The following is a 50814-nucleotide window of genomic DNA, read 5'->3' as shown; positions in this document are numbered from 1 at the left end:
TCAATCCACAGCACCCCTGCTCCATGCACACCGCCGCATGCGCTGCTGCTGTCATCTTCACGGACAAGCTAAGTCGTTCATGGCCATCATCGTCATGGTGGCCCTCAACGTGGCGTGACGCCCATGGTCGGGATGGGCATCGTGTTGTGGGCGCTCCGAAGCGTGCAGTGGCGCTGGCGCCTCGTGTGGCTTCAGCACCACGACCCGTCCACGGATCTGCGCCTCGTCTTGGGGCTGCACACGGCCCGCAGGATGTGCCGACGCTGGCCTACCTGATGGAGGCGCGGCGCTGGAGGCGGTGAGCTCGCCATGTACGCCCCGCGTGGACATGGTGCTGATGGCGGACCAGACAGCGGCGGCCATCGTCAATCTGGGGCTTCGACGGCGTCACCGTGGTGGACGAGGAGGTGGCGGAGATGCGCACGCCGATCGGCGAGGCGCTGGATGCGTACCAGGCGCAGTGCGGCGGCAGCGCCAAGGTCAAGGTGCAGCTTCTGCTGGCACTGTTGTCGTTCCCATGTAAACGCTGCTAGCGCCGGCAAGCAACGCGTGCATCCTGAAGACGCGCTCCAGCGCGGGCTGCACAAGCACGCGTTCACTACATATGCAAAGGAAGCATTGTACGTATATACAAGCACGTCAGAATTAAATCTGACAGGCATGCATGGTGACATGTGCTGATGTGCATCTATGCGGAGGATGCGATGGCGACGCTGGTGCTGCTCCCCTTCCACAGGGCGCAGCGGCTGGACGTCACCAATTCACCAAGGACCCGGCCACTTCGGCTTTCGGGTCGTCACGAGAAAGTGTTGCAGCTGGCGCCATGCTCGGTGGGCGCCATGGTGGACCAAGGCATTGGAAGCATGCCTCCGCCGTCGTCAGCTCCGACTCCCAGTCCCAGCTAGCAGACCCAGGCGGTGGCCGTGGCCGTGGTGTTCATCAGCGGCTCGGACGACCGCTACCAGCCGGAGTCGATGCAACCGCTTGGTGCGACGACGGTGCTTGCCCTGTTGCCACCGCCTGGGGCCAGCACCACCACTGCATGTTCGCTTGCTGATAAGCTATGACTGAAAGTATTGTTGGTTGATTTGTTGTGAAAGAAAAACATCGTTCGTTCACCGAAGAACTGCCCACAGCCGTCACCTGTCGCAGCCCGCCACCCCTGGCTGCAGCTGCAGCCGCTGCCGCAGGCAAGATGCGCCGTCGCCGCTCGGTGCTCCGTCGCCGCCGCCCTCTCGCAGCCTGCCCAGAAACGTAGAACTGGGGGATTTTCGCACGCTGCCACAACACCTAGAGGCCACGCCATCAAAGATAGACAACATGGAGTGCCACATATGCAAAACCACCTGGCAAAACCACCCAGGAGGTATTTATCCGGTTTTATAAAGTTTAGTGTGTACCATACCTGATTTTATAGTTTAGGCGTTTACGTAGACCACCCTCGATACGTCAAGGGTCATGTAGACTTTTTCCTTATGAAGCCGCATGCATCCCTTATCTAGACTAGAGAGGACCGTGGTCCGTGGGAAGAATCCATGGCAGAACAGAAGAGATATATTGGTTCGTTCAGAATCATCAGATCGCTCTATCTAGGCCTCGTTTAGATCGTGAAAAAAAGTGAACCCGATGAATAGTACCACTTTCGTCTTATTTGATAAATATTGTCCAATCGTGGACCAACTAGGCTCAAAAGATTCATCTCGTGATTTCCAACTAAACTGTGTAATTAGTTATTTTTTTTACCTACATTTAATACTCCATGCAAACGACTAAAAATTGATGTGATGGAGAGAGAGTGAAAAAATTTGGAATTTGGAATGCATCTAAACGAGGCCCTAGACTCAAAAGTCTGAAACAGGAGGGACAATTAATGCTCCTGACGAATGGGCATCTATCACCTCGTGCACAGGTTCTCCCTGTTCCTTCAAATACAACGCAGGGATCCATCAGGCCGTCACGCTCGTGCAGTGCAACGAAACCAAACCAAGGCACCATGCGGTAGCCTTGTGCCGTTGTCGCACGAATCCAGTTCCCGAGTCTCATCAACCATCCAACGGAGCACTGGTACGTTTTCTTTATCATCACAGGAACCTAAATATGCTGTGCTACCTCACACTCTCACGGACGAAGCCCTTTTGGCTTGGACCACTGAAAAAACATATCCAAAGCCCAACAGTAACAGCAGATATGATGTGACAGAACCAGAGATCCAGGCACCGTGCGCTGCCAAAGTGCCCAAGCGTATCAAAAGGACGGGGCCTTATCGCTTCAGCGGAAAATGGGAAAGAACTATGCATAAACCATAAAGCATGCATCTCATCTGTTTTTACTTAAAAAAATAGTCTCTCAGTTCTAAATTATAAGCCAGTTTAACTTGTTTGGCTCATCGACTTTGCTACGTATCCATTCATATTATTACTCCCTCCGGTCGTCTAGTCTCTATCTCTGACGTGGGCAGGCTAATTCCAGAGACGTATTAACTCCGAGTAACAGCCGCGCCGTCCGGGAAGTCTATCGGTCAGCCGATACGAGTTGTCGCCTCCGTATTTTTCTCAACCGAAAAGGAGTTGGCGCTATCTTCTCGCTCGAGCAGATGAAAACCAAAATGAAATCTGCGCCCTTTTACTCTCCAACTGTTTCTTCCGCCATTTTCTCTGCACCAATACACAAAAACGAAATCTGGGCGCCAAGTGAACTAGTGCCTCGCCACGAGCATCTTGGCCGTCTCCCTCGCCGGCGGACGCCACCGCAGTCATCGCTTGTAGGTGGAATAGAAAGGAGGAGCGAGAGAGAAACCATTTCGTATATGGGACGCACACATGCAACGCTGGGACGCACGCATGCAGCGCTTCGTTGCCGAGAACGCTTTGTTTAACCGGCTCCCTAATTAATTAACTCCATATCCCTAGTCCGCCACATATTACGGCCAAACCAAAAAATGGGTGTGCGCCTGATATAGAGGACCGGAGGGAGTATACTTAGATGCATAGCAAAAATGGATGTAATAAAAAAAGTCAAAGCGACTTATAATTTGAAACGGATGGAGTAGTGTAATTCTCGCTTTCTTTATAAGCATCTCAAGTTTAATAAATATATGTAAATTGTACTGTCGGTGTAGAAAGTGACCAACAAATAAATATTTATAGTTTTGTCGTACGTTGTGGTCGGAGGTGGCCTAGCACTCAATGACACACGGCTTATACTGGTTCAGGCAACGTGCCCTACGTCCAGTTTGAGTCGGTCGGTGACTTTATTCCTGAGCCCAGGTGCTCGAAGTTTGCAGTGGGGTTACAAACGAGAAGGGGAAAGATGGGGTGCACGAGAGGTCCAGTCGGCTCCGGTCGGAAGGGCCGAGAGCAACAAGAGCTCCTCTATGAGCTAAGTGTTCAAGCGTGTGCTTGAGGTCCGAACCTGACGGTTCTGTGGTTGTGAACTAGTGAACTTGATCGATCTGGATTAACTTGTATGAACTTGAATCAACTTAGTCTCTTGGGAGAGAGAGTATACCCTTTTATAGATGAAGGGGATGGCCTTACAAGTGAGAGAGTGAGAGAGTTCGTATGCTTCTAAGTCTTGTTGCCCACGCCGACGGGTACAGGAGGATGGTAGGCGCCCACAACACTGTTGGATGTCGGTTGTATGTGGGAGGTTACGTCGTCTTGTTTCGGGTATGGCAGATGTCGGCACCTGCATATACTGTTGATGCCCGGAGGCATGTAAGGAGTTTCACCATGTTCACTTGGTACGGTAAATCCCGGCACCACAACACTGTCGATGCCCGGAGGCATATGGATGGCCTTACCGTATGGGAGTTAACGGCGCCCACAATACTGTAGAGGAAAATGTCGGCGCCTACAATACTGTTTGTGTCAGGGCAGTTTACAGAGTACTGTTCCTGTAGGTGATAGGGTACGGTTCTTGGTATCATGGTTTGACTTGAGTGCCTTGCCTTGCTTTCTCCGTTCGTTCCCTGGTCCCTTCCGGGCTGGCGTTCCCCGGTCGGTTGGTCCGTTCCCCGGTCGGATGGTCCCAGTTGGCTCTGGTTGCGTCAGTCGGAGAAGAGTAGCGAGCAGGGTCTTTGCATACCCCGGTCGGAGACGTGGGGTCGGAGTCGGATGTAGTGCTTTGCTAGGCCTTCTGGTCGGAGAGACCGTCCGGAGGTGTCGGAGACCAAAGTGAGCGCTCCGGTCGGAGAGGTGGGCCGAGTCGACGAGCGGGCGCTATTCCTCCTCGGCCCGACCTTTCGGTCGGTGACTGGACCGCCCTTCTAGCCTATTGTTTTAGACACTTGGGCCGGCCCATAAGTTGCACGCTGTCTGCTTGGACCAAACCTTTGCGGGGAAGCCGGTCCGCGAGGGACCCCGGGTTTATAAACCCTACATGTACTATATATAATATAAACTAGTGTTATTAGATTGATTATGAAATATATTTTTATAATAAACATATAAATCTATATAGTTGCTTTAACAAAAAATGGCAAGTTCAGAATTCAGTTTTTTACGATACTGTAGCACAATTTTTTATATAGGAGTACTCCGTAGGCTAGATGCTTCGAATCCATCACATGACTTGCCCACGGCCGCCAGCTAGAGAGTGGCAGAGACACCGAGACGGGGTCAAAACTCCACTGTGAGTACAGCACCGTACTGTACAGTGTACAGTACAGTACAGCCATAATACACTGACGCCTCACATCTTGCCAGGTTGGGTCCAGTTTAGTTTGCAAAAAATTTCAAAATTTTTCACATTCCCCGTCACATCGAATCTTTGGACGCATGCATGAAACATTAAATATAAATAAAAAATAAAACTAATTACACAGTTTAGACGAAATCCATGAGACGAATCTTTTAAACCTAATTAGACTATGATTGGACACTATTTGCCAAATAACAACAAAAACGCTATAGTAGCCATTTTGCAAAAAAATTTTCATCTAAACAAGGCCTTGGTTTGCCTGCCGCTGCCACATGTGGCCGAGGCCAGGCCCCGAGCAGGAGCAGCTCTCTCCGCGCGACGCGGACGGAGACAGTGCCTGCCTCCCTGGCGCAAATGACGGATTCGATGGAGTATTTTGATAGCGGATTTTGATCTGTATATACTGTAGTACTCCTATCCGATATTCTGACGACGAGGCGGTCGGTGCCCGTACGGTGGCGGTTGGATGCATCCAAGCCCGCACGAAGCTTCCTCTTCCAGCTCCTCACCGGTCACCGGCATGGGCGGGTGGCGGCATCTCCAGTCCAGCTATTTGGAGCTGCCGCCTGCACGTGGAGACGGCGCACTGCTCGCCGTGGGTCCATCTGTCACTCGCCTGTGCGCGCCGGCCTGACGGATGGACAGGTAGCATGTAGCAAGGAGGGCAAATGACGACTCGGTCACGGCCTCGCCGTGTTTAAGGTCTGCACGCGCCGATCGCTTATCTGTGGATTCCCCAGCTGCGCGCCAACTGCGCTGCGCGTTGATAGCAGCATCTATCGAAACCAAAGCCACAGCTAGGATTTATCGGATCACGATCATCTTAGGATCATCTTAAATGTTTGACCAAATTATAGACTAGTACATATATATTATCATATTTTTTGTGCATCTTACTTAACTTCAACTATGAACTAAATTTTAGGATAATTCATGGTCTATAGTGCCACCTGGCTGGCTCCGTCTATAATCAAATAGAAAATTCTTACAAGCACCAAACTTCTACTGGAGTGGTGGACTGAGAAACCGACTCACCACGAGAGGATCTCCTATTGTCCATGGGAATGCCATACACATTCCCTCATTAATATACATTACCTTCCCTCTTCCTTGTGTCATACCTATACCGGCGCTACCATATTTGGCATTCACCCATGGATCATCACAAACAACCTGGTCCTATACAGCACTAAGGAAAGGCTATAGAATGTAGCACCGGTATAGATAGGATTTTTTTTAACAACAAACGGCTTTTATTAGTAGCAACGATGGAGTGAGCTTTGTGAAAACCGAGAAAGATTAAAGCTTTGTCTGGATGAGCTGTAGCTTTTCCAAAAGCAACTCCTGGCAAGCTTTCTGAAAGCTACTGAAAGAAGCAATGTATGGGAAAGTTTATAGCTTTTTTCGAGCTTTCTGGATAAGCAAAAGCTACCAAAACTCCCCTAAACAGGCCCGAGGCATTGGGAAGAGTTTGAAGGGCAAAGCAAAAAAGTAGATGGTAAGGTGGGAAAGGCGAGCGTGCACGGACGTGGCGGTGCTTAGTTGAATGGATGCCACGGGTGTCCGTATCAATGCCTAGCAGACAATAGAGCAGGTTGTTTTTGTACTCATTTTCCAAATTGTAAGACCATGTTTGGCATAGCTTCTTTACAAACGGCTTCACTTTAAGCCGAAGAAGCCATGTTTAGGTGGCTTCACCCCTCTAGTGTATAAAACAGCTTAGCATCTCTCGCAGAGCTATTTTTGTGAGCAAGTGTTAGATAGGGCTTCATTTCAAAAGCCCAAGAAACCAGAGCTGAAACCCCTCTAGAAGCCCTGTCAGCCAAAGAGGATCTAGATACATAGCTTTTGCTATGTGTACATGATACATAGCAAAAGTTATGTATGAAAAAAATAAAGCAACTTACAAATTAGAACGGAGAGAGTAGTTGTAACAACTGACGAGACAACAGTGTGGGAGAACTGAGGTAAACCATGTAAATCCGTACGGTGTAAACGTGTTATAATTTTTAAATTGACTAAAACCTTGCTGATACTAATTGTTTTTTGCACTCTTTCGAGCTGGATTGGAGATCCAAATCATGTGTGGGTATCATCTTTTGCCACCAGTCCATGGTGCAAGTCTGCAAGATGTAGATGATAAGTACAACTAAAAAACAAGATAGATGATAAATCATTACTTTTTTTTCAAAACGTGCTGAGCAGGTATTACATTTTAAAAAGGAAAGAGTTATTACGTAGTGAGCAAAACCAAGGAGGAAAATAACTCCTAGCGCATATGACCTCAGGAGCAAGTAAGCCAAAGGCTACCAAGCAGAACCAATGCCCAATAGTCTATTGGGCTGTTGTCCTATAATAGACAAATGTCCCACCAAACAACAAATTCTCAGACCCTCAAAATCAGTGGTCTGAATTGTCGCCTAGCTAGACAAACTTGCCTAGACAAGAAATTAAACAAGCCCCAAATGCGTAGGCAACTAGCTAACCTTGCAACTTAGAATTCAAACAGGCACGACCCAAGATAAACATAAGCAACCGGACCAGAGCGACCAGAACAACTAAAGAGGTAGCACCGCCCATCTACCACAGTTTCGTGGCTCTACGCCCTGTTCGCTTGGTTTATAATTCGTATTTTTTCAGCGAGCGAACAATATTTTTCTTTCACAACAAATTAGCCCGTAGTACTTTCAGCCATGACTTATCAGCCAAACGAGCAAGGCCTTGACCAAGCAACAACATCCACCAATCAAAAATGCATGCCAACAATCTAGGACTCGAACCACCACAGAGGTAGAGAGGAGGAGGGGGCCGTGAGACGTCTCCCTCCACAAGGTCACACTATATTTTTAGCTTCTCAACGCATTAGAAGCTAGACCAACTCCTCTCAGTGTGCTTTTTAACCTTTTACTTTATTTCCTGAAAAACTAGCTTTGAGTAGTTTTTTAAAAGCCAGCTTAACAGCTGGATTATTTATTTTAGCTTTTGGCTCTAGCTGATAGAAGTCAGCAAAAGCATGAAACAAACATACTCTAAATATAATTGTTAACTTTTCCCAACATCCGTGGCAATTAAAGAGCTTCGTAAATTTTTGTGACAAGTCATAAATGTAACAGATCCTAAATGTAATACGTATGGACTCACTTCAATTTTACTAGCTGATGAAACAGGTAGAGTCGACCTTTACATTTCTTTCCTTCAATTCCTTGTTATAAACATCTTTTCAGCAACTAATTAAACAAATATACCTGAACATCAAATCAACTATTATTATTTGGACCCGGACCTACCTTAATGATTAGGTTAATTGTACCTTAACCTTAGTATCGAACCCAGCCTGGCACGGTGCCACGGTTGTACCCTTGCCTCACCTTATCTTGGAACAAAAATCAAGCCGATGCTCCGTTCGCTTCGCTGAAAAAACAAGTTAAAATACTGTTTCGGCTGATTTGTTGTGAGAGAAAAACACCTTCGTTTCCTCCCGGTCTGGCCCAAGGGCGCTTTGGATTCTGTGCTGCATAGTCTCCAACAAAGTCCAGGTAAACAAACAAGTGATTTGTATCTCTCGATCCTGTCCATAGTTTTCTTTCTGAAGTAGGAGTAGATATACTTGAGAAAAAACAAGGCCATATGCTCCATCAATAATGCTAGAACTACTACAGGATATGGCTTGGTAGAGAAGAACGGATAATCGACTTCATGGTGCTTTTACAAATGACTCATCATTTTTTTTTTTTTGCCAATTATTCATTATTTCAATTTTTGTTTTGTTTGGTAGTTATGCTCGACTCTATCTTACAATGATTATTACACTTTTATGTTGAATTTCTAGAAGCAACTGAACCGAAACCAGTTATATTTAACCAAACTTCAGAGTCTAAGAATTATCTATACTCGGAGATGATCTTGTCATGTTTGTAATGTACAAGGGCCTCAAGAATTTACATAAACCGCTGCGATTGTCGTCTTCTAAACGTAGCATTGAGCTCTGCACACCACACAATTTGAAAGTTTTATGTACAAGATTGTGTGTACCTTCTCTTAAACAATACCAAGTGCTTATTTGTACCCGTAACATTGCTACTCAATTCTTACGAAGCATTTGGAACATTATTCAATCGCAAAGCCAGCGAGAGAGGTATGACTTTAAAGATGGCAGCATGGCACAACCGCCCCCGCCCCCCCCCCCCCCCCCCCCCCCCCCCCCCCCCCCCGGCCCCCCCGGGTCCACCTCCACTTGGCGCGCTATGTATACGAGCAGCTGGCCTCCGCCACTCCCATCCGTCACATTATCACAAGGAGTCGTCCAGGGTTCCATTCCAATCAAGAAGCCGAGCTGAGCTGTGCCGTGCCCCCACGTCCAGCGGTCGAGCACCACCACACCACCTCCTCCTCCGACGACGACGACAGCGTCATGGGCAACAGCCTGCGGTGCTGCCTGGCCTGCATGGTCCCCTGCGGCGCCCTGGATGTGGTCCGCATCGTGCACCTCAGCGGGCACGTCGACGAGTTCAGCTGCCCCGTAGCCGCGGCCACCGTGCTCGCCGCGAACCCCAACCACACGCTCACCACGGCGTGGTCCCCGTCCGGCGCGCCCGGGTGCGGGTCCAGGAAGCTCGTCATCGTGTCGCCCGACGCCGAGCTCAAGCGCGGCCGCATCTACTTCCTCATCCCGTCCGCGACGCTGCCGGCCGACCGGAGGAGCAAGAAGCAGAGCAGCAGCGGCAGCTCCAAGAAGAGCGGCGGCGGCGGCAGCAAGCGGCCGAGCCAGAGCCGCCGTCACCACCACAGCGCCAAGAAGAGCGCAGCAACTGGCGACACGACGGAGCAGGACAACTACCTGAGGGAGCTGCTCGCCGAGAAGACCGGCGGCCACCACCGGAGGCGGCGGAGCGGCGCCCGCGTCGGCGTGTGGAGGCCGCAGCTTGAGAGCATCGTGGAGGAGGCCTCGGACTAGATCGACGGCTCCAAGAGCTCGATCGCGCTTATTCTTTTGGTTTTCTTTCTGATCTGCCGATGTGAATACCACCATCGATCGAGGACGAGTCGTCTCCGGCCGGTTCTCACCTCTCGATGCCCTCGACACGTATTGTGATGTCCAGGGTTGAGCGGTCTTTAGTTCGGGAGATGAGGGGAAAATTGTGACAAAATAATTGCAACAGCCACAACCTGTACAGAAAGATTTGGTTGAGTTCATCCGAAATTTCAAACACATTTGTCCCTTGTCCACTTTTCTCCGTTTGATTAACTTCCGCCGACTCGAATCGAAAACTAACATGCAGGCGGCTCAATTGCTAAATAAAAAATTAAACAGGCAATTTAAAAGCGACAGATCATATTCACGTGCAGAAAATACTCCTATGCATATGTGGTGCGACAGAGAGATTAGCTTCAATATGGAACGCAGATCCGAGATCAGAAGACGGAGATGCACGTATCTAAGTGTTCCTTAATTAGATTTTGCAAAGCTTTTTCGAAGTCCTTGAGTACGTGCTTCGTTGTTTCGCAAGTCGTCGTCGTTCTGGCGAAGCGGACATAACATGGGGCGCCATTGGGCGTTGTGTTCTTCTCAGAGTCACAGCCTCACAGGCCATTTCGGTGTGCTCAATTGCACATGCACTCGCATAATTTGCACAGAGGCTTGATGGGTTCGTCTGATTCTGACGTTGGTGTCCCGTGTCCTAGACTTTTTTTAGAGACCGCCAAATCGCCAATGTAACACGTACCAGCAGAACAAGCAGTTGTGGCACTGAGCAATGATTCGTTCTTTGGGCCGAAAGGCCTTTTGGGCCTGAGGCTTTGTTAGGCAAGCCGAAGTGCAAACGGCTTGTAGTGTGGTGTCAGGCCCGTGCAGGAGGAGGCATACGAAATTGTGAATGTGCCAATTGACTTCTTTTTTTTTTTGAGAATTACACACATATTTATTTGCACTCAACTTAATCTGGAAGTTTAGCATTATATTAGAGGAGTAAAAATGCTCTCACCACTAGGCAAGACCTCGAAGGTAAGCTCGTATAGCAATTACATGTGGCTCGTTTAGTTTACATGAGTAGCATATCGAAGGACGATCGTGCCCACCAATCGTTTTTTTTTACTACTACGAAACAATTTAATTTATTTTTAGAGGTGTCTAATATCGATTTTCAGATGCCCCAGTGTAGTCATAAATCATGCTATTTTCTTTTAGACGGCTGTTTTCTTGGATTTGAATTCGAGACCATTCTCTTTGTGCCTAGCATTTGTTAATAACTAGATAAGAAGGCTATTTTTTTCTTCTAATTCAGCTACCAAAACTCTGTAGTGACTCTAATAAATAGTTTTAAGTGAAAAGATTGTCAACTATAAGTTGTACATCTCGTCGAACACTATAATTTTAATATAGAGCATGCCACCGCCGAGGTAGTTTAAAATTTTAAATTTCAAAAATTTGATAACTTATTATTGATGAATATTTGGGCATTTAAACGACCCAAATAAAAAAGTTGGTTTCCAAATTTTAGAGCTCGTCAAGGACCCAATTTTTTAGACAGGTTATGATTGTAGAGCTAGTCTAAATAAAAGGTGGAGGCCACTTATAAAGTGCCTCAAGAAATGAATATTGTGACATCTTATAAACCTTTTTTATATCGTCCCCCAACGCTTACGGTATAACATCGCTCTAGAGGATGCTTAGAGTAACTCCAGAAGACTCTTTATGTTCTTCCTAATTTATATGAATAGAGATTTTGGAGAGAAAAAACTCTAACAACCTTTTTAATAGATTTCTAAATATAGACATCCTCTATTCTAGAATTCTCGTTTAGCCAAAGATTGAGAGCGATGATGACTCTCTAGAGTGCTAGCGTGGACCACCACATCAACAAACGGGTTTAATTTGGACCTGTAACATACCATGTGCCAAGTTCAAGGAACAAGATGTGCATTTTATGAGTTTGGGAACCTAAATGACCCTTTGCCAAATTTAGGGGTCGCTAATGCATTTTACTAAAAAAACAAGATATAGAAAACAATTTTTACTCGAATAACGCTCCAAGACTCTCGAAGATGCTCTTAAAGATCTATCGGTTCCTTGATGGCTCCATTTTGTAGTTATGTTAAGGAGAGGGCCATGCTAATAATGGTCTATCCAGGGCTACTCTGCTCTATTTTTTCGGTGTACTCCCAACTTCGCTAGCCAAGTAGAGACAGCTCTACGAACTCTATTACAGAGAAAAGGTGAGGTTGAGGGTCTACTCCAAGTATTTGTATTTTGTGGAGCATCTAAAGGGTTACTTCAAAAATTCTTTTTTTTTTTTGTGTGTGTGAAGTTGTTGCGTGTTAGAGTTTGACGAAGCAAAGCTGGTTTTAGTGAAGTGAATGAGTCCCAAACAGACCCCTAATTCTTGTTCGGACGCTCCCTTTCTATCATAACAGGATCAGCGACCGAGTTGCCTGCCTCGCGCAGTCGTGCCCCATTTAGCAAGAACATACAGCATCAACGTCGTGGGAAGGGGACGGGAGCAGCGACCGCTGCTGTTTTGATCCGGTCCTGCATGACTGCATGCCACGCCGCACCGTGCCCCGCGCGCAGTCGCGGCGAGAGCGCTGGATGCTCCCGGCTCCCGCCCTCCCGCGCGCTCGTGGTCCGTGACCCGGGCGCCGTGGCGCTCGCGAACACGCAAATCGGTCGACGACCGCAACATTTGTGGTGTGGTGCCATCATTGAGTGGCCGGTTCAGCTGGACTCCGAAGAGCAGCTAGCTCGTTTTTTTTATGACAAGCTAGCTCGCTTGTGGGTGGCACCCAGGGAGCAAACGCTACGTACCATAGTGTATGTCAGTGTGTGTTGAACGGATTTTGACCCCACTCGCCGCGTGCAATCAAGTGCAGCGTCCTCTTGGTCTTCATGCCCCAAATGTGGCTGACTTGCACTTGCATTGTCTTGTTCAGAGCGAGTCCGCCCTTTTGTTCTCCGACACACGGTCTGTTGAAACTTCATCTAGCAGTACTAGTGGTTAGGCACGGAGGAAACGTGGTCAAAATCCACGGTCAAATCCTTATACACGTTTAATTTAAACAAAAAAGCTCAAATACAAGGGACTAGCATGCTGAGCTGCTGCTGACCGATTCTACTCGACACTCATTGCCTTTGGGTTAATGCGTACGTGTACTTGACAGTGCATGTGGAGCCGTGGAGGTGTACCCGTGGAAGGAAGGACGCATCGTTCAACCGGGTGCTACGTGCAGTTCGGCAGGGAGAGACTTTGCTTATGTCAAATGAGAAAAATTACTAGAACTGCTTTTTGAGAACGTGTGCCTGGACACAGATCGAATACAACCGACCAATGCGCAGCCATGACTTATAAGCCAAATCAGCCCAAACGAACAGGGCGATTGAGCTCAGGTCTTCAAATCATGTTTTTTTCACAAGAAAATGAGAAACTTGCCAAACAAGCATCTGTTATAACTAATCAGTCTACAGAGCTAGTCTTGACAAACAAGCATACGTATGGTAATTTCACAAGAAAATGAGAATACGTGAGGTCATAAATTCTTTACGGTTGGTTACACTAGCTCTGCATCGAGCACTAGCGCGCGCATCTCAATGTAGCAGAGATCGATCAATTTGAATCTTGATGAATGTTCTATTATGACATAATATTCAGTTCAATTTTGACTACAACATTTTTCATGTGTGAAAAAAAATTGAGGAACAAAACTTCTTTACCCTTTTGTCAAATTGCCATGTGTCCTAGACTCTAGTATCCTAAATCCTTTCTTTCCCCTCCACCTGTTAAGGAGAGGCACCCTTGCGGCAAGCATCTCCTCTGCCAACATGGAGGCCTCCAAACAAATAAAGAAATGTGTTCAACCCTATCCTAGACACAACAACAACCCTATGCAAAAGAAACAGTTTTATGGACATCACGTCATGTCTTGCCATGTTCTGCAGTCCTTCAGTCAGTGTAGAGCATCGACTGCGGGAAAAGCGACATGTCCTCTCGGGGCTCCTCCTTGGCCCTCGACGCGTGCATGGCGTCGTTCTGCCTCTGCTGCTGCTGCTGCTGGTGGCTCATGTACGAGCCCATCGGGTTGTCGAAGCCGGCGGAGGAGAACGCGAAGCTGCCGCTGCTCTGCGCCGGCGCGCCAGCGGCGCCGCTGAGGCCGAAAGAGCCCTGCCCGCCGAACCCGTACTGCTGCTGCCCCGTCTGGTAGGCCATACCCGGCTGCGCCGCGAGGTAGTGGCCGGCGTTGTCCGCGGGCGGCGGCGCGGGCCGGTAGAGTGCGGCGCTGCCACGTGCGGCGGGCACGTCGTGGTTGTGCTTCCCCTCGTAAGTGGTGATCACGGCGCGCAGGTCGTGGGACGCGCGCTCCACGTGCTTGCGCACCGGGCAGCCGGCCGTCGTGCACTTGTAGTAGCTCCTGCAGTCACGAGACAGCGTTCACGACGATGAGCAAAAGTTCACACTTGCAGTAAGCTTTTAATTCTTTCCACGGAGAGGGAATTTTTTTTACCTGGGGTTTGGATTTCCCTTCACCACCTTCTGCCCGTACTTCCTCCACCGATAGCCGTCATCGAGGATGTCGATGTCGCTCATGGTCTGGACAACGACCCTCGGCTCACGCACCGTCCGGTTGCCGGCCATGGAGATACCCTCGCCGTCACCGTCTTTCCTCCTGACAAAAGCAACAGGTATTCAATTCCACTTGTTCGATTGTTCCAAGCATGCAACAGAAACAACTTGGCGCAAAAAAAAAGGTACTGTGTCACCAAAGCACGCACTCACCATCTCTTGGAATCCGGCTCGTCCTTGTCGAACTCGTCGCCGCCGGCGTTCGCGGCCCGCGGCGAGCCCAAGCCGACCTCGTCGTCCCCGAACGACGCCGAGGAGTTCTCGGGAGTGGCGACGGGCGTCCCGCCGAACGAGTGCTCGGACGCGTCGCCGCCCAGCAGCAGCTGCGCGGCGGCGCTGGAGTTCCTGCGCGTGTTCTGCGGCTTGGCGTGGTTGTGCGTGCCCTTGTACACGATCTCGGTGATCTGGCCGTCCAGCGACCGCTCCACCTTCTTCTTGGTGGGGCAGCTCGGGAAGGTGCACTTGTAGTAGCTGCGCGGGTTCTCGCTCCCCTTCACCTGCTTCTGCCCGTACTTGCGCCAGTTGTACCCGTCGTCCGACGACCGCCTCTGCGACTGCTGCGCCTGGTGGCTGTACCCGCCGCCGCTCGCCGGCACGTGCGGCGCCATTGCGCCGGCGTCCGACGACGCTGCCTGGAACGGCCCGCCGTAGGCAGCCTGGCTGGATCCCGCGTCCATGGCTGCAGGTTGCTGCTGCTGGTAGCCCCATGGCTGCTGCTGCTGACTTCTATACGCCTCTTCACCCTGAAGTGTTGCAAGGGATATTTGTATTATGTTATGGTGGAGTATAATTTTGTCTTTGGCAATTATAGTACAAACAAAAAGATTACAAGATCATGACATGATGCTACCTTTTATATTTGTTATTTTGTGTGCTTATTAAAGAAACAGTCCAGGATACTATGCCAGCCAGTAGTTCTGTTTTTTTTAGTGGTGTAGGTGTCTCTTTTGGACAAAGTCATCAAAGAACCCACGAGAGGGTGGTGACATAAATGGATGCTGATCTCACCAGTGGGGCCGCTGGAATCGGTGGCTGGAAGGTCGTCGTCGTCCGCACGGCCTCTTCGGTCGTCGGCGCTGTATGGAACGAGAAGTCCGGGTACGTCTGCCTCTGCTCGTCCTTGCCGCCTTGCTCCGCGCCCGGCGTCGCCAGCCAGCTGAACTGCTGCGAGGCGAATGCGTTCGTCGTCGGCGAGGGGAAGATCTGAAACGTGCAAAGCGCATTAGCATTCCAGAAAACATGTGGACGGCAGTGCGCGCCGCTGCACGGACGGCGATGTCCAGCGTGGTGCAGCTGCGCACACGCACGCCTGGTGAGTGCTCCGCGCGACAAGTCAAAGCCCCACGGCCGCGCGACCATGACCCGCACAGAAATGGCAGCAGGGCAATGATGGCGCGGTTTGAGCGGGGTTCGTCCGTGCTTGCTTACACTGGAGCTCAAGAGGGCCGGCGAGTCGAGGAAGTCGGCGGGGTTGAGGCCGCCGGGGATGTTACTGAAGAAGGACGACGGCGTCAGGGGCAGAGACGGCGGGGTCATGGCCTTGTACCTCGACGCCCCGCCGGCCGCGTCCGCGGATCCCCCCAGCATGTCCGTGAAGCTCGTGCTCGCGAACGAGAACGACCCGGGCCTCGAGTTCGCCGCCGGTGCTTCGATGCTCCCGGACGACGAGGTGGTCATCGGCGAACGGCGGAGGGGAAGGGAGTCGCCACTCGCGACGATCGAACCCGCGGCGCTGCGCTGCGATGAGACCGGTCGTGTGTGTGTGTGTTCGGGGAGCCTGTCACGTCGTGTCCGGCGTGCACGTCAGGGCTGGCCGGCGCGGTGGTGGAAGGCGATGAGGTGGGAGAGGAGGAGGTGGAGGGAACCGGAGCTGCTTGGTTTTGTTCGGACGGGGAGCTGCGCTGGGCTACATCTATATAGGCTTGGAAAATTTTGACTGTTGACCGGTCAAAGCTCGTGGAGTTTGACTGGCGGCGCTCGCTGGCCAGGCCAGCTTCGCGACGGGATGACTTTGATATACCCACCAATAGTGGCGGACAGCGTGGGTCCACGGTGGCGACGTGGCCTGAGGTCATGTGAGACGGGTGCGCAGGCGGGTAAGATTTTGGGTGACAGAAAGGGTTGGTGGTCACGAAATGTTTCTTTGACCTGCTCAAACGTCCAATGGTATTTCGGGGATCACATGGACTGATTTTTTGATTAAACAATTTTGCTTTAAATTTTGAAATTTGTAATATCTAAAGCTAGTATAGAACGTGACAAAATACATGGTTTATTGAACAAATTTAACTCTAATTGTTTGGATAGGATGTGCGTGTGCATGATCAATGACCCTGTGTTTTATTGTTCTCCCTTCAGATGCTTTCCACAGCTACGCATTCGAGTGTTTAAATTTACTGTTACTGGGATTTTGCTAAATCTGAGACTATTGGATCAACATCGAATAATGAGTAATGTAAATTAGGGGGTCTTTAAACTTATTCGAGAGTGTCGCCTCTATCGTGAAACTACTAAATTGCAGTCTCATATCTCTAAATTCGTTAATAGTGTGTCATGTACTCATGTGAGATTTGAATGTTGCTAATTATTGTTTAAGCGCCCACACAAAAGGAGACAACACGTCCACCTATAGTACATACTCCCTCTCCTCGTTGAGAGGAGATGGCTGGTGAACAATAATCAGGGAGTTTGGACCTTCAAAGAATTATTTAATTAGGACGGTTCCGATCTAAAAACTAAATCATATAGACACTACACATATAAACTATATTCTAATTGATATATTTTTTTTAAATAACCTTTTGTCCAATCGCATAGCTTCTCTCTCCCATATCTCTGTATATTGGTTCTCGTGTAGACATAATTTTTTCGTGACCGTGCCTTGGCATGTTTTTTATTAAGCAGATGTACAGTTAGAAGCTAGCCACGGTAATCCCACGATTACCGACGCCTGCGACCCGAACAGATTTACAAACATTCAATTTGCGACCGTATAGACATAGTTTCTTATCTAAAAAAAATATTTCCTCCTCCTCCTCCCCCTCCTCTATCTCTCACTCTCTTTAAATTTCAATGTCAAATCACCATTTGCTTGGTTAGTATCCTAATTAATGAATATAGAAACTATTAAATTTTGGGTTGTGCCCTTAGAATCTTTTTGAATTCCATATAGCTAATAATTATCTACTAAAATTTATCTGAGGTTCTATTTAGATCCTCATCTAATAAGTAATTAATGTCTTACCTACTACCCAGCTAATAATTAGTTATTAGTTTTTTTTTTTTTTTTTTTTGCAACACAGCTAATAGTTAGTTGAGTACATCCAAACAGGGCTAGCAACTTTAGGGGGGGCATGAAACTGCAAATCAACTGCCCATGGATCTTGATGAAATCCTCCTGGCAAGTTTAGGGATAACTTTAAACCATTTAATTTATGTGATCTGTGAGAGAGAATTTTCTAGGCGTTCCAATTTTAGCAAAGCAGCTACAGTCATGTTTCGGCCAGTTATAAAATATAAAGCGGAAGTGAATTGTTTCAACATTTTTACTGGTTGCTCACAACTCGGTATACCACAAGCAAAGTATATGTATGTTAGGTAAACTTTTTCTGAACCTAATAATACAGTAAAGATTGAAGGTTGTATCGTGTTGACATCAACGAGATTCAGTTGCCGTGGACGAGGTGACGAACACATTTGGTCCAATTCAGATGTCGTTTAGAATGCGTTCAAGAGTTCGACACCGAGTGGGGGCTATGATTACTCAACCCGGTGAACTTAGGCACAAATTCATGTGCTTCTTGGCCACGGACCATATCGCTCCATCGTCTCCTTGAAAATGATTACGCGGTTCAACGAGCATGTGGTTCTTGAGTGCGTAACGGATCCTACTACTACATGCGAGGCATGTGATCTCAAGGTGTAGGACGCCAGAGGTAGGCGTGTTTGATTTGCCCAAAATTGTGCTCCGACGGCATGGTTTTGATTGGCGCGCATGACGCATGTGTTCGATGGACTCGGAAATTCAGTGCCCCCGTGACACCATGAACCACAGATATTCAGCCGTCTTCTAGAAAAGAAATATTTTTTTAGAATTTTTCTAATAAAAATAAGAAAGATCTGTCATTAATTCAGTGGACTCTATCACCACTGATAATAATAGCCACGGATCAATTTGTTTTCTAAAAAATTAGCCACATTTGCCAATAGAAAAACAGTAATCTCTAAATGTACATCTAAATGCAAACAGATCTGTAGACTACTAGTGAGAAAATTCTTAGTAACAGATTCTAGGTTCGTCTCCTCGTAAGAGTGAACTTATTTAACTAGCCTAGGTTTCAAAACATCTCTGGTCGTCTGTGTTCTTAAGTTATACGAGTAACTATTTGAGTCACTTTTATCGAGATGCACAGAGCTATGTGCTCGTGGCACGTCCGCACATTTCTAAATAATAAGGGGAAAAGACGTTCAAAGATAAATTTTATTAGTTATAGGTGTCAAATTTCGTAGGACTCAATCGAGTCAAAATCCTAGTAATCAAAGATTCTAATACACGATCTACAGAGAGGCAGAGAGAAAGGGAGTGAGAGGTTGCAGACCATCGAAGGCCGTAGTGGTCGAAGCAGTCGGAGTGGTGGAAGCGCCGGTCGGGATCTCGTTCGCTGATGCCATCTGCACGCCGACAGCGACGTTCAGTGGAGAGAGGAGTTGGTGCAGTGACGTCCTTGACGGCGTCGTATGCGTCGGGGTGGCGTTGCCGGCGTCGGTGGTGCTTTCCGTCGCTGGCAGCGCCCCTTCTCAAGATCGGGTTAGGGTTAGGATGTCGGTGGATGTCTGGCAGTGCGGTGAACCTCGTACTACGAGCCCCGGCCCCCACCTTTCCTTTATAGCGCTGTGCGACGGGGGCCCACCAACCATGTAGGGTTGGGCGCCTCTGATCAGGGCACGAGAACAAGGCCCAAAGGCCGTTGGGCCTAATGGCGTGGGAGATCAATCCAACATTCTCCCCTTGATCTCTCATCACTTTTTTCGTTCTTTAATTCTTACTCAAACTTTCGATTCATATTTTTCTTGCTTTCATCCTATTTCATCACAGATTAGTGCATAGAACTGTCCCATCGTCACAGCAATTAGTGTCGTTAGACTAACAGCCACAATACACTTCTCCGTTTTGAAATGTAAACTTTCTTTGGGCCCTTCGTATGTTCGGGAATCATAGGCTTTCCCTTAAACCCATGCCGGCTATGTGTTCTCTGAACACGTTGGGTGGTAAGCCCTTTGTGAGCGGATCCACAAGCATTTTCTCTGTACTTATATGCTCAAGATTTATTATATGATTCCGAACTTTATCTTTCACAACATAGTACTTTATGTCAATGTGTTTAGCAGCACCACTTGACCTATTATTGTGAGCATACTGTACCGCTGGATTATTATCACAATACAATCTCAGTGGTTCATTTATATTATCAATCACTTTCAATCCGGGTATGAATTTCTTCAGCCAATTCACCTGCCCCGTTGCCTCATAGCATGCTATAAACTCGGCATACATTGTCGAGGATGCAGTTACGGTTTGTTTGGAGCTTTTCCACGATATAGCCCCTCCTGCGAGAGTAAATATATATCCTGACGTGGATTTTCTCTCTTCTCCCGCATAATCAGAATCTGAATACCCCTCTATCTGCAGGGAATCAGATCTTCTATACGTAAGCATGAGACCTTTCGTACCCTGCAAATAACGTAGGACTTTCTTCACTAAATTCCAATGTTCAATTCCTGGATTCTTTTGATATCTGCTAAGTAACCCGGTAACAAAAGCTAGGTCAGGGCGTGTACACATTTGAGCATATTGTAAACTTCCAACAGCTGAAGCATACGGTACCGCTTTCATTCGGTCAATTTCATATTGGTTCTTGGAACACTGATGTTCCCCAAATCTATCGCCCTTGACTATAGGAGCAGGTGAAGGACTGCACGCATGCATACTAAATTTCTTCAGAACCTTTTCTATGTATGCCTTTTGTGATAATCCTAGAACCTCTTTTCTCCTATCTTGGTGAATCTCTACTCCCAAAACGAATAAAGCCTCATCGAGATCTTTCATATCAAAATTTGAGGACAAGAATTTCTTTGTTTCTATTAGTAGATTGATATCACTACTAGCAAGTAAGATATCATCCACATACAAAATTAGGAATATGTACTTTCCATTCTTGAACTTTGCATAAACGTAATTGTCCTCAACATTTTCTTTAAACCCAAAACCTTTTATCGTTCTATCAAACTTCAAATACCATTGTCTTGAAGCTTGCTTCAATCCGTAGATTGATTTCTTCAGACGGCATCCCATATTTTCCTTTCCTTTTACGACAAAACCTTTCGGTTGTGCCATATAAACATTTTCTTCCAAATCCCAGTTTAGGAAAGCCGTCTTTACATCCATTTGATGTAACTCCAAATCATAGTGGGCTACAAGTGCCATTATAATTCTGAAGGAATCTTTACATGAGACTGGAAAGAACGTATCATTATAATCAATCCCTTCTCTTTGCGTGAAGCCTTTTGCCACAAGTTGTGCTTTAAATCTTTTTATATTCCCTTTGGAGTCATATTTCATTTTGTAGACCTATTTACAGCCTACTGTTTTGGCTCCTTTCAGAATATTTTCTAAGTCCCAAACTTTATTGATACTCATTGATTTCAATTCATCTTCCATGGCCTTAAGCCACTTTGATGAGTGGTCGCTTCTCATGGCTTCTTCAAATGAGGTGGGATCATCCCCCATCTGACATTCTTCTGTTTCATAAACTTCATAGTCATCAGTAATAGCTGATCTTCTTATTCTTTGAGACCTTCTAGGTGCCTCCGGCACTTGTTCCACATTGGGCTGTTGTTGTTCTTCCTCATGTGCAACATTTGGTTCTATAGGTTCCTCAAGGATAGGTTCCTCAAGGACAGGTTCCTCATGTTTATTTATTGTCGCCACGGGAGAACTTGCAACAGGTGTTGGCACTATAGTGTCCTGCACTGTCGGTGTAACAGCAGCAAGTAGCGTGAAGAATGGTTCTTCAACCATCGGAGTGGGTACATGTACCCACTTTTCCTGTAGGCTTATTTCTCGTGCTACCATGCTCCCCCTGATCATGTTATCCTCCAAGAACACAGCATGTCTTGTTTCTACAATCTTCGTATGTCTGTTAGGACAATAGAAGCGATATCCTTTCGATCTTTCTGGATAGCCAATAAAATGGCAGCTGACTGTCTTGGAGTATAACTTTCCTATGTTTGGGTTGAAAACTTTTGCCTCGGCTAGACAGCCCCACACACGCAAATAGTTGAGTGAGGGTTCCCTTCCTGTCCACAATTTATATGGTGTTTTAGGCACCGACTTGCTTGGTACACGATTAAGTATGTGAATGGTGGTTTTCAGCGCCTCCATCCATAAACTAATCGGTAATGTGGAGTAACTTATCATGCTTCTTACCATATCCATTAAGGTACGGTTACGTCTTTCAGCCACTCTATTCTGCTGAGGCTCCCCCGGTGTGGAGTACTGAGCAACTATGCCATTTTCCTGTAGGAACTTTGCAAACGGTCCAGGAATTTGGCCATATGGGGTATGTCGCCCATAGTACTCTCCACCTCGGTCTGATCGTACTATCTTGATTTTCTTATTGTGCCGATTTTCAACCTCAGCTTTAAATATCTTGAATTTATCCAACGTTTCCGATCTTTCTTTAATTGGATAAATATTGCCATAACGAGAGTAGTCGTCTGTGAATGTTATAAACGAATCATAACCATCCACACTTTTCACAGGAAAAGGACCACATATGTCTGTGTGGATTATTTCTAAAATTTCTGTGCTTCATTTGGCATCTTTCTTAATTTTCTTGACATACTTTCCTTTGATGCAATCAATACATTGTTCTAAATCTAAAAATTCTAAGTGCGGGAGAATTGATTCCTCAGCCAATCGTTCTATTCTCCCCCTCGAAATATGGCCCAAGCGACAATGCCATAATTTCGAAGAGACATTATCAATTCTCTTCCGCTTCTTAGTTACATTCGCAGATGGAGAATCATTCACATTCTCATCGCATACATTGTTCGCATTCTCAGCAAGAGATAATAAATAAAGCTTGTTTTGTCGGAAGGCAAGACCAACACATTTATTATCAACCAATATCTTACACTTGCCACCACCAAAGTGGCAATCAATTCCATCATCATCAAGTTTCGAAACGCTTATCAAATTTCTACGCAAAGAGGGAACATAAAGTACTTCTTTAAGTCTAAGTACAAAACCATTATTCAATTCTAAAGAAAAAAACTCCAATGGCTTCAACATTGGCTTGCACTCCATTTGCAACTTTAATCGTTCTTTCTCCTTTTCGCAAGGTTCTCGTCCCACTTAACCCCTGTAAGGAATTTGCAACATAAGTAGTTGCTCCTGAATCAACCCACCAAGTGGATTTATCATAACATAAAGACAGGGATTCATCTACAAATGTAATAAATTCATCACCTTTCTTTAGCAGAGATTTCAGGAAGTCTGGATAATCCCTCTTGTAGTGTCCCTTCTTGAAGCAGTGCTTGCACTGATCTTTTTTAGCTCCACCATATTGCTGATTCTCAGAATCCTGAGGTTTCTTTCTCTGTGAATTGGAGGAAGAGCCCTTATCCCACTTAAGTTTCCCTTGTGGTTTAGAATTCTTGCCATTAAAGTTCTTTCTTTTGTTATCCTTCACAAAATGAGTGGATTCACCCTATGAGGACTTTATCCTCTCCTCTTCCTGAGCACACATTGAGATGAGTCTTTCTATGCTCCATCTTTCAGGCTGCATATTATAGTTCACAATGAAGGTGTCATATTCTTTTGGCAAAGAAGCAAAAATCAAATGAATCAAGAAATCCTCTTCCTTCAAATTCATTTCCTTTAGCTTAAATGCCGTAGTGTTTATCTTCAAAATGTGCTCTCTTATGCTACCACCAGTGAATTTTTCATTCATAGCTTCTTAATCAGTGAACTTGCTGTGGCCTTGGTAGACCCAATAAATTGACTCTTGATTTTCTCAAGATATTCTGTGACAGTAGCACATTCAGGGATTGAGCCCCTTATCTGTTCTTCTATGGGGGCCTTGGCCACCAACAGGTACTTGCGGTTAGAGAGAGTCCATTGCCTATGTTCAAGATCATATTTCATTCTTATTTCATCATGATCACGCTTTCGAGCAGCGAAATCTACGTCAGATTCATTTTCACCTCTCACTGGGTCCTCTGGCTCAGTAGGACACTGTGAGGTGATGGCAAAATCGACCTCTCCCAACGCAAGTTCCAATTCATACTTCTCCCGCCACACACGGTGATTGGTCCCATTGAGTGTTGGGATGTTGACAATGTTCACAATGCATTTGTCTCCTAAAACTACACTAGAGTAAGTAAGAAACATTTATATATAAAATTTCATGCTTTAACTCAACGTTGATCAAATTAAAACTTATAATGCATCCATGCAAACATTTTACATCACCGTTGGGCAGAAGTAAAATTAATGCACAATTTCTCATGGATCAAAATTATAATATTGTTATTAACAACGTTGGTCAGAAAATAACAACATCATAATCTCATCAAAATTATCAGAAATTCATCACTTCTCTTAAAATTAAATTATCCCGTTGCTTCAAATTTAATCAAAGAGAACAATAATTATCATGCACAGTGGAAACATTAATAATCTTTTCATATTATTATTTTTCCAGAAGCACTAAGTACTTTACTGTTTTTGGCAAAATATCGTTGGATAAATTTTGCACAGAAAAAAAATTGTACCAAAATCATTCAAATTCATCAAAAAAATATGCATTGAAATTGCTTCTGAAAAATAATAACAAAAATTTTTCTTTTCACTTCAGCCCAACGCGGCCTAGCTCGCCCATGCGCGTGGCCCAAGACGGCAAAAACCTGCTCGGCCCAGCTCTCCGCGCGCGCACAGGCCGCACCTAGGCCGCAACCTGGGCCTGGGCCGACAAAGTCGTGCTGCCGCGCGCGCCCGCCTGGGCCAGCCAGCGATCCAGTCGCGCTCCACCGTCGGATCGAATCGGACGGCCGAGCGTTCGTTTCGGCCGGTCAAAACCATCGCCGCGCCCGGTGCCCCGGAACCCTAGCTCATTCGCCCCCTGCCCTTTCTCTCTATTCGCTCTCTCTTCTCAGCCGCAGCGATGATAGCAGCCACCGAGCAGCCGCGAGCGAGGACGGCAGAGCGGGCAGCCATGGCGCCGTCGCTGGCCCCCTCGCCGGCGCGCGTGCTCCCCAACGGGTGAGCACGCCGTCGTCGAGCGGCCTAGCCATGGCGCCCCCTTGGCCGAGCCTGGCGAGCAGCTGCCCCGGCTCGGCCCTTCTTCTCCCGCGCCGGCGAAGGGCCATCCCGACGCACGACGAGGTAGTTTTCTTCTCCCTTTGGATTCGTTTTCTATCTTCTTTCTTTTCTTTCGTTCATCCGAATGAGAAACTATGGTTAGGGTTAGGGTTCCGACCCTTCTTTTCTTTCTTCTTCCCCTTCTTTCCCCTTTCCCCTTCTTCTTTTGATGTGGGGAATTAGGGTTAGGTCTTAGGGTTCGGCCAAATCCGAATTAGATCTGTTCTGTTCTTGGGTTAGGGTTCGGCTTCGTGAGCCGAGGGCCCTATCTCTTCTCTGATTCGAATGGATCTGTTCTCTTTTCTTCTTTTACCCGGTTAGGGATACATAGAGGCCACCTGGCTCTGATACCATTGTCAAATTTCGTAGGACTCAATCGAGTCAAAATCCCAGTAATCAAATATCCTAATACACGATCTACAGAGAGGCAGAGAGAAGGGGAGTGAGAGGTTGCAGACCATCGAAGGCCGTAGTGGTCGAAGCAGTCGGAGTGGTGGAAGTGCCGGTCGGGATCTCGTTCGCTGATGCCATCTGCACGCCGGCAGCGACGTTCGGTGGAGAGAGGAGTCGGTGCAGTGACGTCCTTGGCGACGGCGTATGCGTCGGGGTGGCGTTGCCGGCGTCGGTGGTGCTTCCCGTCGCTGGCAGCGCCCCTTCTCAAGATTGGGTTAGGGTTAGGATGTCGGTGGGGTGTCTGGCGGCGCGGTGAACCTCGTACTACGAGCCCCGGCCCCCACCTTTCCTTTATAACGCTGTGCGACGAGGGCCCACCAACCATGTAGGGTTGGGCGCCCCCGATCAGGGCGCGAGAACAAGGCCCAAAGGCCGTCGGGCCTAATGGCGTGGGGGATCAATCCAACAATAGGTATTAAACAAGAACTTTCGATGCTTATAAATAAACCATACATTTCTGGTACGCGTTCATGGTAACCTAGTGTCTCTAATGGAGTCTCCAAATTTATTATCAGTCCTCAATGGAGCATGATAATTCTGACGTAGCAAGCCAAAACATAAGTAAATAATGAAAGTTCTAAAGAATTAGATCTATCTGAGTACGTCAAATTAGGTTTGTAGACTCTAATGAGCATTGACAATAATATCTATTGGATCTATTATGTTTTTTTTAAATATTGACATTTGGCATTATTAAAAATAACAAAAAACAACCAATGCTCACTAAAATGTTAAACGGTACGGTAAACAATCAGGCACATATGGTTTAGCGTTTATTCGAGGTGCAGCCACTTACACGGGCTACATGATCAATTAAATGGGATAAACATCGATTAAATGGACATACCATATCACCGAGTAGTGTTAAAATAGCATGTAAATGGACTACATGACTGTATACGACAACACTGAAAATAAAACCTAAACCTACAAGTCGATTACCTGCATATGGTATTATCAAAGGTAATCTAAAATAACATTCTAAATTATCCCACATATGTCATTATGAAAAATAATATAAAGTGCTCCGTAAACTTACATGTAGATTACTCTCCAATGCTATTATGAAAGTTAATCTACAGTAGCCCTTCTATTTGAATCTAGATTTTCCAACTCCGACATTATAACAAATAATCCAAGTAATCCTTTGAATTTGCATCTAAGTTACCGAGCTAGCCACCTATGTGCATATTAAAAATAAAATAAAATATTCCCTCAAATTTACTTTCATGTACTAACATTAACATCGAATTTTATGCAAAAAAAAAAACTAAATATTATAGAGATGAGCCACCACAAGAGCTGATATAACTAGCTAGTATTTCTCCTAAACACAACTTGAAGATCGGTAGAGATGTGACGCAAGGGGTGGGGAGACTATTAATATGTATGAAAACCATATAGAGATCACATAGTATGTATACAAGTACTATGTTTATATATATATTGAGAGAAAGCGAAAAGAGAAGTTATGATTTGCTATAGGTACGAAATATATTCATTAGTTGCTAATATTTTTTGTTTGGTGCATCATGTGTGTGTAAAGATGGCAATGGGGACCCGCGACCCGATACCCGATGGGTATTTACTCTATTAGGGTCTGAATATGGACTAAACACACTACCCACGGGTACATAAATGGACCAAACCCTTCACCCATCGGGTACGCGGGTATGGGTATGTTCCAGCAGTCCCTATACCCGTTAACCCATGGGTGAAAAATACCCGGCCCAAAAGTAAAAAAGCCCACCAGCCCATAAGGTAAAACCCTAGGTATATAATCTTATCCCCCATTCCCCAACCCTATCCCACCCGCCTGATCCCCCATCGGCCGCCGAAAAAAAAACACCGCTCACAAAAAACAACGCCGCCGCAAAAACAACAGCGCCCCCTCGGCCCCTCGTCTCGCATCGCATCGCTCCAAATCCAAGCGCCAGGAAGTCGCCACATCCGACCCGACGCCATGCCGGCAACGGAGCAAGGAAGTGTCAACGGAGTGAACGGACGGTGATTCCCCAGTTCTCCTTCCCCTTCATAGTTCATATGCTTTGCAGGCGTAGCCGCGCTCCTTGCCTCCTTCTTCCCCGCACTAACCTGCTCCTTCACTCCGGCGTCAAGGGACATCGTGGAGGTCCGGGAGGACTGTGACCGCCTGAAGCCGCTGGATCCCGTGCTCGTCGACGCTGCGAACACTCTGAAGTTGCAAGATCCGGAGGTCCAAGCTGAAGTTGCAGTAGAGATTATTATATGCTATTATTTGTCTAATTTTATGTGCTCTATTACTAGTGGTTGCTGTTGAATTATTGATTTTTATGTGCGTAAATAAACTATTGGTGGGTACGGGTGACCCGCCGGGTATGATTTACCCGGCCGGGTATGGGTCTGGGGAAAATTCCCCACCCATAGTGGGTATGGGGATTCTGACGGTCTCAAAATTTTATGGCGGGTATGGGTCTGGGGTGGCCATACCCGATGGGGATTTATCCATTGCCATCCTTATGTGTGTGTAGAAGCACAGGTTGGTGGATTGAACTTGTCAGCATGAGCGCTACTCAAGCCTGAGCAGAGTCTCGCTTATCACTCGTGGAGTCTTGGACTTTTGGTGTGTCGTCCCCCCATATTTGGTTAACCTTTCTTGCGGTGCGCAAAAGTTTCCGGTGATGGTTCCTGCTGGGTGCAGGCGAGCGGTTCTTAGCAGACGACCATTCTTCAGCACGACCAGGTCACCAGGACAAAACGCCGTTCTTCGCGTAGCTTTGCAGCCACACCCCCGGCGAACTACTCCTAGTCCTAGCTAGCTAACAACACCACCAGGTAGTAGAATCTCAGTTAGTTCTTCCCTAGGGGTGAAAATGATACGGATATTTTCCGACCGTATTCGAGACCGAATCCGTTTAAAGGGGTTCAGATCTATCCATATCCGAGTCCGGTTATTCAACATCCGACACCGTATCCGTATCCGAATACTCAAATCGCATATTTATGATGTCGATATTAAATCATATCCTATCCGACATGGTTGACACTATCCGTATTCGAATTCGAATCCGAATAGAAATATAAAAAATAAATATAATACCAGTGATATCGATCCGTTTTCATCCCCATTCTTCCCTCAAGCTAGCGACACCAACTTGCACACACAACTTGGCGAGTGGCTGGCCCCAAGGCCTCACGCACGATTATCCGCAAGTTTACGGCGTCGGATGCTAAATAACGACGGAGGAGCAATGCTTTTCATCCTGTGTTTATTTTTTTTCTTCTATATAAAAACAAAAATTCTTCGCTGCAATGCAATTGGGTCGTTGGCCTGGACCGATGGGTCCACGAGCTGACGTTTCTATGCAGCGGTGTTTGGTGAGCACAAAGGAATACCCGGCACTGCGGTAGAGCTGCTGGCTGCTCCTGCAGTCCTGCATGACCCCAAAACCATCTCCGCTCCGCTGGACAGGACAGACTACTCCTTCGTCTCTTTCCTGGAAAAAGGAAAAAGGAAAAAAAAAGAGAGAGGAAGATCTGTTAGTTGGAGCTTCTCCATCTTTCTTGGAAGGTGTGTGTTACCCATTCGGTTCGCTAACCAGATCAGAGGAGATGCTTCAGCTATTTTATTTTATATAAGAGAAAACAGTCCACGTTTCTGAATTCTCTAATGGCTCGCCTGAATTCAGTAAGTAGCCTGGTCTCTTCAGAGATGTACTAAAGAATGTTGAGAAACCTGAAACCGGTGCCGGGTGCCACAGCAGTAGTGACTGACTGGATGAGTAGTTCGAGTTTGTACTCAGGAGTCAGGACAAAGCAGGAGCTGTTGTTTTCAGTCCACTGTGCTCGCCGTGCACGCGTCGTATCGGCTGTAAACAAACGTATCAGTATATACAACAACACCAGCACGCGTAATTCTCTCTTTTTTATGCAGCATGTTTACTTGCTAGCTAGCTGCTGTTTTTCAGTCCACTGTGCTCGCCGATGCAAGCGCATGCGTCGTACTCGTACCGGCTATACACCACCGTTAGCGATGGCCAGTCCGACCTTGCTACCATTGGACGATCCTTCAGTTTATTTCTTATTTTAGTAAGGATCAAATAAAAATAAGTTAAAAAGTGACATTTTATCTTCACCTTCAAAATATGATATTCTTCGGTTTATTTCTAAGCATGGACGTTCTTAACAAGTTATCATCAATCGTGTTTGTTCGAGGAAAAGAAGAAGATCAACGGGTTAGAAAAAAAATATTGTTTCACGGTGATTGGGTCGACCCATCCTACCTATTAGGTCAGTAGGTTCTGGACATATCGACCAATTTTTTGATATTGAGCGCATCCCTGGTGGCCCTTTGACATGCTTTCATGTGTCCAACCAATTACCCAATAGATCGACCTGACCCATTTCCATCTTTAACCACGGTATGCTACAAGTCCACAGTAAACATCGACATGTGTTCGTCTTCCCTTTTTTTTTGCAACATGCTTGCTACTAAGGTTAATCTTAGTGGAAGTTTTATGACATTAAATAAGTTGACATGATACAGAATAGATTAAGGGAGAGATGTTGAAAGTTTTACGGGATGAAATGAGTTTTATGAGGGTGAAACTTATCTGCATTGTTTTTAACACATGGAGTCTTGGAAACTAGAACATAAAACTCCCACTGAGGCTGGCCTAATACTGCCTTCATCCAAACGTGTACGTCTCACTTTTTTATGACTCAATTAATCTCAAATTTAACTAAATATATGAAAAAGTACTAATATTTACTATAGAGAATAAGTATCATTTGTAATAGAATTTTTATGGTAAACACATTTAGAGATATCGAAGCTATTTTTTATAAATATAATAATCAAATTCAAAAGTAATTGATTATTAAAAATCGAGTGTATTTTTTTTTTGAACTGAGGGAGTAATTGCTATGGAAAGACGTAACTGCTGACAACATGCAGAGCGGTAAAAAGACCGATGAGGCGACAGCTACGGAGGTACCATCGTACCAAAGACATCAAAGGCCCACGATTGGCACAGCGTACCCGACGTCAACATTAGGTAACTCTCATAGCAAACACCAGATAACGTACGGTTCATATAATTAAAAAAACACGCACTATGTATGTACGATAGTGAATTCTAGCAGACATTGGTTCTTCAGACCCGTGGAAATTAAATTAGATGAACCCCAAGACCTACGGTTGACAAGGCACAGTGACGTGAACATGCGGCTGAGCTCTTCCGAAGGCAACAACGTACGATCTTGGCTGAAAAAACATAAAACCCGGTGTGGCGGTGACGCGGTGTGTGCGATCATAAGCTGTTGATGTTAGAGCTGTAGTAAGGCTGTAGGGGTTTTTGTCTCCAACTCCAAGTGCTGTTTTTCTAAGAAAAAAAATGTTACTGAATACTATAAATTGCAATGCCGTGGAGTGGAGACGAAGAAACTGCAGAAAACGAACTGTTGATTTTTCCAGGCGACGACGGTGCATAGAAAACTAAACTTGCTGGGGAAAAAGATGCCTCCCCACCGGAGACAGACAAGACTCAAAATCAACTGAAACATGCCGTGCTGCCATCGCCAGTCCCAGCCAAGCTGTTTGCATGCAGGGATGGCGGAATGCTCAGTTCTTCCTCTCCTCCCCACGTCAGGACAAACACAGACACGACGACGAACGGCGTCTGGTCACAATTCGTTCGTACGCAACTCGCTCACTTGAAGCAAGAAGAACCAGTCGTCCTCATCATGGATGATGATGGATCGACACCTATGTCCAATCCAGCCATTCTATCTCTGTCAATGCACCGCGCCATGCTTCTTTTCGCGCAAGCAGGCAACCGTGCCGACCTCTGTTCCTCCCATCCCGGTGTCACCTCTGCTCCCTTGCACCGGTCCGCCGCGTGGCACGGCCATCTGCTGGAAGAAACACGTTCTTCTCAGACAAGACGCGCGAAGAGTATCTGGGGTGGGAGTTTCCGAGCTGTTTTGCATGGACAGCGTTCGTTCACGCGGCATCTGATCCGACGAGTTCGGCATGGCAAAGGCACCCAGCTGCAGAACTGTTCAAAACGAACGACCACCATGCATCGTGCAAGCAAACGTTCTTCTGAACCAGCGCGACGGCCGTGCCACACGGGGAAGCGGTGGTGCATGTACTATAGCAGGCCAGTAGCTGTCAGCAACAGCAGGAGAAGGCAGCGTCTCATCTCGGGTACTGTAGCAGATGTCGGGCAGGCAGGTCAGCTGAGAATTGAGATCGCACAGATGAATCAACGCCTGCAGAGCAGAAATAGTCAAGGAAGGCTATTAGCCTATTAGCAGGACGCTGTGTTAGGCAACCTGGTAGACACGTTCTCAAACAGCGCTTGTTTATCATGTGGCATGCGCTGACGATCGACCTATGGGAGCATGAACAAATTGGTAGAATCTGCAAGAAAACAAAATTCGGGTGAATCGGACCCCACTGAGCCGGTAAACACAAGACTCTGTCTCTGTATAGTACGATCATACGAGATTGCGAGTGACAACGAGCAACAGTGAATGACAGCAGTGGTTACCTCACATAGTCACAGCATCTGTCTGGTTATTCCTATTAGCCTATACATCTTAAGGGCTCAAGGGCATAAGGCTCATGGGATCCATGGAAATGGAGATAGAAATCTACTCCGTTAACTATAGTGATTAGTAGCTAGCTAGCTAGCTAACTGATCGTCAGAGCGAGGCTGAGAACCATCAGGGCACGTTTAGTTGGAGCCCTGGAAAAGTTGCCTGCGCAGGCAGCTCCACCCAAACACAGCCAACCAAAATCTCAGGATCTGAATCAAGACCAACCAGGCCCTCAGTCTTCGGCCCAGCTGGTTGCCGTCTTTCCAATCTTGTGGAGAGCCTTGACAACTTCCTCCGGGGTAACGTTCCCTGTCACCGTGACCTTGTTTATCTCCGTCTCAAGGTGATAGCTCTCCATATCTGCATGCGCATATGTGCTCGACTGTAAGCATGGTTAAGGATACAAGAGCTCAAAGTGAATGATTTATGTGGTATAAAAAGAACTGAGTTGACGGTTGGCTTACCGTCAATTGTTTTGATTGCCTTCTTAATGGCCTTGATGCACCTTTCACAGTGCATCCCAACCTTCAACTCCACAACCTGTGGCCATATGAACTTTCAGGCTTGCCTACTGTAAAGATGATAGATAAACTACTAGATGCATGTAATTCAGGTAATAAACAAAGTAGCCTACAAAAAACTTACAGCCATGGTTCACAGAGAGTAGAGCCGGAGTAGCTCAGTAGGAGACTACTGTACCAAAATCAAACAGCCTTCAAGTAGAGATGCCTGGCTCTCTGCATCCTGGAGCTTATATAGCTGCATCCGTACCTTCCTCTTTTCTGCAAGCAATTGCAACTTTTGTTCTCCACCGTGCAAAATAAAGCATGCACTTTGCAATAGTTCATGAAGTCAGGCACTTCACACTCGGAAAGGAGCACTGCAAACAGCCGAAGGCCCACTAAAGGAATAGGGTAGATAAGAATCTCCTTTTGAACTGTCCCCAGCCAATCGCTTCTAAAGTTACTGATTACATTAGCCGACTTGCATAATTGCTCTATAAGAGGCTCAAGCCTGCTGTAGAAATGGATGGGTGTAATAAAGTGCAGAATTTTTTTGTTAACCTGTACCTCTAAAATGTCAGTTCAAATATCTCTGAAATTATTGCCTATTCATTACATTTTCCTTTAAATATAAAACAGCTAAATTACTAACCAACCGAACAGGAATTTACAAAAAGGAAGAACAACGCCACAAAAAGCGATGTCAACTAAAACAGAAGGAGAACGACTTGGCTACTTCTAAATACCATAACTCAAATCATCCTTCAGTCGTGGGTTAGCTTTTGAGCTGGATGCTACCATTTGCCACGAATTCTGAATCAATTCCTTCCGTCTCCCCACATTCTATTACTGGTTGGATGGGTGGGATCATTTCACCATCCACCGTGAGTTTGACATTGATACCATTCCCCTCTGCTACTCCATTAGAGACCGGCAATTCAGCCGTAACCACTGATCCTGGCCCATTCTCCACATCATCACCATCCATAAATTTCTCATAGAAGCTGCCGTTCTTCACATCATATAGGTTCCCCGTGCGCACCTCCTGTGCAAGCACACATGGCCAGCAGAATAACCACTGCGTGTAGTCTGTTAGTGATGCTGATCCAAAGCACCACCTGCTCCTGGGCAGCCCAAATGTCTTCCTCATCTGGATCCTCCAGAAACCACCATACAGCAGACCAAAGAAACACAGCACAATCCCTGCAGAACCAATGAAATCACCAAGGACGTAGTTGTGGATTTTCATTGCTGTGATATTGAACACCCAGAATGGCGCAACACACAGAAGCAGGAAAATGACTGTGTGCACATACATGTTGCCAAATCCAAGCCGCTCCATGTTCCACCCGAACACACAGAACGTGCAGAGGAAAGAGAGGTAGCATGCAGTAGGGTCCTCGCTGCAGTCAAACAGCCCGCCAGCCCATGCGGGATTGCTCACCACAGTTCCTGTTTCAGGTGACTCAACTTGAACCATGTCTGATTCATTGGTTTCTTCATCAGACAGAGCATCATTGCCTCTGCCAAGAGGACTGTACACTGTGTATACTCCAGCAAAGACTGGTGCAGCGATGCCTAGGATGAAGAAGAAGTTGTCAGCAAAATCAGAGCGTGATCTGCTCGGGTAGCCCCAGTACAGGCCACAATCAGCATACTGGCATAAGCAAGTGATGTGGAGGAGGGCAACCACAAAGGATATGTGTGCTCGCTCATTTGGACGGCACATCCCATTCTTGCAGTAAACTTTCCTGAGCTTAGCAGCGTCCTCTGGCAGCCACCGGCAGAGGAGAACAGTATGGTGGATGATATTTGGGTGCTCGTATAAGCTCATGAGGGTGAAGAGGGCGTTAAGTATTTGATTGTCAATCTCTATCCAGTAGTTTCTTAAGGGCTTGGAAGGGAATGCATCGTTCAGCAGTCCCAACATTAGTAAGACTAACATGCCACCAGCGGCACCAACACAGAGCAGCCACATTAGGAGAGCAATGTTCATAGGATGCTTGAGCCATTTCTTGCATAAAGTGAAAACTGAACTCCAGTTGATTGTTCTGATAAACTGAACATGAAGGCTGCCATGGACGCTGGTGGATGGAAGCCGAAATTTTATCAACGGGGAACAAAGATTGATCTTCTTTAGCCACTGCACCGAGGGAGTGGCTTCCAGGAAATCAAGAAGCCGTCGCTCATGACGGGCTGTACCTTGCATTGGTCCATCATGAAGAGCAGGAACTGTGACATGATATTCAGCCAGAATTGGTGAATCTGCATCTGAACATGGCACATCTTCTATATCATCTTCAGTGGCATTCCGAGCCATTTATGATGTGACTGAGGCTTGTGCAAGCACATAGGATGATTCACTCGAAGCAGTTTGGTATAGAAATTACAGCACCTGTTGCATACGAGAAAAGAAAAGTGATTTAGAATACTGGATTTCGGAATTCAGCGTATGGGCAAAATATAACTGCAAGACAACATCACAAATTGTGCATAGATCCTGAGAAACGGGAAGCATGGAGTGGCCTCCGGCAAGGATGATAATATTCGGCTAGCAAACTACTACGTTCAGCAATTTCGGTAAATCAGTAGAGCATATGCTGTTCGACTTATCTTGGTTCTGTACACATATAAGAAGATAGGTCATAGGTACCAGTAAGATTGTAAGAATCGACATGACAATTGATGAGTTACATGATATTGACAAACAAAAGTGGGAAGATCTGCGAGTTACCTAAGGCATAGGCACAAAAAGAAGCGTACCTCTGGATCGGATGGAGTTAAACCAGAGCAAGGAATCCCCTCGAAATAATCAGAGGGAAAGCTGCTAGACTGATCAGGACCCGCAGGGCCGCACACTCGACTGAACCCGCAAGCAGCTTGCGATGAACTGGAGCTGTGGAGGGATCCTGGGCTTGGGGGAAAAAGCGAGCAGAGTAGCCAGTTGACCCTCAATTCTTGACGAATGGCACCGAACTTTAGTCCGGCGAAAGGAAGAAAGACTATTCCTTAGGACAGAAGCTTGCGACTTCAGTTCCTTGGACGGCACAGGCTTTGTCAATTGTCGACTCCCCGTGAAACCGTGAAAGTACCCCGCGAAAAAAGCAGTTGGGCAGCTCCACTCACCTGGCGTCACTCGGAAGCAACGCGATGAAATGGTTCCTGCGCGCGTGTGGCCCAGGTAAGCGCACCAGATGTGGTGACGAGCAGGTCAATCCTGGGAGGCGAGGTGCGTTGGGACCAGGTGTGCTCACGAAGCGATGTTCCCCGGTCAGACGAAACCAGCGGGCGTTGAAAGCAGGGAAAGCACCTGAATTCCACGGCCGTCTTCGCGCCGCCGTGCTTACGCGAGTCCACCGAGGCCGAGGCGGCACTGCAAGATTGACCGTCAGGGAGGTGGGCACGCGTCCTGAAGACCCACTGGTTCTCCACAGCTGGTCTGCTACTGTGACAAGGCATGGAAACAAGTGAGAGACACGGAGGAGATTGCGGGCAACGGGGCAAGACGGAGGAGAGAACGGGAGGATTTGGACAAATGCGCGCACCTCGAAGTCGAAGCCTCCGATTCTCGAACACTGCGCGGCGAATCTTGCCGGTCTCCGTCCTCAACTACCAGGGTCGCGGCGGATTCCCCAATGGCAGGGCAGTCGCGTTGGGGGGAAGGAGAGGAGGGAGCCGTAGGGAGAAATTTCCTATGGGGCCGGCTTCACCACGGGCTGGGTTGGAAATGCTTCGGTGCGGCCGTTCGTGCGGACGCCGCGTTTTCTGCGCTCACCGCCAATCCAACAGGCTGCTTTCTCCTGTCTTCGTTCTTTCACGATTTCTTGAAAAGAAAAAAGAAAAAATCCATATTACCTCATCAATTTTCACGAAAATCCGTTTTTCTTCCCTAAACTTCAAAACCAGGTCAAACACTTCTCTCAACTTTTAAAACAATTCATCTTACCTCCCTGGTCCTGTTATAAGCGGTCTTAAAGGTGGTTTTGTCTTTGTCTTATTTATTTATTTTGGCTGAATCTTAGAAAAATCATAGTAAATCACAGAAAAATCATAAAAAGAAAAAATCAATTTTATTGGACTCCATATGAGTAGATCTACATAGTGAATATATAATATGGTCTATTTTAGTACAAAGTTTTTGTTGTGGCTTTAGATCTATGCTTTTCTGTAATTAAATGGAATAATTCATAGCTGCAGTTTTTATGGTCAAATTACGGTAATTTTTATGGTGGGCTAATTATTGTATGTTTAAACTGTAGTAAAAATTTCATACTCATTGATCATGTATAACTTAGTTATAGATTTTATTTAGGTTTATGCTTGTCAAATATAAATAAATCTATAACTAAGCTATACATTATCGAATGAGTATAAAATTTTTACTATAGTTCAATCATACAATAATTAGCCCACCATAAAAATTTTATCATAATTGGACCATAGAAACTGCAGCTATGAATTATTTCAATTAATTACATAAAAGCATAGATCTAAAGCCACATCAAAAATTTTGTACTAAAGCATACCATATTATATGTTCATTGTGTATATCTACTCATGTGGAGTCCAAAAAATTAAATTTTCCATTTCTATGATTTTTCTGTGATTTACTATGATTTTTTAAAGATTCAACCAAAATAAATAAAAAAAGACAAAACCACTCTCAAAACTGCTTATAACAGGGGCAGGGAGGTAAGATGAATGGTTTTAAAAATTGAGGGAGGTGCTTTGCCCGGTTTTGAAGTTTAGAAAGAAAAAACGGACTTTCACGAAAGTTGAGGAAGTAACGTGGACTTTTTCCAAAAAAAAAGATGTCGACACGATATTAAATGCTTTGGTGCAACATCCGTCTGTCCTAACGCAACGCTTCTTAGGCTGTGAGTGTGAGCCCAATAGGTCTGCTTCCGTCTACTTTCATTCTTTCATGGTTAAAAATGGCGACATTTCCCAAATCGCACGGCCGTCGCAGCTCGCCCGACGCTCACCTTCTCCAGCGACGACCACCTCCGCTTGCTCTGCCCTGAGGCCCTCGCCCACCTCCGCGACGCTAGGCTCCACCATTGGAGTCGCGTCTGACGCCTACCTCTGCCCTCATTGTCATAGCCGACGCAGGTGTCCTCCTCGTCACCTCCTTGAAAGGTCCTTATTTGGTTTTGTTAATTAAGTGACAACCTAGGTGGACTAATTGTATTTATGTAAGATACATAGGTGATTAGTCTACAGATACATGTGTGTGAGTAACATATGCCATGAAGGTAAAAATGTCTTGGAGATGTTGTAAAGCTCACACATATGATGATGAAGGAGCTCATTGCACATAAGACATGACTTGGCTTGATGGACCAGTTACAAGCGTGACGGGTAAGTCGGAGGCTTTGGAGCGATGGACCACATGACGATGAAGCTTGACCAAGACTTGGTGTCGATGGACGACGGCAATGGAGAAAAGTAGTTGAAGTCAAGATCGATGAACCAATATGATCACATGATGATATGAAGTGGATCATATCATTTTTTATCGTGTTTATGCATTTGTTGCATCGACATTGGAGGAGATAGAATGAAATGCGCAAGGCAAAGGTATAACCTAGGATATTTCATTTCACCGATCATAGGTGTGTAGAGAAGTTAATGACCAAATTTAGGATAGATGGCCATACTATCAAGAGGAGCAAACTTGTTTACATATCGAGTGATCTAACTTTACATCGTCGCTATGATTGAGTGGCGTGACAAGTTGAGTGGCTAATCCTTCAAAAAATATTTGTGAAAAGCTAACACACATATACATGGTGGTGTACACTTGGTGGTGTTAGCACATTTACAAAAGATAAGGAGTTAGAGTTAAAACGGATCAACTCATTGAAAAAATAGAGGCAAAAGGAGGTTACTGTAAGTGACCGAAAGCTGGCCTTAGGAGGACCGGTGCGTCCGATCAGTAGCAGTAGTGAGCACGCGGTCTTGGTCTTGTGATCAGATTCGATCATATAGGAGCGGACGCATCCGGTCACAAAATAGAGGCTCGGGGAGCTCTCTGGAAATGACCGGACTCTGGCTTTTCTGTGTCCGGTCGTGATCAAATTGACGCATTCGGTCGTGCATGGAACCTCTCTGGAAACAACCGGACTCGGCAGAGGTGCGTCTGATTTTGGCACTATGCTATGTCCGGTCATCACTTGACCATTAGTGCGCGGCAGTCGACCGTTGAGATCGAGCGACTGTGGTTGAACAGGGGCAACGCATGGCGTGCATCTATTGACCGAACGTTGGCAAGGCGGGTCCGGTCAATCTGACCGGAGCGTCCGATCACCCTGAGCTGTGCCCAGTGAAGGGGTACAATGGCTCTATTTTTGTGGGGGCTATAAATAGAAGGGGTCTCAGCCTTGGGCTATAGTAGAGCACCTAGGGGGGCTTGTGTCCATGCTTGGTAGTGCTTGGGAGCCCTCTATCTCACATATACTTGATAGTGATCATTTGATTATGTGAGAGAGCGATTTTAGTGCGATTGCATCGTGAGGTTGCATCGAGTGGCACTAGGTGGTCGTCTTGTAAGCCTGAAAGCTCTAGTTTGGTTTTGGTAAATTGATGAAACCCTAAGTGCTAACATAGTTTATCAAAGTGATCATGAGATAGGTAGCACATTCCAAGTAGTGAAGCAAATGAAGATCATGACATGATGATGGTGATGACATAGTGATGATCAAGTGCTTGGACTTGAAAAGAAGAAAGAGAAAAACAAAAGGCTCAAGGTAAATGTATAAGTGATAGGAGCCATTTTGTTTTGGTGATCAAAACACTTAGTGAGTGTGATCATATTTAGGATCGATAGCTGTACTATTAAGAGGGGTGAAACTCATATCGAAATGCAGTTATCAAAGTACCACTAGATGCTCTAACTCATTGCATATGTATTTAGGATCTAGTGGAGTGCTAACACCCTTGAAAATATTTGTGAAAATATGCTAACACACATGCACAAAGGTAATATGCATTGTGTTTAGCACTTGGGAGCAAGGGTAAGGAACTTCATCGGTGGAGTGTCTGCCCGTAGAGTGCGGATAGTTCAACGGTGCCACCGGCGCCCTGTATAGAAAAGACAGATTTTCACAAAGTGCACCGGACGCTAGTCACATAGTGACCAGACGTTAGGTCCTGCGTTCGGTCAGTGGAATCAGTGAAGACGCTGGCGTCGGTCTTTGACCGAATGCTGGGTCACTTCGTAACCGGACGCTGGCTGGGTGCGTTCGGTCCCACTGACATGGCTACATAGAGGAGACATTGAGTGACCGGACACGGGGTGAGTTTGGTCGGGCATGACCGGACACGTCCGGTCGTGAATGGAACCTTACTGGAAATGACCGGACACTGAGGTCCTGCATCCGGTCACTTTAAAGCAGCGCGTCCAGTCATAACTTAAATGTACTGATGACCATTGAGATTGGACGATCAACATTTGAAGCAGGGGCCACAAGGCATGCATCGCACGACCGGACACTGGGGTCCAGCGTCCGATCAATCTAACCAGCACGTTTGGTCGCCCCATTTTTTAGTGGACTGAGGAGCCAATAGCTCTATTTCGTGGGGGCTTTTATTTAAGTCCCATGGCTGGCTCAAGCTCACTCTCTTGGCCATTTGTATTGACATAGCAGCCTTATGAGCTTATCCAAAGCCTTTCCCCTCATCTCCATCATTGATCAATCATTATTGTGAGATTGGGAGAGAATCCAAGTGCATTGCTTGAGTAATTGCATCTAGAGACACTTGGTATTCATGTTTCCCTATGGGATTCACTTGTTGCTTTTAGTGGTTGCCACCACCTAGACGGCTTAGAGAAGCAAAGGAGGATTGGCACGAGTTGGTGATTGTTCGTGGCCATCTCTGGTGATTGTGAGGGAACTTGAGCCTTTCTAGGTGGAGCGCTGAAAGGTAACTCTAGTAGATTGCTCATATCATTGAGTTACCTCACTTGTGGGTAGATTCTTGTGGTGTCTAATTGTATGGACGAGGTTCATGCAACACCTCTTAGCCATCGAACCACCAAGTGTTGATCGACACAACGGGAACGTAGCATGTTGGTAAGCACGTGAACCTCTAGTATGGCTAGAATTGAGAGCTTACTTTAAAGTTTAAGTTCATCTAGTAGAACTCTTTAGTGTAGCAAGTGTGAGAGCTCTTAGTGAGTAGTGACATAGCAAATTGTGTGTTTAGTGATCATAGCAACTAGAATTGTTGGATAGGTGGCTTGCAACCCTTGTAGAGCTAGAGCAAGTTTGCATTTCGCTATTTGTTATACTAATCAAATTGCTCTAATTGGTTTGTAGATTTTTAAATAGGCTATTCACCCCCTCTAGCCATATTAGGACCTTTTAAGTGGTATCAGAGCTGTGGTCACCATTTGATTGAAGGCTTAACAACATTAGTGTTAAATTATGGCTCAAGTTGTGTTCAACCATGTGGGGGGCAAACCACCGTTCTTTAATGGCACATGCTATGATTATTGGAAGAGAAAGATGAAGATGTATCTTGGTTCAATCAATGATCAAGTATGGGATGTGACCAAAAATGACTATGCTATCATTGATCCCAACAATCTCACCAACCAAGATAAGACCAACAAGTAATGCAATACAATGGCTCTCAACACCATATACAATGTCATTGATTCTAAGGTATTTGAGCAAATCAAGAATTGTGAGAGAACTAATGAGGTGTGGAAGAGATTAGAGGAAACATATGAGGGCACACCGGAGGTAAAGAGTGCCAAGTTATATATTCTTGAGGACATGTTGATAAGCTTCAAGATAAAAGAAGATGAGAGCATTCCGAAGATGTTCCATCAATTGCAATTAATTATCAATGATTTGAAGGCATCGGGAGAGAAGATCAAGAATGATGATGTCTCTTATTAGTTCTTGATGTGCTTACCTCTAAGATTTGAGATGTTGAGATTGCTTATCATAAGAGGAGGATTGAAGGAGACTACCCCTAACCAAGTACTAGTTGAGGTCATGACACAAGAAACATACTATGTGCAAGAAAGAGAAGATATCACACCAAAAGCACAGAAGATGTGAGAAGATGCTACAATTGCAAGAGCCCTAATCACATTGTAGCGGATTGTCCCTACAATAGTGATAATGATGAGGATGAAAAGAAGAAGCATAAGAAGGGACAAGAAAGAAAAGAAGGAGAAGATGATGACCTTCTAAAAGAAGAAGGGTGGAAAATATGTGGTCACTTGGGATAGTAATGGCTCTTTGGATAGTGATGACTCTAGTGATGATGGCAAGAAATCTATTAAGAAAGCACTAGCAAGCATCGCCATCAACAACAAGCCCTCCATCTTCGACACTCCATCGACATGCCTTATGACAAAGCCTACCAAGGTAAAATATGATGTGAGTGATGATGATGAATGTGAAAGTGATGCTTATAGGAGTGATGATGAGGAGTACACCAAGGAGGAGCTCTTGGACATGTGTGAGCAAGTGCATACTTGTGTTGAGATAAAGAGAAAGGAGTGCAAAGAATTACGCAAGAAAGTCAAATTTCTTGAGCAATCCTTTGATGAGCTCAATATTACTCATGAGAGGCTAATAGAAGCCCATGAGAAGCTTGGCAAAGCTCACTCTAAGCTTGAAAAAGCTCACTCCTCTCTCATTGAGCAAGCCAAGAAGGAGTAAGTGATTATGTCTTGTGATGTGGGACTAACATGTGATATTATTGATGAATCTTTTTATAAGCCCATTGTAGTTGCTCCCACTAACACTTCTTGTAGCACTTCCACTTCCACTTCAACTTCACCTTTGAGTTCTCGTCCGCCTCCTAGACCATAGGGTCCGCCTCCAGTGACTCATCTGGACTTGAGGGCCACCATGGCCAAGCTGGTGCAGCAGCTCAGGTTTGTGTAGTTCGAGGACTGGTTTCTGCCGAGGAGGGATGAGCGTGCTTTAGAGGGTTTCTATACACCACTGTAGGAGGACTTCTACAATGCTTATCTGAACAGTGGTGTGGCTTTCATATCACAGAGGGTTTTTTCCATCGAGGCTATTGTAGCAGCAGCTAGAGAGTAGATCCGCCCTTATCTATTTTACTTGCTAGGATTGACTGACCTACTTGGATGGACTGGTAGATATATACCATCTTGGGTCTATGAGTTCTATGCTACACTTTGGATTGACCCAGCTCATAGGTTTATACACTTTGCATTCATAGGCCGTGACTAGAGGCTGATGAGCTTTAGGGTTAGAGAGATCATCAGGTTATAGGAGTCACCCATCTGCCTTCACAAGGTTTGCTATGGACACATAGAGCCTTCTAGACGCCCTCACGGCGGTCTTGTGCCTCCCACAGATCTCATCCGACCTTGCTTCACAGAGCCATTCGGTGAGGGGTCGAGCAAGACACTAAGAGATCTTACTCCTACAGCGAGACTGCTAGATGCTATCATAAGGAGGACCCTACTACCGAGGATGGGATATCATGAGGGATTGACTCGCATTTAGTTGTGGCTACTAAACTCCCTGATCTAGCAGATAGTATTTGATGTATGTGATGTCATTCTTTCTGAGATGGAGGATACACTTCTAGAGGGATTTAGAGGTCATGGACAGCTATCATATGTTCACTAGATCACTTTTCTGATTCACAGGGCAGTCACAGTGAGGCCTCCTGAGATGTTGGTAGAGTATTTTGGTGCTACTACTATAGTGTATGGTTGAGAGTGATCCTAGTGACAGTTCAGATGATGACTATTAGGATATCCCTTAGATGCCTCCATGATGACATGACGGTGACGCTAGTGGCTCCAGCTTAGCTCCATAGGCACCATAGACAAACCCTGCTCTTCTTGCTATACTTGAGTGGATGAGGCAGGATTAGGCTAGCCAGGCCTAGGAGACCATAGCTGCTCTTGCATAGGTTCAGGCTAGACAGGACAAGTTCTAGCGATAGCAGCAGGCTTTCCAGCAATAGCAGTAGGCCATGCAGTAGTAGCAACTCCTCATTCAATAGTAGTTACATGGTTTCATGTAGCATGTCTTACTGCTATTGGAGCTCCACCTCCATAGCTTACACCTCAGCTTGGCCAGCCTGCCACCACTACAGTGACTCTAGGTTTTTAGCCCAGTGGGCTTTAGAGTCAGGGATAGCCAGCTACCTTGTTTGCTTCACCTATAGAACAGGTGTCCTAGTGGTTTGCTTCGCTAGTGCTAGCCTAGGGTCTTTCCTTCACACCTCTACATACGGGCTTCACACCGGCTTAGAGTTTCTTGATGCTTGTGACAGACACCCCAATCTCTAGGAGCCTCGGTGCTACATTTAGTGAGTTGATAGGGCAACCTACATCGCTAGAGCTATGTGTCCCTGGATCTTCCACTGTTGCTCTAGTCACTAGGACTACAGAGATGCTCCCATCATTAGTTGCATCATTAGAGCCACCTGCTATAGTCATACTTGTAGAGTCACATGTCGCACCAGTTCTAGAGCAGACCTAGACCGCTTCAGCATCACTTCTAGTGATAGAGGGTTAGACAACTCAGAGCTTCAAATCAGAGGATGATGCTATCTAGTTCCAGATCGCTCATCGCACCTTAGCGCCCGACTCGTCTGCTCCAGCTCTACCGACTGACCCTTAGGTTTTGGTGTTTGACACCAAAGGGGGAGAGGGATTGAGGATGATAGACATAGGGGGAGCGATATATCTAGGGGGAGATTATTTATTATATTTGGTTTTTTTATGTGTGATACACTATTATGCATTCATGTTTACTTTTATGCATTAAACTACATACGTGTGATCGTAATATTTATGTGATATGTGCCATGTGTGCTCTCTACTTTGATCTTTATATATGTCATGTCACTTGGTTATGCACATTTGCCTTGCTTCCATGTTTTACTTCGATGTAAATGAGCTTTATTTCTTATACTTAGGCTTTTTTCATATCTATTGAGTACATCATGTTGGCTTGGGTCATATAAGCTTGCCTAACTTATTTGTTCTTATTGTCAAAAGCTTATATGAATCAAGCATGTTGAAAACCTTATCTCGTTTACATACTCGAGGTTGTATTGTCATCAATCACCAAAAAGGAGGAGATTGAAAGCATCTAGGCCCCTAGTTGGGTTTTGGTGATTAATGACAATACATGATTACTATGACTAACGTGTGTTTTATAAAGGCAATTAAGTTAGGTCATAGTAATGGCAATTGATTAGCAATCATGGTTGTCATGCCCCTATGATGGAAACCATTTTAGTTTTCAAATGATGGACGATAATGTTAAGGATAGACTAGTTCTAAGTATTGTTTGGTGTTGAAGAGACACTTATAGTAGTTTAGGACTTTGTTTTTCCTTTGGCCATACTATTAAGGGGGGTATGAACTAGTAGCTTGACCTAGGTCAGTCTAGTATGTTAGGTGTGGTGCACACTTATCAAATCTAGCACTAGGTAGCTCCAAAGTAGCCCTAAGATCAATTGGAGAAAACTTCATTCACATATGATTTTGAGTTAGAAGTGAATGGAGGATCAAATGTTGACCAGACGCTGGTTCTGGTATGATCGGACGTTGGTAGTAGAGTTTGGTCAGTTCATTTGATCAAGCAGAAGTCGTCTGGTGGGACCAGACACTGAGTGAAATGTGACCGAACGCTGGGTGCCAGAGTCCGGTCAACTCCAGTAAGGTTCTAGAGAGGGAGAATCCTGATCAGATGCGTCTAGTCAGGTTCTGGTTTCTGACTAGATGCTGAACAAGCAATGTGACTGGACGCTGGGTGCCAGAGTCCGGTCAACATCAGTAAGGGTCTAGAGAGCGGTTTTCATGACCGGACGTGTCTGGTCAGTGCTGACCGGACACTGGTCAGAGTTTGGTCACAACTTAATGGCTCAGTGGCGGGAAGAATTGACCAGAGCATCTGGTCACCTTGATCAGAGCATCCGGTCACCCCGTAGAGTGTTGACTTAGGCACATAATGGTTCGTTTTGAATAAAGGGGTATAAATACTTCCTCCATTCATTCAAGAGAGTACTCTTGCTCATTTCAACAGCCGAGAAACACCCTTGAGAGTGCTAAGGAGAGCAAGAGCATAGTGAGGTGATTGAGATTTAAGAATCTAAGATTAAGGCCTTATTAGTGAAAAGAGAGTAGCAAGTGTGCATCCACCCTTCTCATTAGGCTTGTTGTGGTCAAGTGAGAGTTCTTGCTTGTTACTCTTGGTGATCGCCATCACCTAGATGGCTTGGTGGCGATTATGAGTTTGGTGATCTCCAGCAGAGCTTGTGGATGACCCAACTCAAGTTGTGAGTAGTTGTGGGTGATTCACCGCGTCAGAGTGTCGAAGAATCAGCCCATAGAGAGTACTTGATCCTTGCGCGGATCAAGGGGGAGCTATACCCTTGTGTGGGTGCTCCAATAAGGACTAGTGGGGAGTGGTGACTCTCTGATACCTCGACAAAATATCGCCGCATTCCCTCTCCTCTCTTTACTTTAAGTATTTACATTTGAGCAATTTAATTCTTGTCTTTACATTCTTAGAATTGCCATGCTAGAATATGATTGAAACTTAGGGTACTAAACTTTTGTGCGGTAGATCAATAGAATCACTTTCTAGACATAAGGGGTGAAGTGGGCTAAGTGTAGGGTTTAATTATTGCAAAGAATTTTAAAATTAGCCCAATTCACCCCCCTCTTGGGCATCTTGATGCTTTTAATTGGTATCAGAGCCTCATGCTCACATATTTAGGCTTAACCGCCTAGGGAAAGATGTTTCACGGGGATGGACATTCTCCTATCTTTGAGGGAGATAATTTTCTTTATTGGGAAATCCGCATGGAGGTGTATTTAGAAGCTCTAGATATTGAAATTCTTAGAGCTACCTCTCAAGGTTTCCCAAAACCTAGGGATCCCATGCACCTTCAAGGCGATGAAGTGAATTATGAAAAATGAAATGCAAAGGCTAGAAACACCATTTTTAGAGATGTTTGCTAAGATGTGTTGAACTGGGTGAGGAACCATAAGGACACCCATGCACTATGGCCAGACATTTGTGCGCTCTATGAGGGAACTAAGAGCGAGCGTGAAGAACGCTATCATCTTGTTATGAAAAAAGCTTAATTCTTTTGAGATGCTTTCTAAAGAGAGTGCTATTGAAATGTATCCACGCTTGAATGTTCTTGTAGAGGAAGTCAATGGGCTCGGACTTACACAAATACAACCATCCGATGTTGTAAGAAAGATCTTGAGTGTTCTTCCCATTGACAAATATGGGCACATTGTGACCGTGCTTCATTAAGGTGATCTTTCCACCGCTACACCAACTCAAATCTTGGGAAAGATCAACGCTCATGAGATGTACATGCACATCACACCACAAGATGGCTCATCCTCTATTAAGAAGAAAGACAAAGACTTAGCATTCAAGGCTAGCCAAGAGAAGGGCAAAGCAAGAATTGAGTATGAGAGCTCAAGTGATGATAAAGTTGATGATGCAAGTCTTGCTCTCATGGTGAGAAGAACCGCCAAGATGCTAAAGAAGCTCAACAAGAATGGTGTTAAGTTTGATGGCAAGAAAAAGAAGTTCTTCACTAGCACTAGAAGGAAGTCAATCTCTGAGATGGATTGCTATAATTGTGGAGAATTTGGTCATCTAGCACATCAATGCCCTAAGCCTAAGAAAGATAAATACAAGAAGAAGAACAAGGAAAAGAAAGATGACTCAAGTGATGAAGATGAAGATGAGAAGAAGAAAAACAAGCCATACAAGAAGAAAGATGGCAAGAAGAAGGACTTCCACAAGAAGAAAAAGAATGACAAGGCATACATCGTCGATGATTGGCTCATGGATATTGATTCATCAAGTTGCTCATCCGATGATGATAGTGACAATGAGAAGGTAGCCACCATTGTGATTGACTCTTCATCATCTTCACTGACACCACCGCTATCATCCTCTACACACCTATGTCTTATGGTCAAGGGTGAACAAAAGGTATCAAATGATGATAATAGTAGTGGTGATGAACATGCTAGCAATGATGATAGTGATAGTGATGATGATGAATTTGAATCACCTTCATATGATGATCTTGTTAAATTGCTAAATCAATACACTAAGATCATTCGAAAGACTAGAGCTAAGAATGAAAAGCTTAAACTTAAGAATGACTCTCTTTTAGCTAAATATGATATAGCGGAAAAGGCTAGTGTTGAGCTTAGAGAAGCTAATGAAGCTATGTCATCCAAACTCAAGGATCTCAAATCTTCTAAGAAAGAGCTTAAAGAAAACATGATAAACTTGAGGGGATACATAATGAGCTCATCACTAGCTACAACATGCTAAAAAAGAGTATACCAACCTCAAGGTTAATCATGATAATCTTGTTATCTCTCATGAGTTTTTATCCAATGAGTCACATGATGCTACTAACGATGTTGTTAAGATTGATATAGCTACATCATGCGATGATTTGATTATTGAGAGCATTGAGCAAGGTTCTAGTAGCAAAGGCAAGAAAGTTGTTGAGTCTGATAATTATGATGAACATGTCAAGATCAAGAATGAGAATGAGAAGCTTAAGAAAGATCTTGAAAAGCTATCAACCACCAACACTATTGTGATAGAGAACCTTGACCATGATAGTGATCTAATTCTTGATAATGAGAAGCTCAAAGAAGAAAACAAGAGACTCAAGAAGAAGAAGAATCATGATGAGCTCAAAGAAGAGAACAAGAAGCTCAAGCTAAAAAAAGAACATCTCAAGACTGGTTTGAGAAAATTCACAAGAGGTCAACATCTTCAAAGTGAGCTACTCATGAACACCATCATGAAGATGGATAGAAGTGGAATTGGATACTTGGCACATCAAGAGAAGAAGGCTCAAGCTCAACACCAACAACAACACAAGTCAAAGCCAAAGCCAAAGAGGTGTTTTGAGTGTAGACAAGAAGGTCACTTTGCCCATAAATGTTAAACTCCACCATCACAACCCTTGCCCAAGTATGCTAGACCTTTTGCTTTTAATGCTCATTACATGCTTAGAAAGGATTCTAGTGGTAAAATGAAAGTCATGTTCTTAGGACCTCCCAACAAGAATAGGCCTAAGAAAATTTGGGTTGCAAAGTCACTTATAGAGAAAGTCAAGCGCCCTCAACAAGTTTGGGTCCCTAAACAAGCTTAATCTCTTATGTGTAGGTGAACTACAAGACCAGTAAAAGTCATTGGGTAATTGATAGTGGTTGCACACACCATATGACTAGTGATCCTCGTATGTTCATCTCACTAGATGAAGAAGTAGATGGCCAAGAAAGAATTACATTTGGAGATAATTCAAAGGGCAAAGTCAAATGATTGGGCAAAGTGACAATATCAAATGATCATTCTATCTCAAATATGCTATATGTTGCTTCTTTGAGTTTTAACTTGCTATCCGTTGGACAATTGTGTGATCTTGGCTTCTAATGCTTGTTTACCGAGAAGAAAATGGTTGTATCTAAGAAAGATGATGATCAAGTGATTTTCAAGGAATTTAGATACAACAACCTATATCTAGTAGATTTCACCTCCAAATATGCTAACTTGAAGACACGTCTATTCAGCAAAACATCACTTGGGTGGCTATGACATAGAAGACTTGCTTATGTTAGGATGAGCTCACTCAAGAAACTTATGAAGAATGAATTAGTGAGAGGGTTGAAGAATGTGAAATTTGAGAAGGACAAGCTTTGTAGTGCATGTCAAGCCAGCAAACAAGTTGCAAACACTCATCATACAAAAGGTTTTATGTCAACAACAAGAGTGCTAGAGCTCCTTCACATGGACTTATTTGGACCAACAACATACAAGGGTATGGAAGGAAATCTTTATTGTCTTATGATTATTGATGACTACTCAAGATATACATGAGTGTTCTTCCTTCATGACAAGACTGAGGTTGCTTCATGCTTCAAAAAATTTGCCAAGAGAGCACAAAATGAGTTTGAAGTGAAGCTCAAAAAGATTAGAAGTGATAATGGTAAAGAGTTTGACAACACAAACATTGAAGGCTATTATGATGAAGTTAGAATCAAGCATGAGGTCTCCACAACATACACTCCTCAACAAAATGGTGTAGTAGAGAGAAAGAACCGGACACTCGTCACACTTGTAAGAACAATATTTGATGAGTACAACACACCCAAAGCTCTATGGGCGGAAGCTATCAACACCGCATGTTATGCATCCAACCGCCTATTCCTTTAAAAGTTTCTTGGCAAGACACCTTATGAGTTGCTCAATGGGAAGAAGCTGGACGTCTCCTTCTTTAGGGTGTTTGGTTGCAAATGCTACATCTATAAGAAGCGGCAACACCTAGAGAAGTTTTAAAGATGTTGTGATATTGGTTTTCTTGTTGGTTACTCATCAAAGTCCAAAGCATATCAAGTATTTAATCATGCCACCGGCTTGGTTGAAGAAACATATGATGTGAAATTTGATGGATCTAATGACTCCCAAGGAGCACATGAGAATCTTGATGATGTAGGTGATGAACCATTGAGGGATGCTATGAAGAACATTTCGGTTGGAGACATCAAGCCTAAAGATGATGAAGACGATGTATAAGTGATTGATACACCTTCTTCATCAAATGTGCCACAAGATGGTGATAAAGATGGAAGAGTAGAAAATAAAAATACTCATGTCTTTCATGATCAAATGGTGGCACAAGCATAAGATGTTGATGCTCCACAACCTCCCCCTCAAGTGGTTGATAGAAAAAAATTCACCTCTACTATAAGCTCATCCATAAGATCTCATCATAGGGAGTCCATCAAAGGGTGTAATGACTCGATCTAAAAAACTTGTTTCTTTTATTGAACATCACTCTTTTGTTTCTTATGTTGAACCTAAGAATGTAGAAGAAGCTCTTCAAGATTCTGATTGGATAAATGCCATGCATGAAGAGTTGAACAACTTCACCCGTAATAAAGTTTGGACTCTTGAAGAGCGACCACAAGGTGCAAGAGTCATTGGAACAAAGCGGGTGTTTTGCAACAAGCAAGATGATCAAGGTGTTGTTGTGAGGAACAAGGCAAGACTAGTTATAAAGGGGTTCTCTCATGTGAAAGGGTTGGATTTTGGTGAGACCTTTGCACCAGTTGTAAGACTTGAAGCCATTTGTATCCTCCTTGCATATGCATCACATCATGAAATGAAACTATATCAAATAGATGTTAAAAGTGTATTTTTAAATGGCTTTATTAATGAACTAGTCTATGTTGATCAACCTCCTGGGTTTGAAGACCCTAGATATCCTAATCATGTTTATAGGTTGTCCAAGGCGCTATATAGGCTTAACTGAGCCCCAAGAGCATGGTATGAACGTCTTTGGGATTTCCTCATTGAGAAGGGCTTCACCTTGAGAAGGTTGACACCATACTATTCACCAAGAAGCTTGATGGAGAGATCTTCATTTGTCAAGTATATGTTGATGATATCATCTTTGGATTATCAAATGAAGATTCTTGCAAAGAGTTTGGTGAATTGATGTCAAAGGAGTT

General features: G+C 45.3%; 4 protein-coding genes across 5 annotated transcripts; 1 reads left to right on the top strand and 3 right to left on the bottom strand.

Moving 5' to 3' along the window:
* The first annotated feature begins 8998 nt into the window (after positions 1-8998).
* LOC136459335 (uncharacterized) lies at positions 8999-9873 on the top strand. Its single transcript, XM_066459200.1, has one exon. The coding sequence runs from the start codon at positions 9113-9115 to the stop codon at positions 9653-9655; it is 543 nt and encodes a 180-aa protein (XP_066315297.1). The 5' UTR covers positions 8999-9112; the 3' UTR covers positions 9656-9873.
* Positions 9874-13312: 3439 nt separating this feature from the next.
* LOC136459333 (WRKY transcription factor WRKY24-like) lies at positions 13313-16181 on the bottom strand. The gene is made up of 5 exons (XM_066459199.1): positions 15741-16181; positions 15321-15515; positions 14466-15055; positions 14194-14355; positions 13313-14100 (listed from the first exon to the last, which is right to left on the bottom strand). Exons 1-5 carry the CDS (start codon positions 15987-15989, stop codon positions 13635-13637), a joined length of 1662 nt encoding a protein of 553 aa, XP_066315296.1. The 5' UTR covers positions 15990-16181; the 3' UTR covers positions 13313-13634.
* An 11120-nt stretch (positions 16182-27301) lies between these two features.
* Positions 27302-32424, bottom strand: LOC136461126 (superoxide dismutase 1 copper chaperone-like). Its single transcript, XM_066460562.1, has 6 exons — positions 32419-32424; positions 32238-32313; positions 32030-32133; positions 31324-31443; positions 28564-28664; positions 27302-27410 (listed from the first exon to the last, which is right to left on the bottom strand). The coding sequence occupies exons 1-6, from the start codon at positions 32422-32424 to the stop codon at positions 27302-27304; spliced, it is 516 nt and encodes a 171-aa protein (XP_066316659.1).
* Positions 32423-36042, bottom strand: LOC136456755 (uncharacterized). Of its 2 annotated transcripts, XM_066456715.1 has the most exons (4): positions 35822-36042; positions 35403-35721; positions 35040-35313; positions 32423-34671 (listed from the first exon to the last, which is right to left on the bottom strand). In XM_066456715.1, exon 4 carries the CDS (start codon positions 34594-34596, stop codon positions 33052-33054), a length of 1545 nt encoding a protein of 514 aa, XP_066312812.1. In that variant the 5' UTR covers positions 34597-34671; positions 35040-35313; positions 35403-35721; positions 35822-36042; the 3' UTR covers positions 32423-33051. The 2 variants fall into 2 exon arrangements, with proteins under 2 accessions (XP_066312812.1, XP_066312813.1); XM_066456716.1 differs by having other exon boundaries at positions 35040-35718.
* Between the last annotated feature and the right edge of the window lie 14772 nt (positions 36043-50814).

The sequence above is a fragment of the Miscanthus floridulus genome, chromosome 6 (assembly GCF_019320115.1).
Source record: "Miscanthus floridulus cultivar M001 chromosome 6, ASM1932011v1, whole genome shotgun sequence".
NCBI classification, from domain to species: domain Eukaryota; kingdom Viridiplantae; phylum Streptophyta; class Magnoliopsida; order Poales; family Poaceae; genus Miscanthus; species Miscanthus floridulus.
This window is presented reverse-complemented; position numbering and strand designations above follow the sequence as displayed.

What these genes read in the sequence shown, in the direction of transcription:
- LOC136459335 (XM_066459200.1), top strand. Translation starts at nt 9,113, where the DNA reads ATGGGCAACAGCCTGCGGTGCTGCCTGGCCTGCATGGTCCCCTGCGGC.
- LOC136459333 (XM_066459199.1), bottom strand. Translation starts at nt 15,989, where the DNA reads ATGACCACCTCGTCGTCCGGGAGCATCGAAGCACCGGCGGCGAACTCG. An exon ending in GAGCCGGATTCCAAGAGATG is followed by an intron (nt 14,356 to 14,465) that starts GTGAGTGCGTGC and finishes TGCTTTTGTCAG; the next exon opens with GAGGAAAGACGGTGACGGCG. An exon ending in AAGGGAAATCCAAACCCCAG is followed by an intron (nt 14,101 to 14,193) that starts GTAAAAAAAATT and finishes TCGTGACTGCAG; the next exon opens with GAGCTACTACAAGTGCACGA.
- LOC136461126 (XM_066460562.1), bottom strand. An exon ending in ACAGCTACTGGCCTGCTATA is followed by an intron (nt 28,665 to 31,323) that starts GTACATGCACCA and finishes TCCTTTTTCCAG; the next exon opens with GAAAGAGACGAAGGAGTAGT. An exon ending in CAGCTCTACCGCAGTGCCGG is followed by an intron (nt 27,411 to 28,563) that starts GTATTCCTTTGT and finishes CTGCAACTTCAG; the next exon opens with CTTGGACCTCCGGATCTTGC.
- LOC136456755 (XM_066456715.1), bottom strand. Translation starts at nt 34,596, where the DNA reads ATGGCTCGGAATGCCACTGAAGATGATATAGAAGATGTGCCATGTTCA.